Source organism: Oncorhynchus kisutch, linkage group LG17, assembly GCF_002021735.2.
Source record: "Oncorhynchus kisutch isolate 150728-3 linkage group LG17, Okis_V2, whole genome shotgun sequence".
Taxonomy (NCBI): Eukaryota; Metazoa; Chordata; class Actinopteri; order Salmoniformes; family Salmonidae; genus Oncorhynchus; species Oncorhynchus kisutch.
This window is the reverse complement of record NC_034190.2, coordinates 34,698,950-34,769,396: the sequence shown is the minus strand read 5'-3', so window position 1 is coordinate 34,769,396 and position 70,447 is coordinate 34,698,950. Positions and strand designations below refer to the sequence as shown.

The 70,447-nt window shown below is 43.1% G+C and overlaps 2 protein-coding genes and 1 pseudogene across 3 annotated transcripts; all 3 read left to right on the top strand.

Moving 5' to 3' along the window:
- The first annotated feature begins 16,254 nt into the window (after window positions 1-16,254).
- On the top strand, window positions 16,255-37,748 carry LOC109908656 (inhibitor of growth protein 4-like; annotated as a pseudogene).
- A 5,069-nt stretch (window positions 37,749-42,817) lies between these two features.
- LOC109907557 (glyceraldehyde-3-phosphate dehydrogenase) lies at window positions 42,818-49,396 on the top strand. Of its 2 annotated transcripts, XM_020505593.2 has the most exons (12): window positions 42,818-43,002; window positions 43,521-43,566; window positions 45,909-46,008; window positions 46,118-46,227; window positions 46,496-46,586; window positions 46,842-46,957; window positions 47,203-47,284; window positions 47,404-47,555; window positions 47,738-47,816; window positions 47,974-48,057; window positions 48,605-48,702; window positions 49,091-49,396. In XM_020505593.2, the coding sequence occupies exons 2-12, from the start codon at window positions 43,544-43,546 to the stop codon at window positions 49,158-49,160; spliced, it is 1,005 nt and encodes a 334-aa protein (XP_020361182.1). In that variant the 5' UTR covers window positions 42,818-43,002; window positions 43,521-43,543; the 3' UTR covers window positions 49,161-49,396. The 2 variants fall into 2 exon arrangements, with proteins under 2 accessions (XP_020361182.1, XP_031649529.1); XM_031793669.1 differs by lacking the exon at window positions 43,521-43,566 and having other exon boundaries at window positions 42,873-43,002.
- An 8,312-nt stretch (window positions 49,397-57,708) lies between these two features.
- LOC109907556 (glyceraldehyde-3-phosphate dehydrogenase-like) lies at window positions 57,709-65,263 on the top strand. The gene is made up of 12 exons (XM_020505592.2): window positions 57,709-57,792; window positions 58,279-58,324; window positions 59,957-60,056; window positions 60,265-60,374; window positions 61,826-61,916; window positions 62,193-62,308; window positions 63,260-63,341; window positions 63,620-63,771; window positions 63,997-64,075; window positions 64,308-64,391; window positions 64,738-64,835; window positions 64,955-65,263. The coding sequence occupies exons 2-12, from the start codon at window positions 58,302-58,304 to the stop codon at window positions 65,022-65,024; spliced, it is 1,005 nt and encodes a 334-aa protein (XP_020361181.1). The 5' UTR covers window positions 57,709-57,792; window positions 58,279-58,301; the 3' UTR covers window positions 65,025-65,263.
- Window positions 65,264-70,447: the final 5,184 nt, after the last annotated feature.

The following is a 70,447-nucleotide window of genomic DNA, read 5'->3' as shown; positions in this document are numbered from 1 at the left end:
ACCACCCAACCTTCTTTTTTGCCTTAACTATCTGTCTCATGTAACCATACCAAACAGAACATGTTATATTAATGTGAGTGTCCCGGATTTACGTTTACTGTGTTACGTCTCGACTATGAGACCAAGCTGCCCACACACATACTGATATAAATCCCACAAAAGGCTAGGTTCAAAAGCTTACAGCAAAGACAAATAACGAACCGTCCCACACTCGCACCTACAGCTTAATCAATAGGCTCAATAGGCTCAATGGGCCTCCAGACACCCGAAGGTAAAGCATCTGATCACTGCTGCTCTCTCCCAGGGAAGAGGACTCAGAGACTCCGAGCCTGCCTCTCAAATGGCAATCCAATAGGGTGCCATTTGGGACACAGGCTGAGAGAAGTCGCTCTCAGGAACACTTTCTTAATCCTCCCACTACGCTTCCTCATTAAAAAACACATGATGTCTCTCCGATGTATTGTAAATTGGAGCTTTGTTATAAGGGCGGCTCTTCCTCGAGAGCAGAAATTAATGTGATTGGTTAAGTTTAGGCGAGTAGTGTGATTGGTTACGTTTCGGCAAGGAATTTCAATTGGTTGAGTTTAGGGTTAGTGGTGGTTTAAATGTGCGTAGGTTTGTCATGCACTGCCTTCCAGGCCTGTCTGAGGTCCAAAACAAACTTCATTCATCTGTCATTGGTAGATGGTGGTAGCCGAATTAGGATTGTTCCATTTCCCTCAATGACCATGTGTTCACGTTTTCAGAATAATTTATATTATTCTTATTTCTCTCACACAGTAACGTTCTTCCCAGACCTGAGTTCAAATACTATTTGAAATCTCAGAATAAATGTTGCTTACCCTTGTTTCACCATCTGGTTGTTCGAGCTGCCCTGATACATCATCAAAAATAAATACCTTTTCCCCACATAGCATCCCCTCATCGGAACCCATGCATGAACCCATGCATGATCGCTCGAAGCAGACCTCACTACAAGACTGACTGCTATGGCTAAAAATAGCCATTCGCAGCACAACTGCCACACACACTGCAATAGCCGTAGTGACACTTCAGGTGCCGTGTTGAATACAGGTCCCCAGCGAACCATGCACATCTAGAACGGATGCGGTGGCCTTGCCACTGTAGACAACCCACTAATCCAGACAGAGAGGCCACCAACTGTACCGGTTTGTTGCCCTTGGCGACGATCGATTCTTTAGGTAGAATAGGAGCAACTCAGCTGGGTTTTAATTTACTCACCGGCTTATTGGCTCGGCATGTGCCGTCACTCACGGCGACTGAGGTGGACGACTGTGGTTTCATTAGGACACATAAACTGACTCAACCCCTTTGGTTAAGCGTATTGGGTTAGCTGTCTCTCATGGTGATGTCGGTATTTTGCTACCCTAAGATGGTTTCTCCCCTTTGCAACATTTTGAAACCAGTGAGCAACGCACACTGCCACTTTAGTCATGCCTACTGTGACTTTGTTGTCTGACTGTATACTAACTCCACTACAAGCATCCACCTTATCATCAGCACTAGGATTATTTATAAGACATTATAACATATATTTATAATTTGTAGAATAATTTCATTTATATGTATTTAAGATGTCGTATTGTCTTGCTTGCTGATTCTAAATAGGAAATTGTCAATTGTATCCCTTCGCCGCTATTGATACTAAATAATGCTCCCAATTGAAAAATAAAAACCACTCTCTCTCTCCCCAACAAGGAAGAAGTAAAATATTGTTTCTGTATAACATGTAAAACTGCAACAATGTCCCTATAAATGCATACGTTGGTATATATTTGAACTTTTGGGCTAAGGTCATGTTATTTTGGTGGGAAATACATTACTATAGTAATAGGCATTCGAGTCCCCTGAGGGTAGCTCTTCACCCTGGTCAGTTAAGGGATTGTCATGTTCAGCACCCAAAGCAAGGCTGAGGAGAGAGACAGAGGAACACAAACATGGTACAGACGTTCCTCTCTCAGACGGTTCTGAGGTCTGCAGCTCTGATTATTTGTGCTGGGACTGATAAGCAGTTAGGTGTGCTGCAGTGCGTCCTGCCCTTTATCTATTTGAGAGGGCAGGTGGGGCAGGTGGGCATCATAACATTGGCGGATCATTTAAGGACGCGGCGCATTCATCATCTCAGAGTGTATGTTATGTAACTGTTTTTGAAGGGCACTGCTTAGAAATGCCTGAAATGGCTAACTACTGCTTTCTTACTTTATCATAATCCCCAAAAAACATCCATTGAAAGGATGTGAAGACGTGTTGTATTGCTAATGTTTTCAGCCTTGCGAATGAGAGCCAATCTGGATCATTTTAGTTCCTTTGCTAGTACTGATTTTTTTATTATTGACATTTATCACCACTTGCAGATGGATAACCTTTGTATGAATAAGCTGTGTTTCAAAGGCTGGACTACAGCCATTCCAGAAAAGTTGGGTATTGCCACATAACCCAGCTGTGTTCTTCTCATAATTATTGTGCCAAGTTTTGGTGCAGGGTTTCTTGACACAAGAAAAAGACAGCTGAAACAAACACAAACCTTTTTTAGTTCTACTTACAATTCATCAATTCATGTCAAATCGGAGGGCATGCTGTCCGGTCCTCTGGCAGTCTCTATGGGGGTGCCACAGGGTTCAATTCTCGGGCCGACTCTTTTCTCTGTATATATCAATGATGTTGCTCTTGCTGCGGGCGATTCCCTGATCCACCTCTACGCAGACAACACCATTCTGTATACTTCCAGCCCGTCCTTGGACACTGTGCTATCTAACCTCCAAACGAGCTTCAATGCCATACAACACTCCTTCCGTGGCCTCCAACTGCTCTTAACCGCTAGTAAAACCAAATGCATGCTTTTCAACCGTTCGCTGCCTGCACCCGCACGCCCGACTAGCATCACCACCCTGGATGGTTCCGACCTAGAATATGTGGACATCTATAAGTACCTAGGTGTCTGGCTAGACTCTCCTTCCAGACTCATATCAAACATCTCCAATCTAAAATCAAATCTAGAGTCGGCTTTCTATTCCGCAACAAAGCCTCCTTCGCTCACGGCGCCAAACTTACCCTAGTAAAACTGACTATCCTACCGATCCTCGACTTCGGCGATGTCATCTACAAAATAGCTTCCAACACTCTACTCAGCAAACTGGATGCAGTTTATCACAGTGCCATCCGTTTTGTTACTAAAGCACCTTATACCACCCACCACTGCGACCTGTATGCTCTAGTCGGCTGGCCCTCGCTACATATTCGTCGCCAGACCCACTGGCTCCAGGTCATCTACAAGTCCATGCTAGGTAAAGCTCCACCTTATCTCAGTTCACTGGTCACGATGGCAACACCCACCCGTAGCACGCGCTCCAGCAAGTGTATCTCACTGATCATCCCTAAAGCCAACACCTCATTTGGCCGCCTTTCGTTCCAGTTCTCTGCTGCCTGTGACTGGAAAGAATTGCAAACATCGCTGAAGTTGGAGACTTTTATCTCCCTCACCAACTTCAAACGTCTGCTATCTGAGCAGCTAACCGATCGCTGCAGCTGTACATAGTCTATCGGTAAATAGCCCACCCAATTTTACCTACCTCTTCCCCATACTGTTTATATTTATTTACTTTTCTGCTCTTTTGCACACCAATATCTCTACCTGTACATGACCATCTGATCATTTATCACTCCAGTGTTAATCTGCAAAATTGCAATCATTCGCCTACCTCCTCATGCCTTTTGCACACAATATATATAGACTTTTTTTTCTTCTTTTTTTCTACTGTGTTATTGACTTGTTAATTGTTTACTCCATGTGTAACTCTGTGTTGTTGTCTGTTCACACTGCTATGCTTTATCTTGGCCAGGTCGCAGTTGCAAATGAGACCTTGTTCTCAACTAGCCTACCTGGTTAAATAAAGGTGAAATAAATCAAAATAAATCTTCAAGGATTTTCAACTCGACATTATTTTCAATAAAAACATGTTTCTTTATTATTGAAAACCAGGTTTCCTCTACAGGATGGAAGTCTCAGGACAGCCAGGAACAGTCACTCCATCTCGAAAGACAGTAGGACTCAGCGTTAGCCCAGACCACTGGTGAAGCAACATACTTACCAGCCCAAGTCATACCAGCCCATGAGGCACGAATTTTGGAATAGCTCTTCCTCCTGGTCTGGTACAGTAGCACCCGAAGCAAGTCTGAGGAGAGAGACGACACAGAGGAACACTAACATGGTGCAGAGTGTTGGGCGGGTAGGTGTGTGCGCTGCAGTGAGTTCCGTCCTTTTATATTTTTTTAAAGAGGGCAGGTGGGGCTGGTGGGCATCATATCATTGGCGGATCATTTAAGGACGTGGCACATTTCCTATCTCGTATGTGAACGCAGTGGGGGGGGGGCTCTGCCAAGGGCCTTCAAATCACTAAGTCCGTCCCTGAGTGAATGTTGTATAAATGTACTATTCAACTCAGCCTTCACTGAAGCTGTTAAAGGATTGACAGCAACTTGAAGCTATGGGCTCAAATGACAACAAAACATAAACAACGGCGTCAAATCATAGTATTTTGGGTTACGATGGGATAAGACAGTTGTTCTTACTACGTTCATGAGGCATTTATAAGTTATATTCTTCAAGAATCAGTATACAGTATACACTACACTACATTACCAAAAGTATGTGGACATCTGCTAGTCAAACGTCTCACTCCAAAATCATGGGCATTAATATGGAGTTGGTCCCCCTTTGCTTCTGTTTCCACTAGATGTTGGAACATTGCTGTGAGGACTTGCTTCCATTCAGCCACAAGAGCATTAGTAAGGTCAGGCATGGATGTTGGGTGATTAGGCCTGGCTCGCAGTTGATGTTCCAATTCATCCAGTTGATGTTCCAATTCCTCCCAAAGGTGTCCGATGGGGTTGAGGTCAGGGTTCTGTGCAGGCCAGTCAAGTTCTTCCACACCAATCTCGACAAATCATTTTCTGTATAGACCTCGCTTTGTGCACAGGGGCAATGCCATGCTGAAAAGGGTCTTCCCCAAAATCACATCAAACACTTATCATCAAAACAGTATGTGCTTTTTGAAACTCATCTTGTTGTGATTGATCAATTTGAAGAAAGAAGTTCGACAACAGGTTGAAACTGAATGGAAAACATGGTCGTTGTGGATGTTGTTTCAATGCCTAACACGACCAAATGGACAGCGCTTTCTAAAGTGACGATTCATTCAAAACCCCCATATGCATATTAGAGCTGATGCATAAGCATAGGCCAAGATATGAAGGAGCCCAAGGCCGATTTTTCTTCTTTAAAAAAATAAAAATAATGATTGTGGCTTTATACAATACATAGCCTACATATTACACCTGGCAGAAAAACATTAAAACATATTGATTTAAGATATCTTTGGTACATAATTGGTCTAGCCTAAATTATACAAATTCAGATTTAGCCTACAATTATAGTACATTTGTTTTTGAATAGCCTATTAACAGGGGTTTTTCCCGCCCCATAATTGAGACTGACACATTACTTTAAACTACAGAATATCTGTCTCACCACGGTGTATCCATCTCCTCCCCTCTATTCCCTTTTCCAGCGCGCAGAGTGGCTGTTAACAGTTTAATGAAATATGTTTCGTTTTAAAAACATATTACTATCCATGTTCAAGAACAGATTTCACTTGGTTTCCCAAATTAAGCACTGGGTACTGTAGCTGCAGGAACAGGGTTGGAGAGCCAATTGGCATACAGAATTAGAGCGGAATATAATCTGTGGCGCAGCGAAATTACCGGAGTAGCCTACCCAATATGATTGAAAAACGTACAGGCGTCAAAGTGGCCTCCATTCGCTATTGTCTTGCCCCTGTTCTTGCCCATTTGATAATGGGCCATTCTAAATCGAAACTCATTTTCCATAGTAATCCATTCTAATTATATTGAGAATGGGTGGGTGGGTGAAAATATGATAATTGATGAGAGAACAACGTGTGCAGCCTCAGGCAAGGAACGGATCGGCAGCTTTTTTGGGGGGGGCTGCGATTTTTTCAGATCATCAATAGCCCATAGTAGCATCATGCAGCCCTTATATATTTTGATTTCTAACGCATTCTATGCGTTGTATCATTCACTAAAGTTGCCAAAAATCGCTAAATCTAGTGTACAGGACCCGTTCCAAATGATCAATTTTACACTGAACATAGCCACCTTCATATGCGTGCACTCGCGTTCGGGAATGGGTAAAATGTCCATTCTATTTTTTTCAGCCAAGGTCAATTATATTATTCTTACTATAAAATCATATAATATAAAATAGTGGCACGGAATTTATAAGCATATCTTGTCTGTTAAATTAACAAGCCTACAGTGTATTGCATGGCTCATAGCTGTAATGAATACCCCGGGAGAAAAAGGTATAGATTCATGCGCAGAGCGCTGCAGATGCTTATTAAGCCTTCGTTGAAGGCAGGGGTTGTGGTCACAGGCAGGCAACAGTCAAACCACAGGTGGGCCGTCAAACAATACCTCCCAACCATACAAACAGAAAGAACTGAACTAAATAGGGAGCTGATGAGACCAGGTGAGAAACAAACACAGGTGAAATCAATGAACAAAAATTAAAGACAGGGCTACGTTCCAGAACACAAAGAAAAAGAACACAAGGTTGACTAAGAAAAGAAAAGCAGAACCTTACAATAAGCAGATAACATACAGTAGGCCAATTTATATTCTGTTATTCTGAAATCAATTTTCTTAATATCGTAATGTTTCTTTAGATCTGCCTAAAATAAATCATTCATTTATTGTGATGGTGTATATTCAATTGATTTTAAATGTAGATGATCCAAAGCATCGGAGGCTTGATTGTGTGGAGCCTGGATATGCTAAAAGTGGTTATGTTAATTAACGGTCAATTACCGTGAGACAATAATGGGCTGACAAAATTTCATGACCGCCACAGCCCTACCCAGACCATTATTCCTCCTCCACCAAACTTTACAGTTGGCACTAAGCATTCGGACAGGTAGCTTTCTCCTGCCATTCGTCAAACCCAGATTTGTCTATATGGTGAAGCATGATTCATCACCCCAGAGAACGTGTTTCCACTGCTCCAGAGTCCAATGGCAGTGAGCTTTACACCACTCCAGCAGATGCTTGGCAATGGTGATCTTAAACTTGTGTGTGGCTGCTCGTCCATGGAAACCCATTCCATGAAGTTCCCGACAAACAGTTCTTGTGCTGAGGTTGCTTCCAGAGGCAGTTTGGAACTTGGTAGTGAGTGTTGCAAACGGGGACAGACGATTTTTAACCGCTACAGGCTTCAGCACTTGGTGGGCCCTTTCTGTGAGCTTGTGTGGCCTACCACTTAGTGGCAGAGCCGTTGTTGCTCCCAGACATTTCCACTTCACAATAACAGCTCTTACAGTTGCGGGGGCAGCTCTAGCAGGGCAGAAATTTGACAAACTGACTTGTTGGAAAAGTAGAATCCTGTCACAGTGTCACGTTGAAAGTCACTGAGCTCTTCAGTAAGGTCATTCTACTGCAAATGTTTGTCTATAGAGATTGCATGGCTGTGTGCTCGATTCTATACACCTGTCAGCAATGGGTGTGGCTGAAATTGCTGAAACCACTCATTTGAAGTGTATCATTAATTGAAATGATGATTGAACAGCAGTAAATATAGCAGATTGTAGCATACTATTTACAGTCTGCTTGTGTCAAGAAGCCCTGTGCCAAAACTTGTCACACAAATTATGGGAAGAACACAGCTGCAGTGATGATATGACCACAGGGTTAGATAGAGCAGCCAAACCTCCCCAAAAAATCAACATCAAAAAGATGTATGTGGCAATAACACAATTATTACGTTTTCATAGTACTAATGTGCCCCTGGAGCAAAATAGGCTAAAGTGTCAACCGATTTTTCACCTTGTCAGCTCAGGTATTCAAACCAGTGACTTTTTGGTTGCTGGCCCAATGCTCTAACCGCTAGGCTACCTGCCGCCACCCTTGTCTGGCTGTATTGCTGCCTTTACAGTATAGCTTTTTTAATCATTTCTGGAGCGAATATACAGATTCAATCCATATAGTTTCATCCATGAATTTCAGGGTGCTTACATTTCTCCAGCCCTATTCCTTAGTTTAGCAAATCAAGTGTCAGGGGGTGCAGTTTGCTGACACACAAATTCAGGTTTGTGGCTTTAGCATCGGTTGTGTTTTTCTTCATGACAAAATAGCAGCATATTTTGAAACCAGCTTCTGAGAGAGGACGTGAGACAAAGAGCTAATCTAGTTTAACCTGCTTGACACAAGAGGCACAACTGATGAGGCACATGAGTGACAGTGGGCGCCCAGAGAGAGAAAAAGAGGGAGAGTGCCTGCATGTTTGTTCTCTATAATTCAGAGCCTTTCACACTCGTCTGCAAGTCATGTCTGGGTTCCTCACTCCTCCACCTGTCAGTTTGTCAACCCCTCTTCATGTTTGCGTTTGTCTCTCTTTGTGGTGTGTCTCTGGTGGGTCGAGTGCTTTTTGCCCCGATAGGTTGATCATTCCTTGCATCTCACCTGTGCTGCTACTCACTCAGTCCTTGTCATTTCAGTGCTCAAGCTAGAAACCGATTCTGATTCCAGATCAGTGGTAGGGGAAACTACTTCTATTTCGTCAGGTTCTTTACTGACAGTGAATTGTGATGGTGATAGAATACATTACACTGCCACCTATTGATGACATGCGCTCAGATGATCGCTTTGTAATTTTGAAGTGGCACAAATAATATATCAATGAATATTGAATGAATGAATTAATGAATGGTGTCTTGTCTGCATCCTCTGGCCAAATTATTCCAATCACCCCATCTGGTTGCCTGCCAGCTGCTGAATACATGAGCCTAATGCATATTTCATCTTGTTTGTAACATAGCCTACAGAAAAAGGCCCACATAATTATCATTTCAAAAAAAGTTGAAATAAACTAAATGTAATAGAAAATATTTATTATGTATTAAATGTCTGAAAAACTTATTTTGGTTGCGCAAAAAGAAAAAGGATGTCCCATACTGGATGACCCCCCCGGACATCATTTCCTGTCTGATCACTGGACTATGGTAGTGTAGCGTATGGATCAGCAGCTCAGACATCTTTTAGAAAGGCTAGATGTAATCCAGGCACAAGCCATAAGAATGTGTTGTGGAGTAATCAGGACCACCCCGGTGGCAGCACTGCAGGTAGAGTTGGGGAAAATGCTGGTAAAGATGAGAAAACAACCGACAATGACATAATTGGGTAAATCTTCAAAGACGTAAGATTACACTCTTACAAAATTGCACTCCTAGAATGCTGGGAGCATGAACGAAGTCTGAATACAAGTTTTGGGTGGATAGGTAATGGCATGGCGAGAGATGGGACTGTTTGGGAAGGAGTTCTTCGTGCTATCCCACCTTGGTGGCTCCCTCAGCCAATGATAGACCTAGGGTTGCTTGAGAGGGTAAGAGCTGGTGAGAAAGGAGTATCTCCAGTAAATATTGTAAGTGAAAATTGAGGAACACAGTACTACGTATTTTAAAATACACTGCTCAAAAAATAAAGGGAACACTAAAATAACCCATCCTAGATCTGAATGAATGAAATATTCTTATTAAATACTTTTTTCTTAACATAGTTGAATGTGCTGACAACAAAATCACACAAAAATTATCAATGGAAATCAAATTTATCAACCCATGGAGGTCTGGATTTGGAGTCACACTCAAAATTAAAGTGGAAAACCACACTACAGGCTGATCCAACTTTGATGTAATGTCCTTAAAACAAGTCAAAATGAGGCTCAGTAGTGTGTGTGGCCTCCACGTGCCTTTATGACCTCCCTACAACACCTGGGCATGCTCCTGATGAGGTGGCGGATGGTCTCCTGAGGGATCTCCTCCCAGACCTGGACTAAAGCATCCGCCAACTCCTGGACAGTCTGAGGTGCAACGTGGCGTTGGTGGATGGAGTGAGACATGATATCCCAGATGTGCTCAATTGGATTCAGGTCTGGGGAACGGGCGGGCCAGTCCATAGCATCAATGTCTTCCTCTTGCAGGAACTGCTGACACACTCCAGCCACATGAGGTCTAGCATTGTCTTGCATTAGGAGGAACCCAGGGTCAACCGCACCAGCATATGGTCTCACAAGGGGTCTGAGGATCTCATCTCGGTACCTAATGGCAGTCAGGCTACCTCTGGCTAGCACATGGAGGGCTGTGCGGCCCCCCCAAAAATGCCACCCCACACACCATGACTGACCCACCGCCAAACCGGTCATGCTGGAGGATGTTGCAGGCAGCAGAACGTTCTCCACGGCGTCTCCAGACTCTGTCCCGTCTGTCACATGTGCTCAGTGTGAACCTGCTTTCATCTGTGAAGAGCACAGGGCGCCAGTGGCGAATTTGCCAATCTTGGTGTTCTCTGGCAAATGTCAAACGTCCTGCACGGTGTTGGGCTGTAAGCACAACCCCCATCTGTGGACGTCGGGACCTCATACCTCATACCTCATACCTCATACCTCATATAAGCTCCAGTGCCTGCAATAGGCTGAGCGAGTTTAAACCACGCCCAGTCTCTACTCTGACAGGCCGGCTCGGAAGCCGGAACTACTACTGTCATCAGGGTATATTATAATATCTTTGTCAGGAACAAGTCAGTTCTCTGTTTTTGCCCTGCGAGGTGGGACAGAGAGCCCGTATATACGAAAATTGCATTTACCACTTATTGCTTAGCTAATAAAAAATACATAGTATACAATCGGTGACTCATTGTCATATTTATCCTGATACCAGTTTCGAATTGATGCAATTCTAACAATTGGTGACCCCGAACGTGATCTGGTGAAGGATTTCGCTGGGCATTGGTGTGCCAGCCGATTGGCCAGTACTGTCGTCGGACGGTGTGTCTCACAAATCCTGACCGGTCAACTAAAAAAAGGTAAGCAGACACCTGTTGTGAAAAAAGTTCTGCACATTGGCTTTATCCAAATTTAGTTTTGTGAGACACCTGTTTGATGTAAGTTACCAAATTATGTGAATACTATAATTGACAAAAATAATTGAATATGACATATATGCTGTGGTAAATGCAATTTTGAACTGATCGATCGCTCTTATGGTATAACAACGAATGTAATGTACTAAATGGGTCGGTTGGTGTAACGCGTACCCAGTTGTTTGAATGACGGTGAATCGGATTGGTTAAAGGAATTCACTAGTGTGTGTGTGAGCAGGATCGCAATGTAACAATGAATGCTGTGTACTGGTGTGCATGAGGAAATTGTTCTAGTATAAATGGATATTTACCCTGGGTAAATTTTGAGTGTAACACTGGGATATTAGTGGGCGCGCTGTATCAGAGTGAATGATCTATGGATAGAATTTGCAGGCCAACAAATTAAAAAGACCTGTGTTACATTGGATGGTTGCTGAAGCATTTGTAGTACATTAGATATTTCAGTTGTAGCTGGTATCAAGTTTGAATGAAAGGTTTATAGATCCTTATAAGGGTTATAGTACCTGGTTATATTGCATAAGAGTAAGGGAGGATAAATAACTGCGCATTTTTATTATTTAAATTGAGTGATTGGAACTGACGTATGTTTGTAAGGTTTGAGTGATTCAACCGTGTATGTTTGCAGGTTTGAGTGAATCAACCGACCTTCATCGACCTTGCCAAGGCTTTCGACTCTGTCAATCACCATATTCTTATCGGCAGACTCAGTAGCCTCGGTTTTTCTGATGACTGCCTTGCCTGGTTCACCAACTACTTTGCAGACAGAGTTCAGTGTGTCAAATCGGAGGGCATGCTGTCCGGTCCTCTGGCAGTCTCTATGGGGGAGCCACAGGGTTCAATTCTCGGGCCGACTCTTTTCTCTGTATATATCAATGATGTTGCTCTTGCTGCGGGCGATTCCCTGATCCACCTCTACGCAGACGACACCATTCTGTGTACTTCCGGCCCATCCTTGGACACTGTGCTATCTAACCTCCAAACGAGCTTCAATGCCATACAACACTCCTTCCGTGGCCTCCAACTGCTCTTAAACGCTAGTAAAACCAAATGCATGCTTTTCAACCGTTCGCTGCCTGCACCCGCACGCCCGACTAGCATCACCACCCTGGATGGTTCCGACCTAGAATATGTGGACATCTATAAGTACCTAGGTGTCTGGCTAGACTGCAAACTCTCCTTCCAGACTCATATCAAACATCTCCAATCTAAAATCAAATCTAGAGTCGGCTTTCTATTCCGCAACAAAGCCTCCTTCACTCACGCCGCCAAACTTACCCTAGTAAAACTGACTATCCTACCGATCCTCGACTTCGGCGATGTCATCTACAAAATAGCTTCCAATACTCTACTCAGCAAACTGGATGCAGTTTATCACAGTGCTATCCGTTTTGTTACTAAAGCACCTTATACCACCCACCACTGCGACCTGTATGCTCTAGTCGGCTGGCCCTCGCTACATATTCGTCGCCAGACCCACTGGCTCCAGGTCATCCAAGTCCATGCTAGGTAAAGCTCCGCCTTATCTCAGTTCACTGGTCACGATGGCAACACCCACCCGTAGCACGCGCTCCAGCAAGTGTATCTCACTGATCATCCCTAAAGCCAACACCTCATTTGGCCGCCTTTTGTTCCAGTTCTCTGCTGCCTGTGACTGGAACGAATTGCAAAAATCGCTGAAGTTGGAGACTTTTATCTCCCTCACCAACTTCAAACGTCTGCTATCTGAGCAGCTAACCGATCGCTGCAGCTGTACATAGTCTATCTGTAAATAGCCCACCCAATTTGACCTACCCCTTCCCCATACTGTTTATATTTATTTACTTTTCTGCTCTTTTGCACACCAGTATCTCTTCCTGTACATGACCATCTGATCATTTATCACTCCAGTGTTAATCTGCAAAATTGTAATTATTCGCCTACCTCCTCATGCCTTTTGCACACAATGTATTATTCTACTGTGTTATTGACTTGTTAATTGTTTACTCCATGTGTAACTGTGTTGTTGTCTGTTCACACTGCTTGCTTTATCTTGGCCAGGTCGCAGTTGCAAATGAGAACTTGTTCTCAACTAGCCTACCTGGTTAAATAAAGGTGAAATATATATATATATATTTTAAAACGTGTATGTTTGCAGGTTTGAGTGATTCGAACTGACGTATGTTTGCAGGTTTGAGAGAGTTGAACCGTATGATTGTGGTACGTTAGGTATTAAGTCGATGTACTAGGTTATGTTTTGAAACGGTAAAGGAGAAGTGCACAGTGTTTACTAGACAGTGGCTAGAGTGGGACACATTCTAAGGCAGCACACAATTGAACCTGATCATTTATATTGTGTTCAAATTAAAACAAGTAATTGAAATACATTAGACAATGGCTAATCAGGAGGCAGAGAAGGTGTTGAAAACATTGAAATCAGCATTAGAGACCAATGGAGGAAAAGATTGGAGAAAGAAAGGAGAAAAATTATACAGACGATGGATAGAAGAGGGCAGTATTGCCTGGTAGAATGCTGGAAGCGCTGAAGTGTAAAACATACTAAACCTGTTCCGAGTGGAAACAGGGAGTAGAGCCGAGTAAGGGTAAAATCAAGGAAGACATGGAGAAGGCTAAATTGAAGGAACGCATAGGACTGGCTATGCTGGAAAAACTCAAGAAAATGTGCACGGATGAAAACCCACCAAAACCACAGGGAGGTAGACTATACCCGGAAGTCCCAAAAGCGCCACCACCCTATGATAGTCCACGAATAATGGCACCTGTACTGGATCTCTCAGCCACAGTAAACTACCACAAAATACCAGATGATGGCAGCAGTGGACAAGAATGGTGCCTGGCATCAGAGGGAAGAAAACAAGAAATACAGGCTCTGGTGGAAGCTGCCAGAGAGCTCAGCAGAGGAGTGGCTGAACTAAGTAAAGTACAGATGGAAGGAGGAAATATGAGCATAGACAGCAGGAGTGAAAGTGGATCCTCTGATAATGGAATCAGATGGACTGAGACAAGCCTGACAAATACCCAAGAGGAAGAAGAGAGTATGGAATGAACTCCAAGACAAACTCAGAAAGGAGGAGGGAGCAGTGAAAATACTGGAACGGACCCTGAAAGACATGGAACGGATCGAAATAAGGCGTAAGGAACAGACTAAGCTGAATCAATGCACACCGACATCAGGGCCAGGTGTACATTTCATCAGGCTGGGTACGCACAGCCAAGGAACAGAGGAATATGAAGATGGTGAAGACACACCCCGGGTTGGGCCCCCACAGTGTGAGCTTGACCAAAGATTCATCTGTGGCGTATTTGAGGGGGGCCTATGGGATCAACAGTCCGCTCCCGCACACCACACCAGGAGTAAGACCAAACAGGGTGGTGCTAACATGATGCCACTAATACAACTACCTGGTGGACAAACAGTATACAAACCTTGGGCTCACAGGGACTTGCAGACTCTAGTAGAAGCCCTGCCGCTACCAGAAGAGTCTGGATGTAGGTGGGTGAAGGCCTTTGAGAGCCTGACTGCAGCGGATGAACTGACAGTAGGAGACATGGTGGCTGTCATGAATAGATGCATGGGGGACCAGGAATGTCGTGAACTCATGAATGATGCAGGGATGAGAGCGATGTTTGCCATAAAGACTCCATTTGATCAATACCGCAATGGGATGTGGACTGCCATCAGGAGGAAATACCCCACTCAACCCAGGCCTCAGTTGATGAAATCATTGACCCTAGAAGAGGATGAAACTGTGCCGGTTTATATGAAAAAAGCCAGGATCCTGTGGAGACAGGCCTGGAATGCTGAGCCAGATAAGAATGAGATGAAACATCTATTTCTGGAACAGTGCATGAAAGGGCTGCCGCACCAGGTGCGCACAGAGTGTGAAAAAGTGGTGGGGATCACTGTGAAGAATGTGATGGAATTCACTGAGATTGCTCAACACCATGTGGAGAGATGGAGAGAAGGAAAAAGGAAGGAAGAGGATGAAATAAAGCAACTACAGAAGAAAGTCTTGAAGAAGCAACTGGCAGAGGATAAGCCAGCAAAACAGATGCCTCTAAACCAGCACTCCTCAATCTGCACCACAACCTTCTGGAGCCAACACCAGTGACACTGTTACTGCTGTGGTGCATACTATGGCGGGATTGATGACACCCCAAAGGAAGGCGTATGGGGGGCAACCACCTTCTACAGGATGGCCAAGCTACAATCAAGATCCAGACAGAGGGGCTAACCTCACCTGTTATAGATGTGGAGACTATGGTCACTGGGCATGGAGTTGTGGGGAGTCATCAGGAGTAATCCGGAGAAGAGTTAGGGGACCTTTTGGACCCCAAAGGGGGAGAGGCCAATGGGGGACACGCAGGAACTCAGAGAGCTGGCAGGGTCAGAGAGGGGGTTCACAAGGTCAACAATACCAACAACCACAATGGATTGCAGGTTGAGTTTATTTGGAGAAGGATTGAATGAGTTACATGAAACATCGAGTAAATTTTAAACGAATGATTGGAGGGAGTACATTTCCATTTTCCCAGAGACATGATATCTTAAAGGGGTACACTCACATATGAAATATTAGAGTCATAATTAAATAGGTGAAATATTTTGATAGAGGAATGTTGTTTAATATAGTAAGAAACACTTCTTTGAAGGGGTGGTATGACTTATGACCTCCATTGTAACTTTCCTTTGTGGTCTGATCAGCCTCATTGGAAAGCCATTTGGATGGAGAATCTAAGGTCATTTGTAATACTGATATTAAGCTAATTTAATACAAAAAGGCAGTGAAATTTACATTATAGTGTCATTATATTTTCTCTGATGAATGTGGTGTGAAAATGAGCAAGGATAAGTTTTAATTATGGGAGACTCATGTTAAGTATTTGGGACATATTTTGAGCCAAAAGGGCAGGGAAGAAATTTTGATATTTGTGTTTGGTTTTAACACCTGTGTATAGGAGGTGCCAGTGTACCTGTGTAATGGGGGAGGGTGTCCGTATGGGGATTACATGATAACCAATTTGGGACAGTTCTGGGATTGGAAAAGAGGGTATCCTTATAGCATAGGGGATCCCACAAAGGTGGATAGGTTTTCCATGATATGGGGCAAACCTGGGAGCACTGTTGAACTCTGTAAAGGTGATGAAATCCTACTAACCATTAAGTCCATTAAGCTTTCTGATGCAGGAACCTATACCCTCGGTCTGGAAAGAAATGGGGCAGACACGATGGGTGTGTTCTCCTTAAAGGTGCTGCCGAGGCCACCGCGGTCCCAGACGAACCAGAGCCAGACCCAGACACACTCCTCCACCACTCCAGGCTCGACCCTGCCTCCACCAACCAAAATACCAAACCCTATCCAGGTAATTAATGTTAAGGATATCACAAATAGCGACCAATTGGGTACTGAAATTGGATATGACGGTAGGGAAAATATGTGGTTGGCATACATACGATATACTGCCAAGACATTACAAAGGAAGGATGGAGGCGTAATACTGGAAAGTTTTTACCATGTTAAACCCAACTCCACCCTTTGTAAGACTCTGTCTCTAGTGTTCCCGGAAGTCCCTCCTCAAAAGGCTCCATGGGGTGTACGGAGGTAACTCCAGTTGCATCACGGGTACAGGTAGGGGTTATGACTATGGGCGGTTGCCTGCAGCAGATTAAAGTAGTAACATAACCTTTAATGCCACCTGGCCAGTGAAACGCTTGAATCAAACTAAGGGTGTTGCTGATGTATGGTGGATGTGTGGCCCAAACAGGCATTTAACACCTGTCCTTAGTAATAACTGCCAGTCTGATAATACCACTAACCATTATTGAAGTTACAGCTAATCAGCTCCTGGGATCTACTAGAAAAGCACCTAATGATGTTCACCCGTACTACAGATATAAGCGTGATGCACCTTGGTCTGAGGTAACAGATAATATACATTTCAACCTACTAGGTGTGCCAGTTGGTGTTCCTTAGGAATTCTAGGCCCTAAACAGGAATGATGGTTTATGGCATCTACTACCAATTCTTGGCCCTGCTATTGTGGATGCCAAACAGACCTCATGGATAAATGATATATACTATAATCAACAACGTTTTGTTAACTATACCCGCTCTGCCCTTACTGGTATGGCTGAGCAATTGGAGGCTACTACCAGGACCGCCAGGCAGAATAGATTGGCTATAGATCGGATCCTGGCCAGTCAGGGAGGGGTTTGCAAAATGTTTGATGAACAATGTTGTACATTTATACCTAATAATACCAGTCCTGGTGGGAGTATATCAAAAGCATTGGTTGGGTTGGACGAGCTTTCGGCAGAAATGAAGGGCGTGGCTGGGGTGGAGGAGTCTGGCTGGATGTCTTGGATGGGGGTGTGGCTGGGTGAGTATGCATCACTGGTGGTTACTGGATTTCTGACCCTAATTCTTGTATTTTTGTTATTGATGTGTTGTGCTGCTTGCATCATACCGTGTTTTGAGAAGTCTGTTACAGATGTGGTGAAGGCTTCAGGTATGATGCCTTTGCTTGATGCTCCAGTTGGAGATGCTGATACTGAATCAAGCTTTCAGAGGATGGGGCTGACTGAGGATGACCCCTGGTTTGCTGGGTGAGGTTGTGGAATGATAACTTCTTAAATACATAACGTGTACGATATAACTTGTCCTCTCTTATGTGAAGGTTCAGAGTCCCTGGGTGGCAAGGAGCCCACCTGGTACAGGATAGGAATAGCTGAGAGGACCAGATGGTTTATAATAATGCTTTGCTCTGCTTTACTCTGTTTTCCATGACCGAAGTTATCCTATATCTTACATGTCAATAAACAATAAAGTTTTATCCTGTTTTTGATAAGGGACAACCTTGTGGGTGTCAAAAGGGGGAGACAAAAGCATATATAATTTGTTGATTTTTGTTTCTATTTTTCTTTATTGATTTTCTGTTTTTCTGTAAAAAAAAAAAATATATATGTTTTATTATTTTCATGAAATGCTATTAACATATTACTATGTTGGGACCGCTGGAATAAAGGATAATGAGTGACACCCTTGTGGGAGTCAAAAGGGGGAATCAAAAACTCCAGTTTATATATATGTTAATCAACAAAGGGACGTGCATCACTTCATATATTCACAAAATAAAGGTTTAAAGTTCCTGGGTTCATCAGCAACCTAGTATATCGGATGGTGTGGTTACACCCCTTGGGGGTGTAAAAAGGGGGATTATGAGGTTTCTGTGTTATGCACTATAGCCCGTTACCATATATGTGATTGAATATTATCTGCTGTTGGCTTGTGTGGATGTATGTATGTGTTATGCAACATAGCTGACTTGAAACATTGTTAAAAATTTCAAGGCCATGGGCCTTTCTCATGATGGAAAAATACAGAAGACAGGAACTGTTCAATGAGTTGGGAGGGGGGCACATTCAGAGCGGGGTGTTGCGAGAACAAGCGGTCTTTTGTTAGATAACAGGAGCCAGGTGCGAGATAACGGTATCGAGCATGAGTGCATGGATGTTCTTCACAGGAACAGTTACATCTATCAACAGAAGTGGCAAGAGGCGCTGCCTGAGCGCCTGCAATAGGCTGAGCAAGTTTAAACCACACCTAGTCTCTACCCTGCCACCTCGAAGAGGGGGAATTGTATGTTAGGAAAAGTTAAATCAATCAGAGTGACCAGGAGTGGGCTTGTCATGATTGATTGTGTGGAACAGAGGAAGAGGGCAGTGGGCGTCACAAGTATTGAGCCACTCAAAGTATCGTCATTTGAACTCCAGAGTAGGGCACCTGTTAAGGGAGTCATCTCTGGGTGTCGATGGAAGTTATGGAGGAAAACCTTGCGAGGAGAATCCCAGGTGTGGTTAGTATGTCGGTTGTATAGTTTAATGGCAAGCACCTCCCTACGCATGTAAAGCCAGTGGTGTAAAGTACTTAAGTAAAAGTACTTTAAAGTACTACTTAAGTCGTTTTTTGGGGTATCTGTACTATACTATACTATTTAAACTTGTGACTTTTAGTTTTACTCCACTACATTACTGGTGAAAATAATGTACTTTTAACTCACATTCATTTTCCCTGACACACGAAAGCACTCGTTACATTTCAAAGCTCAGGCAGAACAACAATATGGTGCAATTCACGCACCTACAGTATCACTAGAACGCATTGTCATCCCTACTGCCTTTGATCTGGCAGACTTTCACTTTGACTTGAGTCATTTTCTATTAAGATATATTTTCTTTTACTCAAGTATGGCAATTCACTACTTTTCCACCAATGTGTAAAGCTGGGGTATACTAGGTGCGCAGTAAGAGGTTTTGTCCCCAAAACCTCTACAGTGTAAAATAAATAAGGATTTGGACATGTTTCAAGTGTGTGCAAACAGGTGGAGTATACAGAAGATCGGAGTGAAGAGCGGCCGTGTTGGGGAAACAAGAGAAGTAAAGCCGTGGTGGAAAATGAAAAACCACTAGACTCGTTTTTAATCCAAATGAGGGGTTTTTGGATCAATGCTACATGGGAAATCTGTTGTACGTCTCGAGGAAAATGTGGAATGTGTTGGAGGAAAGTGTAGAGTCGGTGAGAGTCACAAGACGTTTTTGTTGTTAGATTTGTTGTGTGTCTGCTGAGCAGAAGAAGCGTGTTTTAATACTCAAAAAAAGATATGTAGTGGAGTGTATGGAGTGGAATGTTTCCTGTATGGATTTTCATAGCCGGGCTCCTATCAAGGGGGTTTATTCTGGTCTGGTGCAAGAAATAAAGGCAAAGGTTCTGAAGACATCGATGGAGTGGTTGGTGCACGTTGACTCACCTGTGTCTGGTGGATGGAGAAAATAGATTCAATTCATCTATGCTACTGTTCTTTGAATGAAGATACTGTTGTGTAAATTCTTACACAGGGACACTCGAAGTCAATCTTAAATGAATCATTCATCATTATAAGAATGCTGGAGAAGTTCCAACCAACTTAATGCACCATAGTTACACATGTCAATCAGGAGCTCTGCTGGGGCAGTCCCAGTAGTTGTCTTATGTACGGCTATACACAGACAAGTTATGTTTGCATGATTTAGCATAATTAATTCATCATTACCATTTTGCTTCATTCAAGTGACAGACCAATACTGTTTCCTAACATGTGACAGACCAATACCTCACGAGGCTTCTTCTCTCTAAGCTGAGACCTTGAAACTGAGATATCCCTTTCTCTAAACAAGGTTCTGGGCGTACTGCCAAATTGCAGTTACGGATAGTGAATATTCGTTCAGTCAGTCACTTGCATGAGCACAAAAAATGGTTATTACAAAATAACATGAATAGAACACAGAAATTAGTTATTAGAAAAGCACAAACAATGACCATTTCCAGCACATTCCCTCCTCTTATCACATTCTTTTTATTTTTTACTTATTTAACTAAGCAGTTAAGAACAAATTCTTATTTTCAATTATGGTAATTAGGAACAGTGGGTTAACAGCCTTGTTCAGGGGAAGAACGACAGATTTGTACCTTGTCAACTCGGGGGTTTGAACTTGCAACCTTCCAGTTACTAGTCCAATGCTCTAACCACTAGGCTACCCTGCCGCTGCCAAATAACTTGTGATAATCATCAAAACATTTTAACGTAAGCATTTCAACTGTATATTTTATATCAAAATAAATGATTAAAATAAATCATAATAAAGGTTATACTTCTATTAACTGGAGTAAAATCAATACATAAAACCAGACACTTCATAATTTCAAGCCCTTCATTCTGGGTTATCATCAGCAGTGGCAATGCATTTGGTGAGATCAGTCATATTAGAAGAGCGATCTGGGAAAAAAGTACAACATTCATTGCCAATGATTGCACAAGTGCCCCCTTGACCTGCCAAATGATGCCAAATGTCAAGAATCTCTCTGTTTTGCAGAGCCAATATATGCTATTATTTTAGCATTGCCAATTTCTCCATGTCTCTCGAGGTTCTCTATGTCTTTTCCGAATTTGGTCCAGGGCACATGCATATTGACTTTCACATGAAAGAGAAAGAACACATGTTATAACAGTTTTACACCAACCCCGATCAGAGTGATATTGGGGCAAGGCTAGCCCAAGGTACAATCTAGTGGCTCTCCTCACAATTTAGGGGCATAGCTCTGTCTTTAGAAGCCTTGCCTTTCCAAATCATAGCTTTAACTATTGCCTACTATAGCAAATCATAGCTTTAACTACTGTCGCCTTTCCAAATCATAATTATAATTTATGATAAATTATCCAACCCAAATTTAGAATGACAGTCCTTGGGGCTTCACGCCGGTTCTATCACTTTAATTTAAGGCCCTCAACTTAACACACACCGATACTGGCAGAATGCACATTTACATTGACATACAGTATATTCATCTTATATTTATAGTTACCTATTCTCATCACATATTATCACATTGATATCTCAGTACCTTCTTAATCAAAATTACTATAAGTTTTGCAGTGTGCAGACCTCCACAATCAACCTGATACCGCAAATGAACCATTTTGGATAAACCTAAATCAATTACAGGCACGGTTGACCACCCCACTCCCTCCTGGCACTCATCCCTCTGGCGTTTCTTCATGTTCTTCTTCAGCTGGTGTTTCAGTTCGCTCTCCCAATGGCACATGTTCAGAGTGGACGGCCCTTGATAATGTCTCTCACCTGAGAGACGTTCTTTACAGTCCATTATGTCTTTGTCCATTATGTCTTTGCCCATTTTCCCACCAGTAAACCAGCAGCATGAGAGAAGTTTGGACGGGATCTCTCTCCATGCTTACCCCATTGGACTCATGTCTCACTCCTAATAGCTTCGACGAGATGCTGTGTACAGGTTGCTGGCTCAGACTCAGGTCTCACGGTAGAACTGGTAAAGGACCATACTGAACGCCGTTGTCACCATTACTTCAGCCGGTTAGAGGGGGTGTTAAGGGTCACACTGTTCTTGGTCAAATTATCCCTTCCACGCATCTAATTATCCCTTCCATGCATCACACCCTGATCTGTCTAACCTGTCTGTGTGCTTGTCTCCACACCCCTCCAGATGTTGCCCATCTTCCTCATTGTCCCCAGTGTATTTAGACCTGTGTTCTCTGTTTGTCAGTTAGTTTTGTTTTGTCAAGCCTACCAGCAGTTTTTCCAGTGCTCCTGTCTGTCTCTAGTTCCTGTTTTATAGCTTTCCCAGTTTTTACCATTGTGCCTACCCTGACCCTGAGCCTGCCTGTCATTCTGTACCTTGTCACACCACCCTGGATTACTGACCTCTGCCTGCCCTGACCCTAAGCCTGCCTGAAGTTATGTACCTTTTGAACTCTGCTCGGGACTTACTGACCTCTGCCTGCCTTAACCTGTCGTTTGCCTGCCCCCTCTGTTTTTGTAATAAACTGTCTGCATCTACGTCTACTCCTGAGCCTTGACATCCACACCATCTGTGGTCACCTTCGCCATCACCGAGAGAGAGAGAGAGAGAGAGAGAGAGAGAGAGAGAGAGAGAGAGAGCGAGAGAGAGAGAGACAGAGAGAGAGAGAGAGAGAGAGAGAGAGAGAGAGAGAGAGAGAGGACAGGCCAGAACAACAGTTTAGTTTAGGGCTCATTCAGGGAATCCAGAAAAACGTTTTACTGTATGACACATTTTTACTGCTACCTTATTCTTAAAACTTCTTAGGGATTGCAGTTCCGCTAGCGGGACAACTTCCGGTGAAACTGGAGGGCGCGAAATCCAAATAAATAATCATGAAAATTATGGAATTTAAACATTTATGTACATATAAGTGTCTCATATCGGCTGAAAGCTTAAATTCTTGTTAATCTAACTACACTGTACGATTTACAGTAGCTATTACAGCGAAAACATGCCATGAGATTGTTTGAGGATGGCAACCCCCATCAAATATTTTTAGACCGGCACCAGCACATACATTCACAAATAACGATTAAATATTCACTTACTTTTTGAAAATCTTCCTCTGATTTGTCATCCAAAGGGTCCCAGCTATAACTTGTAGTGTCGTTTTGTTAGATAAAATCCGCATTTATATCCCAAAAAAGTCTGTTTAGTTGGCACCATCTATTTGAGAAATCCACTCGTTCAGCTAGCAGGGAAAGGAATCAAGTCAAAATACATTTCTATCTACTCCTCAGATACCATACAATGTAATCAAACTATAATATTTATTACGGAAAGAAGTATTATCAATAGGAAACCAATTTTAGCAGGTGAGTAATGTATTCATGCACGCACAAACACAAATTTCCAAGACTGTGTCCGTCTGCTAAAGCTGATATTTCTTATTAGTTTTTGAAGTTACAATCCTGAAACCTTGAACATAGACTGCTGACACCCTGTGGAAGTCATAGGAATTGCATCCAGGGAGCTTATTTTCAATATGACCTTTCTCTTGCCTTTCTAAGAGGATGGTCTCTCTCAAGAAAACATTTTTGGTTGGTTTTTCTTTGGATTGTCTCTGACCATATCTATTGTGTTATATTCTCCTACATTATTTTAACATTTCTACGAACCTCAAAGAGTTTTCTTTCTAATGGTACCAATTATATGCATTTCCTGGCTTCAGGGCCTGAGCTACGGGCAGTTTACTTTGGGCAAGTCATTCAGACAGGAAGTGGAGGGAAAAAAGGGCCTAGCCCTAATTAATACACATTTCTAAAACAAATGTCAAAGAGAATAACAACACACAGTTGAAACAATTTTTTCCCCCAAATGTAATTACAGTATACTCCCCTATCATCTTGGCGATCTCACTGCAGAGTTACAGGTCAGGGAGTCAGAGGGATAATCCTTAGGGAAGAAATCCTGACCATCCAGCAGACCCAATCAGGTGAGATTTGTTATTGAAGCAAGACAAAAACAAAGACAAGAAAACAACAACAACAGCAATGCACATATATCACTCGAGGTGAGGAAAACTTAAATCGATTTGGAGTAACTGTCAACCATTACCAGTATATATTTCTTATTTTTTAGGCAGGCATGTGAACAAACTCAATTTGCTTATTTACCAAAGGGCCAGGGCCCAGGGGACTGGTAATTCCCCCTTTGGACACATAACTCACATCGTAATGGTAAAATAGACTATAGATAGGTGTCCCTCATTCAGGGGCAGTGCTCTCTCTCTGCCCCTTTCCTGGTCTGAATCACACATGGGGCTATTGATAAATTATAAACTTATTCTAATTATTAGTGTTTACATAGCCCATTTAAATCAAGCCCAATGTCTCCAGTCTTTCTATTGAGGGTGATCAGGCCTCACCAGGAAGTCAGAACAGAGATCCGAGGTCAGTGTTGGGGAATAATCAGAATTAGTTGGCAACATAGGTAAAATGTTTAATATTCATCATATGTTTATAAGTTACTTCTCATCAGAATGTTTATACTGTGGCCGGGGTTGCAGTTATCTGTTCTATGTCAAGACTAAGTTACTTGGGCCGGAGAGAGGGGAGAGGTCAAGCGTGTATCTCTTGGCTCCACAATATCTGTGATCCAGTCAATGTGTCTCTGTGATCTTGTCAAGTTAGGATGGATTTGATATATGCCTGTTGATATGGAGGATTTGTTTAGGTTCTGAGTTTGAGAAAATAACATAGTTTAGGAGACAAAGCTGAACGATAAATTATGCCGATGCTGTCTGGCTATGTGTGTCTTTGCTATAAAGGATCTCAGTTGCAATGTGTAAGGGACTCTCAGAGAATTCATTTATAGACACTGAATTGATCTGAGAGTCACAGGGTTGTGATGGAGCTCATATAATTAAAGATGGACTTTGTGATAACTAACTCTGACTTGTGTGTGGTTTGCTCTCATGATTTGGTAAATACAGGAAATTTCCACGACATCACTCAGCCCTGTTAAGTGAGTGTTTGTTTTCCTCTACCTCAGACATTATTTAAAGATATTTTACATGCGTGCAACGAAAACCCTGATGATAGAAACTTCAGAAAATGTCATTTGTGTACCCTTTAAGTTGCATCCTTTCTAACCCGTGAAAACCCCACTAAAACCAAATAGAAAGACCCCACACCATAAATCAGTATTAACACCATTAACAAATATTCATAATAGGTGGGTTGAGCGTGGGTACTGGTGTGTGTGGTAAAACGTAGGGTAAAAACAAACAAAATGGCCTTACTTAATTTGGGAGCTCCCTTAACAGCTGGATCCGGGTACTTTTAACTGCTCTCCCAAGGCACTTGCTTTTCAAAGGGAGATACAGAATCATTGATAAACATGAAAAAAAACTGGTAGCGGACATTCCATCAGTCTATACAGAATTATACTTCAGACACATCAGATGACACAGTGTCTCGTCAAGCTGAATAGGCACCTTCCAAGGTAAACAATCCCCCAGAGCCCCTCTCTTGTAATCATTGTCATTTTGACCTGTTGCATCGACATACTGTACACCTCTCCCTGGGATATAAACTTAGTCAAAATATAGAACCTGTTGTTTTACAAATCTGCTAGGACCATCAAAAAGTTATTGCTGGCTTATCAGCTCAATATTCGGCACAATTTTTAAACATTTTGATCTACTTCAGTTCTGGACACAGTTCTACGTAATGGAAACATATTTTTTAGATGACATTAACGTCTTACTTACTGCTACCCAAACTGCAGAATTTAGAAATAAATTGTCAAAAACGTTTCTTATTAAATTGTTCATACCTCTGTCCCAAATTTCCCCACTGTCTCTCTTACAGCCTGTTTGAGTTCAATGTGTACTGGTGGCTATCTATTGTTCCACAGGAAGTTTATCTCTAAACCAACACACCAGATGGCTTAAACACGAGATCTGTGGACCAGGCCTTGAAGAGTGAGCAGCCTCTAATTTAAAAACTTCTTAGAGCTGAGATCCCGCTAACGGGATCGATATGACAACAGCCAGTGAAAGTGCAGGGCGCCAAATTCAAAACAACAGAAATCTCATAATAAAAATTCCTCAGACATACAAGTATTTCACACCATTTTAAAGATACACTTCTTGTTAATCCCACCACAGTGTCCGATTTCAAATAGGCTTTACTGCGAAAGCACCACAAACAATTATGTTAGGTCAGAGCCAAGAAAATTCATATTTATATAAAAAAATTCTCAGTATACATTGGCGCGTTATATTCAGTAGTTCCAAAAACATCTGATGATTTTGCAGAGAGCCACATAAAGTTACAGAAATACTCATTATAAATGTTGATGAAAATACAAGTGTTATACATGGAACTTTAGATGCACTTCTCCTTAATGCTACCGCTGTGTCAGATTTCAAAAAAGCTTTACGGAAAAAGCCAACCATGCAATAATCTGAGTACGGCGCTCAGAGACCAAACAAGCCAAAAAGATATCCGCCATATTGTGCAGTCAACAGAAGTCAGAAATAACATTATAAATATTCACTTACCTTTGATGATCTTTATCAGAATGCACTCCCATGAATCCAAGTTCAACAATAAATGTTTGTTTTGTTCGATAATGTCCATAATTTATGTCCAAATTCCTCCTTGTTGTTAGCGCATTCAGCCCAGTAATCCATCTTCATGACGCACGAGCAGATGAAAAGTCCAAAAGTTCCATTACAGTCTGTAGTAACATGTCAAACGATGTATAGAATCAATCTTTAGGATGTTTTTAACATAAATCTTCAATAATGTTCCAACCGGAGAATTCCTTTGTCTGTAGAATTACGATGGAACAGAGCTCGCTCTCACGTGAACGAGCATCACAAGCTCAAGGCATTCTGGCAGAGCCCTGACTCATTCCCCTCTCATTCGGCCCCACTTCACAGTAGAAGCATCAAACAAGGTTCTAAAGACTGTTGATATATAGTGGAAGCCTTAGGAAGTGCAATATGACCAATATCCCACAGTATCTTCAATAGGGAATGAGTTTAAAAACGACCAACCTCAGATTTCCCACATCCTGGTTGGATTTTTCTCAGGTTTTTGCCTGCCATATGAGTTCTGTTATACACACAGACCTCATTCAAACTGTTTTAGAAACTTCAGAGTGTTTTCTATCCAAATATTCTAATACTATGCATATATTAGCAACTGGGACTGAGTAACAGGCAGTTTACTCTGGGCACCTCTGGGCACCTTATTCATCCAAGCTACTCAATACTGCCCCCAGTCATAAGAAGTTGTTTAGTAGCAATGCTCAATCCCTCTGTCTACTTCGTCAAATTACTAAGATATTGCATTATTGGATTGCAACTTGGACTCCCTTCCCAATAGGAATACCTCAATCACTACTGCTTAAACACACGGATCACTCTCAAACAACATTCTGCTTTTCCCCCTATTGCAAGGCTTAAAACAAAACAAAACAAACGTAATAACTTTCTCCATATTGGAAAGCATTATTTTAATCTTAGTATAACTTCAAAAGTTACTATATATTTATTTCAATTTTCTGTTGGATATTCACTTTCTGCTTCAATAGTGATTAAGTTTATTACTTTAAGATTCCTATGTAATGCTTTGGAGAGATCCATACGTGTTAACTGAGATGCACTGTCTATCAGTCCCCTGTAGATGGGATGCTCTGTCCATAAGAAGTCTCTACCTAGCACTTTAAACAGGTGAGTAGGTGAATACAGAAAATCATTGGTTCTGGGTAACAGAGTATGGGCTTATTTCAAAATGTATTACCGGGGTGGAGGAAATCTCATAAACGTGTATAGTTTTATTGGTTAGGGGTAAATTAAGTCCCATACAATGCTTTAACCTCATATTCATCAAGTTATCCATAAAGGGAGCACTCTGAACAGAATACTTTTTACACCACTTTTGTATGTCTACGTATGGGTGTGCAAGTTGTGTATTATTATTAGTTCTATTGTTACTTCATCAGATTCGGAAATAGTACTTTCTCCTTTCGTATCTCCATACAGAATCCCTTTATAACGTTATAAATCTTTAGGTTTTCACCTCCACACCGCAGCAACAATCACAATGCAAGCATCCCGAGAGGTACACATATCTTTCAATGGCTTCTGCTGTCAGTGCTCACTACCTGAAGATCGATGGGCGGTGGTGGACAGAACCCCTAGATAACGTTATAGATCTAAAAACTCGGCTCACACAGAACTGGTTGGGGTATCCATTCTTTCACGCACTCTGTAATCCTCTTTCACACTGGAGCTAGTCCCTTGACAGCTCTCATTCAATCTGTACAGTCAGTTTAATATCCACATTTCAATCATCTTATTATCCAAATTCCAAACAGCTTAACACACAAATTTCTATCAATCAGTTTATTATTCAGGAGCCGGACCTTTTTTTTCAGTTTTCGCCTAAAATGAATCCAGGCTATACATACTCTTGATACCATTTGAAAGGAAACACTTTGAAGTTTGTGGAAATTAGAAATGAATGTTGAAGAATGTAACACATTAGATCTGGTAAAAGATAATACTGTAACGGCTGTCTTGGGAAGAAGGTGAGGACCAAAGTGCAGGGTGGTAAGTGTTCATCTTTTTTAATGTAAACTGAACACTGAATAGCAAAACAACAAAGAAAACAACCGAAACAGTTCTGTCTGGTGCAGACACACAAAGACAGAAAACAACCACCCACAAAACACAATAGAAACCAGGCTCCCTAAATATGGTTCTCAATCAGGGACAATGATTGACAGCTTCCTCTGATTGAGAACCATACCAGGCCAAACACAGATATAGCAAATCATAGAAAACGAACATAAACAACCCACCCAACTTACGCCCTGACCATACTAAAACAAAAGACAAAACAAAGGAACTAAGGTCAGAACGTGACAAATACAAAGGAAAAATCATGCATTTTGGGGTATTTTCTTTGTACCATCATCTTTGAAATGCAAGAGTAAGGCCATAATATATTATTCCAGCCCCAGCGCAATTTAGATTCTGGCCACTAGATGGCAGCAGTGTATGTGCAACGTTTTAGACTGATCCAATGAACCATTGCATTTATGTTCAAAATGTTGTATCAAGACTGCCCAAATGTACCTAATTGAATTATTAATACAATTTCAAATTCTGTGCACTCTCCTCAAACAATGGCATGGTATTCTTTCACTGTAATAGCTACTGTAAATTGGACAGTGCATTTAAAAATGTAAGCTTTCTGCCAATTTCAGATATGTCTATGTCCTGGGAAATGTTCTTGCTACTTACAACCTCATGCTAATTGCATTAGCCTATGTTAGCTCGACCCACCGATCCTGTAGAGGTTAACACGTCCTTTCCACACTCACACAACCATACACAACTTTCACATCCACATTCACTTAGTACTATTCCCAAACACACTCAGTAGTCTCCCATTTATCCCATGTGCAGCTTCAAAGATTCTCTGTAATTACCTCCTATGCATCATTTGTATCTTCACTATACATATAAAATAGCACAGAATGCACCTTATGCTATTCTCTACCAGTGGCTGCAGACCATGTAGACATTTCTCTTATAAATGCCTATAGACAGCTGTCAGCGGGGCATGGTACCGTTACTTGCCCTCGCTCTAGTCTTCTCTCTAAGACTAGCTCTAGCCTTCTTCCACGTTATATGTATCTTCAACGGTTCCTGTATGGTCTCTACAGTCTCCATAGTCTCTACAGTATCTCTACTCTCTATAGTATCTATAGTCTCACATATCTCAGGCTCCCGAGTGGCGCAGCGGTCTAATGCACTGCATCTCAGTGCAAGAGGTGTCCCTACAGTCCCTGGTTTGAATCCAGGCTGTATCACATCCGGCCGTGATTGGCACAGCGTCGTCCGGGTTTGGCCGGGGGAGGCCGTCATTGTAAATAAGAGTTTGTTCTTAACTGACTTGCCTAGCTAAATAAAGGTAAAAATAGATATATGTATAGTCTACATTATCTATAGTCTCGTGTGTCTATAGTCTCAGTAGTTTACATAATCATAAACACTTTGGTCTTTATAGGCTCTACAGTCTTGCTGATTCCCATACATGTACATAACACCTCGTATTCAAAAACACCTTGTGTTATTGTGTAGGCTAGTGGTACCCTCCTTCTACATCTTTATGTTTAGTTTAATCTGTTTTATAATGTATTTTTTTACAATTTCATTTAAATTGACTTACTGAAATCAGTTGCCATCCCTCAATTGTTTGCAGATGATGTGTCTTCTGCTTGGCAACTCACAGTAAGGGTCTGGTCTGGGGTGGGTTCTCTTTTGGTAAGATGAGATTTTCCCTCACACTTCATAAAATGCGCCACTGGTTTTCCTCGCAGACCCTAACTGGAAAGCTCTGCAGGCAGAATTAATCATCCAATTCGTGACGCCAAATTGTTGTGGAAATTCTTACACAGGGACACTCGAAGTCAATCTTAAATGAATCATTCTTTATTATCAGCGCACTGGAGAGGTTCCAACCAACTCAATGCACCATAGTACACATGTCAATCAGGAGCTCTGCTGGGGCAGTCCCAGTAGTTGTCTTACGTACGGCTATACACAGACAAGTTATGTTTGCATGATTTAGCATAATTAATTCGTCATTATCGTTTTGTTTTGTTTCATTCATGTGACCGACTAATACTTGTTCATAATATGTGACAGACCAATGCCTCACGAGGCTTCTTCTTTCTAAGCTGAGACCTTGAAACTGAGTTATCCCTTTCTCTAAACAAGGTTCTGGCGATACTGAATACAACACAGATATTAGTTATTAGTTTCCAGCACAAGTCTCTCCCTTCTCATATAAATGAGATACACTGTAAGAGCTTTTGTACACAAGCCCCTTCAGTGTTATAAATGTAAAAGATTTGGTCATGTGTGTGCAGAAGGGAAGAGTATCGTATGCCAGATGAAGTGAAATGCTGCAACTGTGGAGATGAACATGCGCCTAAATTCCTGGAGTGCCCTGTTAAAGTGAAGAATGAGGTGGCGAGGGTAAGGAGCGTCCAGCGTGTCTCTTATCTGGAGGCAGTGAGAAGATTGGAAGGAACGAGTGTCGGGGAAGAAGCAATGGTAGTAGAGCCACCACGACCAGTGACGGTTTCTTATCAACCGAGGGATAGTGAAATGCTACATGTTGAAAAGGTGGACTTTGTACTATTTATTGCAATGGTCTTAAACTGCGGAGAAAAAGTCTTAAGAAAATTGGAATCATTGTGAATGCCGCTGAACGTTTTTGGGGTCTTCATGATGTCAAAGCCGAGGCTGTGCAAGAAATCCTGTCGGTGAATGTACCGCCATCACAGGCCCCTGGGCATGTGTAGGGAACTATTTTGGAGTGGACTGTGATTGAAGAAGTGGGATGGGTTTTCTTAGTTAACTTAGTTAACTTCCCACAGTTTTTTTTTTTTGTTCTTATTCAATACCCCGTCCAGCTGGTGGCGGTAATGCACAATTAACATTGAATGCCAACCGCCGTTAAACCCCATCAAACAATATTTCCTGTCTGACCGGAAAAACCTTTGTTTATTATCTTCAAGATGGCGGCGGGAATGTATTTGGAACACTACCTTGACAGTAAGATAGTTTTCCTATATTCACGAAGTCGTTTATCATCCTACTAAATGTCGTGTAAGGTGTGTATTTGTTTTACACTGCACACAGAGCTACTCCCAGAACCAGTACCTGAGTTTGAGGAGATGAGAAGCCCAGTTAACGTTACTGTTTCAGCTAACGTTGTCACGTTCTGACCTTTATTTCCTTTGTTTTGTCATTATTTAGTATGGTCAGGGCGTGAGTTGGGTGGGCAGTCTATGTTTGTTTTTCTATGTTTTGGGGTATTTCTATGTTTCGGCCTAGTATGGTTCTCAATCAGAGGCAGGTGTCATTAGTTGTCTCTGATTGAGAATCATACTTAGGTAGCCTGGGTTTCACTGTGTGTTTGTGGGTGATTGTTCCTGTCTCTGTGTTTTGCAGGAGATAGGGCTGTTTTGGGTTTCTTGTTTTTGTTAGTTTGTTCATGTGAAGTGATTTATTAAAACATGAATCAAAATAACCACGCTGCGCTTTGGTCCGCCTCTCCGTCAATGGAAGAAATCCGTTACAGAATCACCCACCACAACAGGACCAAGCGGCGTGGTGACGGGCAACAGAGGCAGCAGGAGCAGCAGCAGTGGGAGAGGCTGCACTACTTGGAGAAATGGACTTGGGAGGAGATTCTAGATGGGAAAGGACCCTGGGCAGAGCCAGGGTCCTGTCCAGCGCTGCCGGAGCCTTCCTCCTCTCCAGCGCAGCCGGAGTCTCCCGCCAGTTCGGCGCTGCCAGAGCTCCCGCCCCTCAGTCCAGAGGTGCAAGAGCCCCTCATTCCAGAGGCGCCAGAGCTCCTTAGTCCAGCGCTGCCAAAGCCTTCCTCTCCAGCATTGCCGGAGCTTCCAGTCTGCCCAGCGCCGCCAGTCTTCCCAGCGCCGCCAGTGCCGCCAGTCTGCCCAGCGCCGCCAGTGCCGCCAGTCTGCCTAGCGCCGCCAGCGCCGCCAGTCTGCCCAGCGCCGCCAGTCTGCCCAGCGCCGCCAGTCTGCCCAGTGCCGCCAGTCTGCCCAGCGCCGCCAGTGCCGCCAGTCTGCCCACCGCCGCCAGTCTGCCCAGTGCCGCCAGGTTTCCTAGGCCAAGGTTAGCGGCGAGGGTCGCCACTCAAGGGACGCTAAGGAGGTGGACTAAGACAAATATGGAGTGGGGTCCACGTCCAGCGCCAGAGCCGCCACCGCGGACAGATGCCCACCCAGGCTCTCCCCTATAGGTTTAGGTTGTGCGTTCGGAGTCCGCACCTTGGGGGGGGGGGGGGTGTACTGTCACGTTCTGACCATCGTTCCTATGTGTTTTCCTTGTTTTAGTGTTGGTCAGGACGTGAGCTGGGTGGGCATTCTATGTTGTGTGTCTGGTTTGTCTATTTCTGTTTGGCCTGATGTGGTTCTCAATCAGAGGCAGGTGTTAGTCATTGTCTCTGATTGGGAACCATATTTAGGTAGCCTGTTTTGTGTTGGGTTTTGTGGGTGATTGTTCCTGTCTCTGTTTGCACCAGATAGGGCTGTTTAGGTTTTCGCACGTTTATTGTTTTTGTTAGTTTATTCATGTATAGTGTCGTTATAAATTAAACATGAATAACCACCACGCTGCATTTTGGTCCGCCTCTTTCACCAGAAGAAAGCCGTTACAAACGTTACTCCCATAAAGTCCAGAGCGAGCGACAAAGAGCACGCGAGGAAGTTAGCTCGCTTGCTAACCGAGCTAGTAAAACAGTGCATACTTGTACCGTTCTTAATAGAGTCTAAATTACTTTGTTGTGTCGTGGGGTTCTATTCAGTGGTTCCTCTACGTTTACGTACTATACATAGTTATTGGCCAGCATTGACAGTTTTAGTAACGTTACTTAAAACACGCTCGCTATGTTGCAGCCCACTGACGATACTGCTGTGTCTGAATTGGAACCGATATATGACTTAGTATACTGTACAACTTGTTTTTCTAGGTATAGAAAACCTGCCATTTGAGCTACAGAGGAATTTCACTCTGAGAGACCTGGACACACGGACCGAGGGTGAGACTCTCACACAGATCTGATATTATCCTCGTTGTTATCATAACATGTAAGTAGAGAACACTTATCCAGAGTCTCTAAGCTCCAGTCAAAAGTCAGTGTGCATGTAGCCCCATATGATGGTTGTAACCACAAGTTACTATAAATAATTTCATCTGTTTCCCTCAGGTCTGAAAGGGCAGAGACTCTTTGGCTCGTGAGTACACGTCAAATGCACACACCCTCTCCCCGGAGCAGAAGCTCTCCCTGCTCCGCCAGATCCAGCAGTCATATGGCAAGTGTAAAGAGTTTGGAGATGACAACATCCAGCTGGCCATGCAGACCTATGAGATGGTGAGTAAAACCTTTGGATGGTTACAATGGATCGAAAATAGGAGTGCTGCTTGGGGTCCATACTAGTAGTGAGGAAAATGAAGGTTCTCTTTGGAGAGGGTTACCCTTGCCTGTCTGTCAACACGCACTCTAGTATAATTGGTTGTCTGTACCTCAGGTTGCAGGTAAACCTTACATTGTGAAAGATATGTTATATTCTCAATTAGCATGTTTGATGCAGCTGGAAATGTTGAATAGTACATATTTTGATGTTGAGCCGCAGTGGACACTTTTTGCTTCCACTGTGATTAGTTAGCCTAGACGTGCTGTGATTTGTCAAGTAATTTGTACATGTGATGTCTGTCAGTGTTCTGTTACAAACACATCCGCAGGCTGGACAGACTTGGCCCGCTTCGAGGCAGACCTAAAGGAGAAAAAGATTGAGAGCACCGACTATGACTCGACCTCCAGCAAGGGAAACAAGAGTAAAGTTCTGTTCTGACACTGTTCTGTGCTCGATTTTCATTCAGTTCTGTCCCTTGAACACGTAACTTTTTAGTGTTGTCTCATTGCTGTCCACACATAAACACACAGACAATGTTTAAGCCAATAGATAGCTGGGAACTGGGCCGTGTTTATAATTGCATGCAATGGAAAACGTTTTACAAAACTCCCTATATCAGTCTATTTTCTTCTGTTTAGTGCTTAATGAACACGACCCAGGCAAGCTCCATATGTGTCCATAGCCTGAAGAGTTTTGTGTTTTTCGTAAGGTGAGCTCAGGGGGCCAAAAGAGAAGGTGGCTCGCACGAGGTTAAAGGTGAAGTCAGACGACGACTGCAGCCCCAAGAGCGGACGGAAGAAAGTCAAACGTATGTACAATTTAAAACATACGTTTCATAAGCTGATGCTTTGTACCAGATATAAGCTAGACAAATTCTCATCGCCACTCCAATAACCCCCTGAACCTAACCAAAATGTTCTGGTCTTCTCTCACTCTGTACCTTACAACAGTCTCTGATACAGTACATCTCTTCCTCTCAGTATTAATTCCCATTGTCCTCACCTTGTTGTGTCCTTAGGCCTGAGTTCACAGCCCCTATGGTGAATTTTGAGAGCGTCCACCCCTCGGACGTGCTGGACATGCCCGTGGACCCCAACGAGCCCACCTATTGCCTGTGTCACCAAGTGTCTTATGGAGAGATCGGCTGTGACAACACAGACGTGAGTCCACAGCTTTCTGCCATTGGTTATCTAGCGGTACATGAGCACTAGGTCCAGAGTTGGGGTCATTTCCCTTTCAATTCAGGAAGGAAACTGAAATTCCAATTCCCTTTTTTTCTCGTAGAGAGAAGCAATGACATCACTTCCTGAGATGGTGGAATTGAAATGAAACCCAACCCTGATTGGGTCAACTACCCACTATGAGCCCAATCCTAACCTGATATCTGGGCACTAGAATGTTTCTACAGAAAATACCACTCTGACATGAATGTGTGATTTTACCAAAAAGTCTCGAGTTATAAATTAGTGTAGTGTCAAGAAATGAGAGATGGGGTTGGAATGTTTGGCACTTAAATCACAGATTAATTCAGTAAAACCTAGATAAAGGCATGTTCCTTTTGGTACATTTTGACCAAGAGTAACCCACTAGTGTACAGCACAGAAATATAAAAGTTGCTCCCTATACTAATGGAATAATACTAATCAGAATGTACTGTGTGTGTGTCTCATTGCAGTGCTCCATTGAGTGGTTCCACTTTGCCTGCGTGGGGCTGACGACAAAACCCAGAGGAAAATGGTAAGTGAAGGAAGAGATTGGAAATCTGGAATTTAGGTCGGAAAATAAGGATGTTTCTCCTGTAACATGGAAGAGATCAGCTCACTGAACGTACATTTCTCTCTGTCTCTCTCACCCTCTTTTCTCCTGTTCTATCATTTCTTTCGCCCAGGTACTGTCCAAGGTGTACTCAGGAGAGGAAGAAAAAATGAACCCATAGACGATCATAACCGACAATCATAACGCTAGAGGGATGTAGAGTTGACAAAGGAGGGTTCAGTGTTTGTATTGAAACATGGCAAGCCCTCCATAAACATTCATAAACACTAACATAGACTCTGCGGGGTCATATTTAATAGGTCACACCATCACAAGTTGATGGAAAACGCAAAACCAAAATGAGCATTTCCTATTGGACCAAGTCCGAGTAGCCCCTCCCCTATTTCAATGTGTGTTCTTCCGTTCAGTGTCTATTGGTACTTCTGGTCTGCTATCCTGTATACCTCTCTTTGTCAAATGTCCATCTTCTTTCTGTTTGACAGAGGTGTAGCCACAGCTGTTAGCCTAATTTATGTTCCCTAATCATGACTATATATTTATTTTATTTTTTTAACTTTTTGATGGTTGCTTATTTATGCAGAGTACTACAGGGACGTATACCCTTCCTTTTTACAGCCAGTGGCTCTATATGGTTCTCAGCCACTCAATTGCTTCATGACAGACTGTAACAGCGGCTCGTACTGGATGCTTTTACACTGAACACTACTCAGCCCTGATGCACACCGATCACATGTATCAACTCTTTTCTTCTCAAACTATTCTCTATATTCTCACTAGTTATTTCCATATCAGACTTTTGGGGGACAGAAAAGAAAGTGGATTGATTAAGCGGAGTCGTTATGTAGCTAGATTGTCGATTTGACTGGAAAGGAGAATGTACAGATCTAGATGTGGTAGTTCAGAATGCTGTCAGAAGCAAACTGCACAGAATTTCTCTCTCACATTCATTTAAACAGCAATCACCTAAATTGCTGGTTGTTGCCCAAAAGAGCTGGAATTAGTGAACTGGAAAATGAATTGATAACCGAATCTAGATGGTAAAGCTTTAAAAAATATGTATTTTCTGATATATAGACATTTTGATAGGCCCCATCTCAAATAATTCAACGTCCTGTATTTTTCTATTAGGAAGAGGCCTTTCTTTGACCGACTGTGCTTTACGAAGAGCCTTATTGATCAGTCCTGTAAGAAGAACCATTTAAATGTGCTTAAAAGTACCAAGTATCCAGAATGACTGGCTACGTTGCTCAGTATGGTTTGACGGATGCCTCGAATACTTTTTCATTTAGGTAAAACGTTAAACTAATGGAAAGGTATTTTGATGCTATGGCCTTTTGTATTCTGGCTAATTGAATACTGTACTTCAAAACCTTGGGTGTTTTTTTTGGGGGAGTTATCTATTCTTAAGGATTAAAGCACAAAAAAATACAAATGCTGTTTCTTATTTCTAGAAGTTCTACTATCATGAGCTTTGTAGGTGTATTCCTGTTTTATTTACTACTTGTAATCATTTTCAGTCCAATAGATGTCTATTGAGAAAGAGAAAGGCGTCTTTGTTTGCATGGATAGTATTGACAGAGTGCATCACTCTGAGGTGTTATTTTCTTCTACATCAAATAACTTCATAAATCCAACATTGTACTCTGCTGGCCCATTCCCTAAGTGTTAAATCTCCAGTGCAGTGTTCAATCTGGCCACAAGGTGTCTAGCTGCTCTCATCACTGCTTTGTTATAGACCATAGGATATCCTGTGCTTTCCAAAATACCAGATGGTGTCTAAAATCTCCAATTTGATATGGATGGATTATATAACAAATGTACACGACCGTTCAAAGGTTTGGGGTCACATAGAAATGTCCTTGTTTTTGAAAGAAAAGCACATGTTTTGTCCATTAAAATAACATCAAATTGATCAGAAATACCGTGTAGACATTGTTAATGTTGTAAATTACTATTGTAGCTGGAAACGGCAGATTTTCTTAATGTAATATCTCCATAGGTGTTCAGAGGCCCATTATCAGCAACCATCACTCCAGTGTTCCAATGGCACGTTGTGTTAGATAATCCAAGTTTATCATTTTAAAATGCTAATTGATCATTAAACCCTTTTGCAAGTATGTTAGCACAGCTGAAAACTGTTGTGCAGATTGAAGCAATAAAACTGGCCTTTAGACTTGAGTATTTGCAGCATCAGCATTTGTGGGTTCAATTACAGGCTCAAAATGGCCAGAAACCAAGGACTTTCTTCTGAAACTCGTCAGTCTATTCTGGTTCTGAGAAGTTAAGGCTATTCCATGTGAGAAATTGCCAAGAAACTGAAGATCTCATACAACGCTGTGTACTACTCCCTTCACAGAAGAGCGCAAACTGGCCCTAACCAGAATAGAAAGAGGAGTGGGAGGACCGGGTGGACAACTGAGCAAGAGGACAAGTACATTAGTGTCTAGTTTGAGAAACAGACGCCTCACAAGTACTCAACTGGCAGCTTCTTCAAATAGTACCCACAAAACACCAGTTTCAACGTCTTTAGTGAAGAGGCGACTCCAGGATGCTGGCCTTCTAGGCAGAGTTCCTCTGTCCAGTGCCTGTGTTCTTTTGCCCATCTTAATCTTTAAATTTGTATTGGCCAGTCTGAGAAATGGCTTTTTCTTTGCAACTCTGCCTAGAATGCCAGCATCCCAAAGTCGCCTCTTCTTGTGGAAGGCTACCCAAAATGTTTGACCCAAGTTAAACAATTTAAAGGCAATGCTACCAAATACTGATTGAGTGTATGTAAACTTCTGACCCACTGGGAATGTGTTGAAAGAAATAAAAGCTGAAATAAATCATTCTCTCTGCTATTATTCTGACATGTCACATTCTTTAAAAAAAAGTGGTGATCCTAACTGTCCTAACACAGGGAATTTTTACTAGGATTAAATGTTAGGAATTGTGAAAAACTGAGTTTAAATGTATTTGGCTAAGGTGTATGTACTCTGACTTCAACTGTACATATTCCATTACAAATCAGCCGTTTTCCAGCTACAATAGTCATTAACAATGTCTACACTGTATTTCTGATCAATTTGATGTTATTTTTAATGTACAAAAAATTACCTTTTCTTTCAAAAACAAGGACATTTCTATGTGACCACAGACTTTTGAACGGTAGTGTATATATACAGGTAACTGCCAAAACAAAGGAAACACTTGAATAATGAGGGATACAAAGTACAGTATATTGAAAGCGGGTACTTCCGCACATGGTGGTCCTGAGCAATTCCTAAGCAGTTAACATCCCATCATGCTTAGGGTCATGTCTAAAAATGTTGGGCAGGCCCACTTGCCAATTAATTTGCCTGCAATGTTTATGCCACATAGGATAACAATGCCCCCATCCACAGGGCACGAGTGGCCACTGAATAGTTTGATGAGCATGAAAATGTGTAAACCATATGCCATCGCTGTCTCAGACCAGATCTCAACCCAATTGAATACTTATAGGACATTCTGGAACAGAGCCTGAGGCAACATTTTCCACCAACATCAACAAAACATCAAATTATTTAATTTCTTGTGGAAGAATGGTGTCGCATCCCTACAATAGTTCCAGATACTTGTAGAGTCTATGCCAAGGTGCATTGAAGCTGTTTTGGCTCGTGGGGGGGGGGGGGGGGGCATAATGATTCCTGAAATGTTAGAAAGATAAGCCTAACGATAGACCATTTGCAGATACTCTGTGCAATGTGCACAACAGCTCTTTCAACTCCGGTGGGTTGCTCAAGTATGTACACCATGGGCCCGTCATGGTTAATGCCAAGTCGTGGCCAGTATCAAGTGAAGGCAAAGGCAAATGTTTAGATAGTGGTTTTGATACAAGCTATTTTGCTGAATTCCCTAGGTTAGGGGTGGTCAAACTCATTCCATGGAGGCCAACGTGTCTGCAGGTTTCTGGATTTTTTTCCCTTACAATTAAGACCCAGGCAACCAGGTGAGGGGAGTTCCTTACCAATTTGGTCACCTTATTTCATCAATCAAGTACAAGGGAGGAGGGAAAACCTGCAGACGCTCGGCCTTCCGTGGAATGAGTTTGACGCATGTGCCTTAGGGTATCCATTGCACCAAAGCCTTCCAACGCCATTCCTTCAGGGTCAAACGCTGGTCTTTGCTCCAGAACCACTCTATCATGGTCACATACATTCGATAAAACCCACATGGAAAATGAAATTGGCACAGTCCTTTCTGGCTCTTGATGTGTTCCATTTTTAGGATGTTATTTGAGCTTCCAACATCAACATGTCTTGACTAGACTGAACTTGGGAGAATGTGAGTGTTGGGAGAGTGTTGTAATTGACAAATTGATGAGTATCAATATGAAATTTGGCTGCAGGCACAATGAACATCAATGTCTCTGCAAATATGGTCACTCACTGAATGGAGATGAGTTGAAATGACAAGCAATAGGCCTGTGGTAGCTCTCCAGCACCCCACATTTGAACCCTTGCAGTAGTTCAATCACATAGGCAAAGTAAAGGTCAACCTAAAAATATGGCAGATGACCTTCTCATAATCTGCCAAGCTACTGAATACATATACACTGCACCCTGGGATGGCCTATATCTCTCTATTTATATAGATTTATCATGTCAAAGAGGGTGACATTTTGGTAAGGCGACACCAAAAGGCAGGCACAACTTTACCATGGATATTTTCTGTGATATGGAAATATAAATGTTTTATGAAATCTTATCAATGTCTTAATAGGCTATGTTAAGGTTGGGCAGAAGCTGCCCTGGACTGGCAGCAGCAATCACTTTAATTGTTTATGGGGTTGTCATAGTCATCGGAAAGGGGGAGGTGTAACAGTGTAGCTTCCGTCCCTCTCCTCGCCTTGAACCAGGGACCCTCTGCACACATCAATAACAGCCACCATCGAAGCACCGTTACCCATCGCTCCACAAAAGCCACAGCCCTTGCAAAGCAAGGTCTCAGAGCGAGTGACGTCCCCGATTGAAACACTATTAGCGCGCACCACCGCTAACTAGCTAGCCATTTCACATTGGTTACAGAGGCGTAGGTTCTGTAGGGATATATGCCATACTCAGAACAACTGGGAACTTGAATAAATACGAGGTCAAATCATGACATCAGTGATCTTCAGGTTGGAAAGTCGAGTTGGATGACCGTTCAAGTCGATTCTTCTCTGTCGGAGCTAGTTTTTTCCAGTTCCCAGTTGTTTAGAACGCACTGAAGTCAGAAGTCAGAGATTTTCGAGTTCCCAGTTGTTTTGAACGCACTGAAGTCAGAAGTCAGAGATTTTCAAGTTCCCAGTTGTTTTGAACGCGGCAATAGCTAGGGGAAGAGCCCCATTTTGTTCTCTCATTATTATCTCTCTGAGGGAATACCTCCCGCTGGACTGTGAGTTATGGCTAGGTTTGTTGTTTTATGCAGCTTCCGTTACCCCGCTGTGTAACATTAAAACGCCTGTTGGCATTAACTGTAATTCCTTCTCTGCCCTTTTGTTATTTAAGCTAGTAGGGCTATCCCACTTCTGACCAGTGTAGCGAACAGCGGGGAAGGGAAGTGAACCTGGGTCGCTGGTGTGAAACCCTACACATTGCACGAATACAGTTAACCCACTTGGTGGGAATTGTGACGTAGCTCAAATAGCGAGAATCGCCACACTACCCTCAAAATTTGCTGTGTTGGTGTCAGAAGTGGGATGGAGCCCGTGAGGCCTCCGGAGAGACGTGTACATGTGAGGGATCTGGCATAGAGAAGCGTGGGGACACAGGGTAATGTAGTGACCTTAAATGGATACTTCGGGATTTAGTCCATGATGCCCTTTATGTACTTCCCCAGCGTCAGATGAACTTGTGGGTACCATTTTTATGTCTCAGTGTCCAGTATGATGGAAGTTAGAGGTAGTTTTGTGAGCCAATGCTAGCACAATGACTGGAAGTCTATGGGTATCTGCTAGCATGCTGCTCAGTACAGTTGAAACCTGGATTCATCTGTGAAGAGCATGCTTCTTCAGCGTGCCAGTGGCCATCGAAGGTGAGCATTTGCCCACTGAAGTCAGTTACGACACCGAACTGCAGTCAGGTCAAGATCCTGGTGAGGACAATGAACATGCAGATGAGCTTCCCTGAGAAGTTTCTGACAGTTTGTGCATCAAGTCTTCAGTTGTGCAAACCCAGTTTCATCAGCTGTCTGGGTGGCTGGTCTCTGACGATCCCACAGGTGAAGAAGCCTGATGAGGAGGTCCTGGGCTGTGAGGCCCAGTTGGACGTACAGCCAAATTCTCTAAAACTATGTTGGAGGTGGCTTATGGTAGAGAAATTAACATTCTCTGCCAACAGCTTTGGTGGACATTCCTGCAGTCAGCATGCCAATTGCACACTCCCTCACAACATGAGACGTCTGTGGCGTTGTGTTGTATGACAAAACTGCCTTTTATTGTCCCCAGCACAAGGTGCACCTGTGTAATGGTCATGCCGTTTTAATCAGCTTCTTGTTATGCCACACCTGTCAAGTGGATACTGTGTGTAACTGTGTGAGAGCGAAGTCTTGCATTTCGCTCATCTCAATGGCTGCTTTCCCCTGCTCAGACATTGCATGCATCAACCAATGGTTGCTTGTCACGTCATCGACTGTGTCAGACTGACAGATTGCTATAACATATGATGTGGTTAGCTGATACATAAAATACCTGTCCAGGCCACAGGAGGCAGCAGAGGGATGGACGGGTCATAATAATGTCTGGAACGGGGGTAATGGAATGGCATCAAACAAATGAAAACCATGTGTTTCATGTATTTGATACCATTCCACCAATTCCGATCCAGTCATTACCACGAGCCTGTAATGAAACAGGCAGGGAGCAGGTCTCGAACTCTCGACCTTGTAGCCCAAAGTCCAGCGCGCTATCGACTGTGCCGCAAAAAGCATGCTCGAACTGCAGAGTCGATATCCGCGCTTATAAACCCAGGGTCGTTACAATATTAATGCAATATCAAATTAGGCTGCTAATGAGAACATATATGTTTTGCCAAGATGCGCCCAGTTGCAATGCTGCCAATCTAACCAAAAACAATCATAATGGAGGGTACAAGGCACGACTGTCCACACCGTCCAAATGAACGCTGCAGGTTGTTTGTTCCGTATTTACTGCAGATTGACAAACCACTACGACCTTGACATTCTGACCGGGCGTGCGCACGCGGAGGCGTGTCCACGGACTCAATGGGAAGATAAAATGCGAGCGCACCTTTACTCGTCCCCGCTTCCCCTTTCGAACAAGTGGACAGACAGAGGCTATACAAGAACGGTACTTTAAAAACTTTATTTGCTCTTTTATGCTTTCCAAAACCAACTTTAATTGACAGTTTCAAGTATGCCTTTAATTGTATGTAATTTACGCACTGTGCAGTGTAGTCCTAGGCGTACATGGTGTTTTGAATAGCTGTCTTTTGACTTTGGGCTAACCTATGTGTTTTCTGTGCATGCAGACTTAGTACATTTTCTCAACGTTTTGCATGATTTATGTCAACTGTGTACATTAACAAAACACTGCTGATAGATGACACAGATTTTATGGCCATTTAATTTTTTATATATATTTATTATGTCAGTGTTTCCCAAACTCAGTCCTGGGGACCCAAAGTAGTGCACGTTTTGTTTTTTCCGTAACACTACACAGCTGATTTCAAATGGCTTAATCAAAGCATGTTGAGTTGATCATTTGAATTGTCTGTCTACTACTAGAACAAAAACCAAGTTTGTGAAATGCTGACATCAATGTGCATTCTACTCCTACTTGTTGGTTTTAATTTGTTTTACTTTCAGAGGACTATACCATATCAGGCAAAATGGTGAAGATTGGGATCAATGGGTAACCTGCTTTTTGTCAATACCTTTTAAAGAAATGACTGGTTTTCAATCAGAACTAGAGGAGAGTTCAAAATGTCACAGAAGTGACCCAGGCATGTGTTGCACAAATCCCTTGACAGTTTGTGTACTTTGGAACCAAGTTGGAGGAAAGCTCATGCTATACTGTAACTACTAGTTCACAAGCCTGGTCTGGACACTTATCATGTCCATTCTCTACTTATTTATAGTTTGGGTGTCACAGCGCCTCTACAGTGCTCTCTCTCTCTCTCATATCTTCTCAGCTGTCACATTCCTTTATTCTATCTATTAATATCCTGCTAACCTTGTCAGCTAAAGTACCCTTTTTTTGTTCTTTGACCAATCTTATCCTTTGAGCCTTTATTTGACCAATAGACTGCCGGAAGATACGATTGCTATAAGCCCTTTCCCATAATCAATCTGTAATGATGCCCATTTCTAATCTGGGACACTAATGTGCTGATTGACCTATATACAGTAAAGAAACTAAACTCTTAACAGTGAGCGCCATCGATCCTCGTGACTGTTCAGTTCCCTTAAAGCCTATGTCATAAGACCCATAAAATTGTTTTAAGTCATACAAAACTTCATTGACTAGAACAAATTGCTTGTTAATGGTAAAGGATAGCAAGGAATTTGCTCCACAATGCCAATTTGACTGGCTCATTGACCTCTTCATTGACCTGTTGCCAAATAGGCTACTTGTTTTTCACCTTGTTTTTAGTCCTGATGCACTTTGACCCCTTTGGTGGTCAATACATTGACCCCTTTGGTGGTCAATACATTGACCCCTGTGAACAGAACACCCTTTCAGCTGGGGGTGTCTGTCACTGTGCAAAGTCCAAATGCGTTAAATATTGTGGTGATCCTTATGAGTTACACTGAATCCTCAGTCACAGGGATTTATCATCCCCTCTGAACTTGATTGGTCTGTATATATCACAAGACAAATCTGTGAAGTAATTGGCTGCTAATGTTATGTAAATAGAAGTTATTTCAGCTGCCCAGGAATGGACTTTTCTGTTTTTAAATTGGTATTTAAAACAATTCTAGACTGTAATCCAGTTTACCTTGTATTTCAGTGGTGTCTAGGCTTTTCTCAGCCACTGACTGCAACTCAAGTCTCCAACATTCACAGTATTTGACCAATGTGACCCTATCAGTAATCAGCCAGAGTTAAAACTGTAACCATCAGACTTCGTTAATTTCACGTAAGGGAGCAGTCCCATGTGGATTGCTCTTAACTATTCACCCAATTTATGCTGAAACCATCTACACAACTGATGGCAAGATGTACATTAAGCTATACTGAACAAAAATATGAACCCAACTATTTCAAAATTTTTGCTGAGTTATAGGTCATAAGGAAATTAGTTAACTGAAATCAATAAATTGGGCACCGGTCTATGGATTTCACATGACTGGTCAGCGGCGCAGCCATGGGTTTTCCTGGGAGGGCATAAACCCACCCACTTGGAAGCCAAGCCCACCCATTGGGGAGCTAGGCCTAGCCAATCAGTTATCCCCCACAAAAAGGCTTTAAGACCGACTCCTCAGCACCCCACCCTCCCCTCAGACTATCCCACAGGTGAAGAAACCGGATTTAGAGGTCCTGTGTTGACGTGGTTAAGGCTGATTGGACGTACTGCCAAATTCTTGAAAATTACGTTGGCGGTGGCTTATGGTAGAAATTCTCTGCCAACAGCTCTGGTGGGCATTCCTGCAGTTATAACAATTGCATGCTCCCTCGGCTTGTGACATCTGTGGCACATTTTAGAGTTGCCTTTTAGTGTCCCCAGCACAAGGTGCCCCTGTGTAATGATCATGCTGTTTAATCATCTGCTTATTATGCCACACCTGTCAGGTGGATGGATTATCTTGACAAAGGCTAAAATGCTCAGAGTGATGTAAACAAATTTGTGCACCGTTTTACAAAAGCTTTTTGTGTCTATGGAGCATTACTGCTGTCATATTTCAGCACATGAAACATGGGACCAACACTTTACATGTTGCATTTTGTTCAGTGTATTAAAAAAAGCTATGATTTGAGGGTAATGTCCCTTTAACTGCACAGGCCAACCAAGCTTAAACAGATGAGTCTTTAACCTGCTTTTCCAATTTGTCCTCAACCCCGCACTTCTCATTTCTGGTCACGCTGCACCAACCCAACCATATTGGGCATAAACAAAGGCTCTGGGCTCCAAATGTCAAGGTTGGCAGGTGTTGTAGAGCTGTCATCAGACATGTCAGTTTAGGGCTCCTGCCGCATGCCGGTGTGGTAATATGATACATGAGGATTAACTGTAAGACTCTTTCTCCTCTCAGATTTGGGCGTATTGGGCGTCTGGTGACCCGTGCCGCTGCCAAGGGCGGCAAGGTTGAGGTCGTCGCCATCAATGACCCCTTCATTGACCTGGACTACATGGTGAACGTCATACTGCGTTAAGAAATGCAGTACACATAAACCAGTTTTAGCTGCTCGTGTTTACTGTACCATCACTTACTGGCTTTAAAGTCCTGCCCCTGTTCCATAGGTCTACATGTTCAAGTATGACTCCACCCACGGTGTTTGGAAGGACAGCGAAGTGAAGCAGGAAGGTGGAAAGTTGATCATTGGCAATCTGCACATCACAGTTTTCCATGAGTGAGTGGGTTTCCCTTGACTTATTCTTTAGGTACATTGGTTCAAATGACACATTTGGATGCTTTTGTGCACCCATATTAAGCTTAGTGGTGGACTACAAGAGATTCCTCTCTGGTTCTGGGAAACTGCCCAATTGACCGAGTGCTCTAGTAGGATAGAACAGGTATATTATGCCTATGGGTTTCACACGCATTGAAACCTTCTACTTCTGTAATTGGAACGCTAGCTTTGTAGTTTAACCCCAACTTCATCTCGTTGCGTTCTTCAGGAGGGACCCCACCGCCATCAAGTGGGGCGAGGCTGGCGCGGACTACGTCGTCGAGTCGACTGGTGTGTTCACCACCATCGAGAAGGCCTCTGTAAGTACCTCCGTTCACTAGCAAGTAGGAAGGCCATGGTCACATGTTTAGGTCGTTAGTGATTTGGTGTGCGTTCATTATTCTGGTAGGCATGTTATGCAGTGTGACCCCACTTTCAATTACGACCCCTTTTTTTTTTTAGCATTTCATATGTCTTTTTCTGCTATGTGCTAAAGGTTGGCTGGCTTAGTTCATTCAGTAGCTTTGCATTTCCACAAACTTGACCTTTGCCCTCATCCCAACCACCCACCACAGGCTCATCTGCAGGGAGGTGCCAAGAGGGTCATCATCTCCGCCCCCAGCGCCGACGCACCCATGTTCGTGATGGGCGTCAACCACGAGAAGTACGACAACTCCCTGAAGGTTGTCAGGTGAGCCTCCTGTTGCGTTACCTTTTTAAGGAGCGTTGGTCATTCCCTGTGGCCAAATTATGACTTGTACAAAGAATGGCTGAAACAAACACGTATGCAGTGTGCTGTATTCTCACTCCGTCAGTCCTGAGTAATACACTTTCAATTCAAAGTAATGTCAGCGGATTATTTTATGAGTTGGTGGCACAATGTTTAATCATTAAATATTTGTTAGTGTCATGTTAACACTTTCTATGTCCTCACAGCAACGCCTCCTGCACAACTAACTGCCTGGCTCCCATCGCCAAGGTTATCAACGACAACTTTGGCATCGTTGAGGGTCTCATGGTAAGAATGGATCTTCATTCAGTGTTGACTTTATTTAATGTGTCCTTTAATCTTAGTGGTGCTCCTTGAACCATGCATGGACTACTGTCGTTGACGTCGCCCCCCCCCCCCCCCCACAGAGCACAGTTCACGCCGTCACAGCCACACAGAAGACCGTTGACGGGCCCTCCGGTAAGCTGTGGAGAGATGGACGTGGTGCCAGCCAGAACATTATCCCCGCATCCACCGGCGCCGCCAAGGCCGTGAGCAAGGTTATCCCCGAGCTGAATGGGTATGAACCAATCCGGGACAATCGTTTTTTTAATGGAGGTTTGATATCATAGTCAACTACTGAGATTTATATAGCCTTAGTGCTTTTTACTAGGGTTTTGTTTTTTGAATAAATCATTTTAGGCCCACTTTGTGCTCGTAATGGTGTGGATCCTGAACCTTTTGTGTCTTTCTGACCCACAGCAAGCTAACTGGCATGGCCTTCCGTGTCCCCACTCCCAATGTGTCCGTGGTTGACCTGACTGTCCGTCTTGAGAAGGCCGTAAGTCTCCCAACAAAAGTATAAAAACGTTGCTAATGTCTCGTAGAGGTTCAACTGGGATCTTGGTGCAAGTTACCAGCATTACAGCAACTGGCACCTCATACATTTTTATCTTTTATTTTTTTATTTTTTTTACATGTTCGCTCTTCTGCTTTAGGCGCCTTATGACGAGATCAAGAAGGTCATCAAGGCTGCTGCTGAAGGACCCATGAAGGGAATTCTGGGATACACAGAAGACCAGGTAAATATTTCCCTATTACAACCTTGTGTCCCAATCTGTCCTTTTCTTGAAGTGTGCACTTGTACACTACTTCCCATGAATTTAAAGTCATCAGATGAATCTAGATCAGGGTTTCCTGATCTGTCCTGAGCCCCCCCCCCCCACCCTGTGTACACCTTGTTTTTTGCCCTAGCACTACACAGCTGACTCTCATAACCAATTCATCACACTTTATTTGAATCTGCTGTGTTAGGTTGACAAACAAAACGTTTGGGGAACCTTGGCCTAGAGCACCCCAGCCAGGCCACATTTGGTGTATTCCACAGCTGATTTAAAGAGGCACTTGATTAGGTGACAATTTGAACAAGTTGTGCTAGTTCTGGAACACATCAAATGCATGGACGTAGAGTACACTTCAGGGGAAAGGAGTGATTGGGACACAAGGCAGCCTCTCTCTACTCCTATGACATGGGCCTCGAGGTCATAGGCTGAAATGTCTTAAGTGGCAAGTCTAGCGAGCGCTAGTGATGGTTAATCGTTTCCACTAAAACTTGTTGCGCCCCCTCAGGTGGTGTCCACAGACTTCAACGGCGACTGCCGCTCCTCAATCTTTGACGCCGGCGCAGGCATTGCCCTCAACGACCACTTTGTCAAGCTGGTCTCATGGTATGTACGCAGGAACCTACACATTGGGCTCACACCAGGTGTCCACCGACTCCAGCGTTTTATCGACATGTAAAGCTGTGCATCATTTGCAATTGCAGTGAATGTTGCAACTGTTAAAAATATTACAAGGGGCAGTATATGTGCTTTGAGGAACACTGAAACTTGCCTTTGATTTGTTAGTTTCCATCAACAAATTGATACCTTGCCAGGATCTAAACCAGGAAACAAACATTCAATTAACAAAAGGGCTTATTAAATAAACTTAACACATTTTGGAGAAGAAAAACAATGTTTGAACTTGATCGCCACATTAATTAACATTTAGTATGGCCTTAGCTTTCCTGTGATTGTAGGTTTTTGTGAATTTTGAAACTTCTGTCTTCTATAGGTACGACAATGAGTTTGGCTACAGCAACCGTGTTGTTGACCTGTGTCTGCACATGGCCTCCAAGGAGTAAAGTTTCCACACCACACTTCCAACCAATCACGACCTCTTCCTTCTCCTGAACGGACACCCCACCAGTCCGCTGCCAGAGAGCCTGTAGTGAACTCAACTCAATGGGAACATTTTTATAAGTCACACCTCTGTTCTGTTCAGTGAGGATTGAGTATTTTTGCATGCAGAATATTTCTGTTTACTACACTGGCTTAATTTGCACTCCTTCACAATAAAAGTCCTGTTATTGAACAATCATCTCATTCTTCCAGAGCACATGTTCATTACGGCACGCAACTGTTCTGAAACATTTTTGCAATGGAACAGTGTTTAACAAATGTCTCTACCCCACACTTCATCCTGTCACAGAACACAAACGTTCCCTCCGATAAGCTGGAGAGATGTGCCAGCCAGAACAGGCTGTGGTACGAACCATTCAATGAGAAATTATTCTTTAATGGGTTTTTATCACCAGTGATGGATAAGATTTGTATACTGCTTTTCACTAGTGGAATCAATTCTTAAGCCGTCGTATGGAGCTGGTCTAACGTCGACACACCCAATTTGCTATGAGTTAAAATAAATAAGTTAAGATGAACCACAGTATTGGACAGGTTCTTTTAATGTTTACATTTAAGCCCCATTTTGCTTGAAATAGTGTGGATCTAAAGGGAACTAGGACCTGCGGCAAGCTGACTGGTATGGCTTCCGTGTGCCCCTTGTTTGGTTGACCTGACAATCAGTCTTGTGAAGACGGAAGCTCTGTTTGCGACATTGGTTAGACTGACATTGTTTGTGGTGAGGAGTACGAGGGGTGTTGTACAAAAGTAATCAGCGACGGGATCATCTCTAACAGAGTATCAAAGCCAATGGCACGTTTTTTTTAAACTGCTGCTTTACCCATTCTGGACCAATTTGACGTGTCGGGAGGTGCTCGGATCCAAATGTTTTGCTGGTCGCGCAAATCAGTTTAGGTAGCCAGGCAAGTAAGTCTCCCAATCAATATCCTATGTTAGTGGCAACTAGGGTTGGTGTCAATTTACTAAATCAACTGAAAGTCCAGTGTTCTCCAATGCTTCTCTATAGCGGTTTCCATCAAAAAAAAAATCCTGCAAATATTCAAATCTGCATAAAGAGACCTTTTCCACCAGTTGTGGTTCCACCAAATGGACTTGAGGATAAAAGTCAGTGTGACGTAATGCACAAAGTTCAAAACCTGGTTATTTTGGGAAATTTACCGCTCATTAGTTTCTTGAAATCACTATGACAACTGGATTGGTGTGTGTGCAAGCTTTCCTCTGCATTGCTTTCACATGTCAGATCAGAGAATTCTTCAAGAAGGGGGAGGAAGTAAGGATAAGTTCTGTAAGCGCATCGGAAAGGGCCCAAGTTTTTCCTACTCATGTCCTGGGCCTCAAATACACACTGCCATGTCTAAGCTCCGACACAAGGGAGGAGTAAAGATATATTTTTCACAACTCCCTCATCCTTCAGGTGGTGTCTGCAGACTTCCTCAGTGTCTGCTGCTCAATCCACGTTCCCTAACATGGCAGCCTTCTCTCCTCCAAAAGCGGAAATACACCACCGCCAACCTAAGCTGTGCCACTGGAGCCTTCGGAGGAAAAGAGTCTCCGAGGATCACTACATTCCAAGCCAGAACCAGAATCCTGGTCTACAAACCACTAGTGCTCCCTACCCTACTGTACGGACCACATACAGCAGGGATCTTAAAGCCCTGGAGTCTCAGCACCAAAGATGGCCTCCGCAACATGAGGATCAGCTGGGAAGACCGGCACACCAGTGTCCTTGAGGAAAACATCCGCAGCGTCACCACCACCCCCGTTCAACACAAGCTCTGGTGGACTGGCCATGTTGTCAGGATGCCTGACTCTCGCCTCCTGAAACAGTTCCTGTAATCACAACTAAACGCAGGACAGCTGGCTCCCGGAGGACAAAAGAAGTGACACAAGGGCAAACCTGAAGGCATAAACAAGTGTTTTAGCCTCAAACATGTTAAGTGATAAAACTTTTCAACAACTTACCTGAATGTTAACCTTAGTATCATGTGTCGTCTATTTAGCATAAAACTGGTTTGTATCAACCAAGTTATTCTGGAAATATAACATTAGCAAAATAAACTTTGGGGAAATACTGGGTTGTAGGTCTTGTGGTTAAAGAAGCTGACACAATGTGCCATATGTATTTGACTGCACATTTTAATGGTAAGACTGCATAACTCACCACCAGGTATCAAATCAATTATAAGGGGAGGGGGAATGGTGACACCTCCACACATTACATCATGGCAGTCTTCTACCCAGAAGCCCTCGCTCTAATACAGGAGCCAATTAGATGCTGTTCACAAAGTCTAATTCATATCACATCCCCTTCCAGTCTCACGCTTCCATCCCAGTCTTTGGCCCCCCCTATCCTCGATCCCACAGCCTGCCTCTCAGGGTCGCCTTGCCTAATGTCTTACCCTTTTAAACTGTACAAAGAGAGATGTATAGGCCATCCCGGATCGGTTGCAGTGCAGTAGCGTAGCAGACCATTGAGAAGGTTGTCTTCCGTATTTTATTTAAGGCTGAGCGTTCCTTCGCCTGTGTGTTACGCAACTAACTAGACAGCCTATCTAAGCATTATGTCTACATATATGGCACGTGTATGTCTACTCTTGCTATGTCTAAAGGTTCAAGACGTGTCTAGCTCGTCCATAACCTGTCGGAATGTTTTCATTTCATCTGAAAGTAAGAGAACGCGAACAGGGTGTTGGATGCATGTGCCGAAGAGGACAGTAAAACTTACCAGGGCGAGCTCTGTCCTGACTCCAATAGTCAGTCAGCCTAAGCTGTTTGCAATGTCGTTCAGTATGGTGGCAATCATATCTATTGTACAAAAACACATCCCCTGCAGTCACCACCATGACAAATACTTAAAGACAAGCGAGCATCACACATTTTCTTCGGGAAATGTGTTTTTTTCTAGTAATCATTTGCTTTCTTCCACCACCTGTAGCAGTATAACCGTGGAAAGCCACAAACACCAAAACAACTTTAAAACGTCAAGACTGGCACTGGTCAAGTAACTTAAAAAAATAAAATAAACGTATTGATACTGTTTATTTGTTTCACACTACAACCATACTTGTGTAAATTCCAATGCATTTCAATGGCCATAGGTTACATGGTCAAAACATTTGATTGGGGAAAGGGGATACCTAGTCAGTTGTATAACAGAATGCGTTCAACTGAAACGTGGCTTCCGCATTTAACCCAACCACTCTGAATCAGAGAGCTGCAGGGAGCTGCCTTAACATCCACGTCACCCGGGGAGCCGTTGTTGTTGGGGTTGAACTGCCTTGTTCAGGGGCAGAAGGACCGTTTTTACCTTGTCGACTCGGGGATTCGATCCACCTTTTGGTTACTAGCCCAATGCTCCTAACTGCCAGGATACCTGCCGCCCAGAACTAGTCTTCAAGCGTTTAAGCCACAAAAGACCAAACCATCTTTAAAGCATATTTATATATTTTTTTACCTAGAACTATTTCACATTTGCATGAAGCTCCATAGGCTATAGTACTTTTTGGATTCACCACTACTCTTGAACCGTTTACTCTAACAAACACCAAACCTACGTTGAAATGTAGAGTCACATCTTAAATTGATCGTAAAAGCTTTTTGATACCATTTACTGTAACCGTTTTAAATGAGCATAAAAGCTCCATGCTACAATGACACTGTAACATCTTCTCGAGACAGAACGGAATTGCAGAGAGGTACGTTTCAACCATGTATTCCCTGAACTCAAAGCTACCCCGGGGTTGGTTACACTGAAAGTACATGAAAAACTCCTCAACTCTGAACTGAGCATCCTTTTCCCTCGCAAGCAATCGCCTCCAGGTCAATGAACTCTCTCTTCCCACGTTCACCACCCTGCCTTTACTATATGTGACACCCCCCCCCCCCCAAAACAACCCAATAAACCCCCTTCCTATTGGCTATAACTTGTAGCCGATACTCACTATGGATGAGCAAGCGCACACATTATCATCAGGAAATGTCCTTTTCTATTTTTGGAGTATATAACTGATTGACATCAAACAGAGTTACTCTGGAATTAGGAAAGCAAACTTAGCAGAACAGACCATGGGAAAATACACTGTCACCTCGTCTATCCTCGGTCCCACAGCCGGCATCTCGGTACCTCCTTGCCAAAATGTCACACATATTTACACTATAAGAAGAGAAAGATATAGGCCTTCCCCGGGCCGGGTGCACTGTATACTGTACAGTAGCATGGCAGACCATGGAGAAGGTTACCTGCCGTATGGTTGACCTTTAGGCTGACCTTTCCTTCGCCTGGGCCCTATGTGTCTGTGCTCTGAAAGAAGATGGCTCAATTTAGAGGAGAAGCCTAATTTCATGTCAACTCACTTTTCTTGCATACTCAGACATCTGTAGCATATAGACCAAGACGATCTACACAGAGACAGATCACCTCTACTCGTCTTAAGGGTTTGAAACGTAGGGTGAAAGATGAACAAGCTACTTTGTGTCCAGTCATTTCAATTAATCTCCATTCAGTGACAATATCTGCAGGGACTCTGATTATGCAGCCAATTTCATATTGTCACTCATCAATTTATCAAATGTCACACCCCAAACTCTCCCAAGTTCAGTCTAGTCAAGACACACTGATCTTAAATATCATCCTAAAGATGGCATGTATCGTAAAACGGAAAAGTGGGTTTTATCGAAGAAGGGTCTACTTGCAATGATTAAGATATGTGGTTGTTTTCCCTTGAAAAGTGGAATGCGGGGACTGTAAGCCGCTCTGCATAAGAGCATCTGCTAAATAACTCAGTTGTAAATGTATATTGAACGGACGTGTCATGAGTTACGGTATGAAGAGTGGTGCTGGAGCGAGAGCCAACATCTGACCCTACGGGAATAGAGTTGGAAGGCGTTGCTGTACATGTCAGAAGGACTTCAGCCAAATTGCTCCTATCCAAATCACTATGTAAACATTTGCCTCGGGCTTTAATTGAGACATGTTACGACTTGGACCGAAACCATGGCAGGCCCATGGTGGCCACCGCTGCGGCCAGGCAGATTCCTACTGTGGCGTCTTTCCCTGCATCAGCAGTGGTGCCAAAGCCCTCAGGGAGAGGAGCACAGCCGGCCCTGGCCCCAGGATCTTTACCTGGCCCTGGGCCAACCTCCAGCAGCAACTCTGGATCCACCGTAGATTCCTCTGCAGGATGACAAGACTGTAATAAAAAAAACATCCTCCTGACTCAGAAGTAGGAATACATGCATGAATGTAACGAATACAACATAAATAATGAGTATAAAACGGAAGTACAGCTGGAATGGAATGATAAAAAACACTAACAATCGCCCAGCAGAACAACGACCGCTTTAAGATAACAACGAACTGTATACAGGCGGCAGTGCAAACACAACCCAATGCCAAGGATCGGAACAACAATGCCAAACATACATTTGAATGCGCACTCAACTTTATGAGAGCAGCTCAGGGGATAGTATGCCAGGAGACTCTGATCTGCTGCTGGGAAACCGTGGCTAGTGGGAGAGGTGAGCGGATTTTCTGGGCAGGCTGTAAAGGGATTGACCAATGGGAGGCCTGGTCACTCAGGTCACTCAAAGTTACAGACAGTCACAGGGGGCTGAGATGCTCCCTCCCTCTGCTCATCGGACTTAAGATGCTCCCAAAGACAAACTGCCTCAACTCCCTTCCTGATCTCTTATATCTGTTTTTGTATGCTACAGTACATTTGCATTTCCTTTTTGTGTCGATTTTTAAGCGGGTTTTAGATACTTTATGTGATAAAAATCACTGTATCAGTTAGATGTATTAGTAATATTATTGTTCTATCTAGGAGCCTTGCAGCCTGGGCACAGTAAGTAGCTCACCCTGCCCCATTTTATGGCTCTGCTATCTTCCGCAGCAAGGTTAAAGTTTGGGGGAGCATGAGAAAGAGATGAAGAGAGTGTCAGAGATCACCAGCAGGGGAATTCTAAACAGGTATTCCTAACGGGCAGTAGAACAGGAGGAAGCGTGGGAGAAACAAGGGAACGAGGCACAGTCTCAAGAGACTCACCATTCAAGTGACGCCTGCTATCCTCGATCCCACAGCCTGCCTCTCGCTTTCACCACCTTAAAAAAAAAATACAAAAAATATTGGTCACGTACACATGATTAGCAGATGTTATTGCGAGTGTAGCAAAATGCTTGTGCTTCTAGTTCTGACAGTGCAGCAATATCTAACATGTAATCTAACAATTCCACAACAACTACCTAATACACACAAATCTAAGTAAAGGAATGAAATAAGAATACATACATATAAATATATGGATGAGCAATGACAGAGCAGCATAGGCAGGATGCAGTATACAGTATATACATATGAGATGAGTAATGCAATATATGTAAACATTGAAGTGGCATTATTAAAGTGGCCAATGATATCAAGTCTGTATGTAGGCAGCAACCTCTCTGTGTTAGGGATGGCTGTTTAACAGCCTGATGGCCTTGAGATAGAAGCTGTTTTTCAGTCTCTCGGTCCCAGCTTTGATGCACCTGTACTGACCCTCGCCTTCTGGATGGTAAAGGAGTGAACAGGCAGTGGCTCGGGTGGTTGTTGTCCTTGATGATCTTTTTGGCCTTCCTGTGACATCGGGTGCTGTAGGTGTCCTGGAGGGCAGGTAGTTTGCCCTGGTGATGCGTTGTACAGATTGCACCACCCTCTGGAGAGCCTTGCGGTTGTGGGCGGTGTAGTTTCCATACCAGGCGGTGATACAGCCCGACAGGATGCTCTCAATTGTGCATCTGTAAATGTTTGTGAGGGATTTAGGTGACAAGGCAAATTTCGTCAGCCTCCTGAGGTTGTAGAGGCATTGTTGCGCCTTCTTCACCACACTGTCTGTGTGGGTGGTCCATTTCAGTTTGTCTGTGATGTGTACGCTGAGGAAATTAAAACTTAATCAAGCCTACTACTGTTGTGTCGTCTGCAAACTTGATGATTGAGTTGGAGGCGTGCATGGCCACACAGTCATGGGTGAACAAGGAGTACATGAGGGGGCTGAGCACGCACCCTTGTGGGACCCCAGTGTTGAGGATCAGCGAAGTGGAGATGTTGTTTCCTATCTTCACCACCAGGGGGCGGCCCGTTAGGAAGTCCAGGACCCAATTGCACAAGGTGGGGTTGAGACCCAGGGCCTCAAGCTTAATGATGAGCTTGGAGGGTACTATGGTGTTGAATGTTGAAAAACATTCTTATATAGGTATTCCTCTGGTCCAGATGGGACGGTGCAGTGTGCGGTGTGATGGCAATTGCGTAGATCATTTTTGTTTGTGCGTAGGAAATCAATTAGACTCAAATTCTGCATGCATAGTAGCCTACTGTAATGGTAGTAGTAGCCTCTACTAGTTTTGCACTAACAGATCCTCTCACTATCCACACCTGTCTTGGGGGCGAGGAAGGGGGTTATAGAGGATCTTGTAAATGTCAACCTCCAGTGACTTTTGTTTTTTTCTTCTTACATGGACTCACACACCCTGTCCTCTCTCTTTCTCTCTCTCTCACTCTCTCACTCTCTCTCTCACTCTCTCTCCGGGTTTATTTTGGTCCAGAGAACATTGATGCTTCGGTTCATGATAAGTAATAAAGAACCTATAACATTCAGTATCTACACTTTAGTTGCCTTTACATCCAAATTCTCGGAATATAGCATAACGTTTAAATGTATCTTGTGGAATCAGGCATCCTACAACACATGCAGGATATCACATAGCCATGGGTACCAGAACATCACATGCCACATCATGTCTCAAAGTCAGTGTTGACTTGGACTGAAATATGTTCCTGGTACTCATTTTGGGTTCTGGTACTGTTTACATTAGGTGCAGGAGCTCCACAATACTTTTGAGATCATATTCTATAGGAGGAACAGGAGCTCAAGCAGGAGAACATTTGAGGTGCCGGTACTCAGCTACGGTGAGCTCCTGTCCAAGTCAAGCACTGCTCAAAGTGTCATACTCTGAATATGAGCCCGCTTGACTTTAGACAAGTCCAAGGGCAGCTGTGGTCTTACCTTGGGAAAAGGCCAATTGATGGACCCACTGTTATCACTCGAAGAAGCATTGGGTTTCATCCCGTGTTCTTTCGACTGTTTTTCAATTGCAACATACTGTCTTGCAGCCAAGCACACCCAATGCCCTGGAAAAAAATAATATTCAAATGTTTTCCCAAAGATTATAGCCTTTAAATTAAGATCATGTTAAACAGCTGGTTAATACAATTATTATCGAATGATCAAATCAATCCAAATACAAATCTTCCTTCTTTTTTTTTTGCCAAGATGCATCCAGTTCATTCCACACGCAATGTAGCCAAGATGATCACATCAATAGTGATGGGTGTCATTCAAATGAATTTCCTGTTCTGTAATTTATGTTCGTGTCGATTGCGACAACGACCTTGGCTCCCCATCCATCTGTGGCTTGACATTCTGAAGGGGCGTGTGCACATGACTTTGTGTTCACGTGTGGGCGTGTCCATGGACCCTATAGGAACATAAATTGCGAGCGCACCTTGCCGACATTGTGGACAGAGCAACTCACAAACGGTACTTTTCAAAGATATTAACCTCTTTATGGCTTCATAGCCAACTTGATATTTAATAGTAGAATTATGCGTTGTTTTTTTGTGGCAATTTACACTTCGGCAGGTTGAGTCCTACCTGGCGTTTTGAATAGATGTCTTGTATGACAAAAATTTGTATAGATGCAGGCTACAATGTGTGTAGATGAGAGAGAATAAATTAGCCTACGTGGCATGAATAGTTGAGTATTTTAGGTGAACAACTATTTTGGGCTCTTCTATTCTAATGTCAGGTATGCATTGTGCAATTCTTGGGATTCTATTGATGCCACAAAATAGATTTGTATCTAACACTGCTAGATTCTTTCTATAGTGACGGTTAATCAGTGATGCTTAATGTGTTGTTGTACATAGATGATTTTAGTTGCTTATTCAAATTTTGCCTCATGTTCATACTGTGCTGGGCTTTGTAACACAAGTTAATGACCTATTATTTTTGTTTTACCTTCAGCGAACTAGACCAGATCAGGCAGAATGGTGAAGATTGGAATCAATGGGTAAGTTGCATATTTTATCTTTTAAATGATATATTTTAACTTAACAGGCTGCTGACAGGATCAAGTGACAAGTTAATACCCTGGGCGGCATTGCACTTCTCTACTGTACATTCCATAGGTGCTTGCTCTCAAGTTCATAAGCCTGACCAAACTGCTGGACCCTGCATTATGACTTTAAAAAAAAAATGTTTAATTACATTTTAGTTGGGGGTGTGTCTGCTTCTGTCACTGGGCAAATTTAGAGTATTTGAAATTGTATTGTCTTAAAGAGAACATAAGAACTCTCTGTTGACAGGATCGGGTCACAGGATAGACCCTGGACTGCATTGTACTTCTGTACTGTACATGCCATAGTCCAGGGTTCCCCAACTGGCGGCCGGCCTGCGGGTGACTTTTTCTTTTTGGGTGTCGCTCCAAGTTTTCAAAAAAATATATGTATGTATGAATGTTTGTTGTTGGACATAAAAAGACTGTAAAAACACCAGAAAATCAGCTCCAAGTGATTTTACTTTAGGAAATCTGTTCCAAAGTATTCCCACGCGTAATAGAGAGATATACACAGTATGTGATCGTATACAAATGTAAGCAAGTTTTACTTCAATATTATATCCGTTTGGGCTTCTTGCAGTTATTTTTAATTATGTTCCGGGCCCCTGAACACCCGCTCAAGAAAACAAAGCCTGCGGCTGAGTCTAGTTGATGGTCCCTGCCATAGGCGCTTGCTCTCAAATTCACAAGCCTGGGTTGTACAGCTTTCACTAGAAACGAAACAGAAGCATACAGGCCGAAATGAGAAGGGACTACCTGAACTTGTCCAATGAATGCTTATTTTCATTTTTCGTTGCACTTTTTTATTGTTGTTGCTATGGTGTGTTTCAACACCTCCCTGGTCTGGCCACTTACCATCCTCTTCTTATTTATGGTTTGGTTGTCACAACGCCTCTTTGCAGCACTCTTGTATCTTTCCTCTCCTCAGCTGTCACATTCCTTTATTCTACCCATCTAATAATATCCTGCTAACCTTTTCAGCTGAAGTTCAGAGGTCACAGCGAGACAGTTTGGAGGAACTCTTACACCGATCCTATTCCTCTAACCTTTTATTTGACCAATAGTCAGCTGTCACTAAACTGCAGGAAGATTAAAGTTTGTTATGATAGACCCTTTCCCAAAATCAACCTAACAGTTTTACTGTGCCCACTTGAAAGACGAAACGCTGCGACCTGGAGATTGATATTTCACTCCTAAGTATGGAAACTAAATTATGTCTAATGACTGACTAAAAGATCATGCTGACTGTTCGCAGTTCCAAAACGGTTTGAAGTATAGTATGATGTAACTTTGTTGATCAGAATTAAATGACTTGTTAAAGGAAATTGATAACAAGGTATTTTTTTGCCAGAACACCTCACCAAAACCTTAATTTTTTTGCCTTGTGTTCTTTCTGATGTTTTTTAACTCCTTTCTGATGAACTTTGACTCCTTTGCTAAGCCATATGTTGACCCTTGTGTGCAGGACTCATTTTTGGTGTTGGTGTGTCTACCTGCGTCACATGGCTGCTGCCACCTGCTGGTATAGTGTGTGTGATATGGATTTGCTTATATATGAATTAAGACTGATTTTTCTCTTCTCAGATTTGGGCGTATCGGGCGCCTGGTGACCCGTGCCGCTGCCAAGAGCGGTGAAGTCAATGTCGTCGCAATCAACGACCCCTTCATTGACCTGGACTACATGGTGAACATTATATAGCCTATTGCTTAATATACCAAAATATAGGTTACTGAAATTGAGGGAGAGATGTAAACATATTTTTACCAAAGTCAGACCTTGAGTGGGTCAGTTTTTTTTCTTCCTTATTTTGGGTTAAACTCTAGAAAAATCTCAGGTGCACAGGTTTGCTGTTCTCATATTCAACACTTCTCTAAAGGTTGTTGTTCCATAGGTCTACATGTTCAAGTATGACTCCACTCACGGTGTATGGAAGCACAGTGAAGTGAGACAAGAGAATGGCAAGCTGATCATTGGCAACCTGCACATCACACTTTTCCATGAGTAGGTGTTTTTCCTTTTCTTTACTAATGCTCCAGCTGCATTCATTGGCTTATTTTGTGCATGGTTTGAAATGACAATGTTTCTGAGACACTGTTTTGTGCAGAATCAAATTGATGGGTTATATACTACTTCTGGCAATATGAGTATTTGGTGTCTTAAACATTCACATTGACTCTTGGGAATGCCTTAGCAGTAGGCTAGACCATGTATACAAGGTATGTGGATACCCCTTCAAATGAGTGGATTCGGCTATTTCAGCCACGCCTGTTGCTGACAGAGGTGTTTTAAAAAAATTGAGCACACAGCCATGCAATCTCTATAGACAAACAGTGGCAGTAGAATGGCCTTACTGAAGAGCTCAGTGACTTTCGATGTGGCACTGTACTAGGACGCCACCTTTCCAACAAGTCAGTTCATAACGTTTCTGCTGTGCTAGAGCTTCCCCGGTCAACTGTAAGTGCTGTTATTGCGAAGTGGAAACGTCTAGGAGCAACAACGGCTCAGCCGCGATGTGGTAGGCCACAAGCTCACAGAACGGGACCGCCGAGTGCTGAAGCTCGTAAAAATCATCTGTCCTCGGTTGCAACACTTACTACAGAGTTCCAAACTGCCTCTGCAGGCAACATCAGCACAAGAACTGTTCGTTGGGAGCTTCATGAAATGTGTTTCCATGGCCGAGCAGCCACCCACACCTAAGATCACCATGTGCAATGCCAAGCGTCAGCCGGAGTGGTGTAAAGCTCGCCGACATTGAAATCTGGAGCAGTGGAAACGTGTTCTCTGGAGTAATGAATCACACTTCTACATCTAGCATTCCGACAGACGAATCTGGGTTTGGCTGTTGGCAGGAGAATGCTACTTGCCCAAATGCATAGTGCCAACTGTAGAGTTTGGAGGAAGAATAATGGTCTGGGGCTGTTTTTCATGGTTCGGGCTAGGCCCCTTGGTTCCAGTAAAGGGAAATCTTAACGCTACAGCATACATACGTTCTAGACAATTCTGTGCTTCCAACTTTGAGGCAACAGTTTGGGGAAGTTCCTGTTTCAGCATGACAATGCCCCCGTGCACAAAGCGAGACCCATACAGAAATGCTTGTCGAGATCGGTGTGGAAGAACTTGACTGGCCTGCACAGAGCCCTGACCTCAACCCCATCGAACACCTTTGGGATGAATTGGAATGCCAATGACGAGCCAGGCCTAATCGCACTACATCAGTGCCTGACCTCGCTAATGCTTTTGTGGCTGAATGGAAGCAAGTCCCCGCAGTAATGTTCTAACATCTAGTGGAAAGCCTTCCCAGAAGAGTGGAGGCTGTTATAGCAGTAAAGGGGGACCAACTCCTTATACAGGTGAACCCATCCCTGCATTGCTATGGGAGTATATAGGACCCCTGTAATTCTAACCCTGATTTTGTGGTATAATCCTAACTTCCATCTCTTTGCCATCTTCAGGAGGGACCCTTCCCAGATCAAGTGGGGCGACGCTGGCGCTGACTACGTTGTTGAGTCTACTGGTGTGTTCACCACCATCGACAAGGCCTCTGTAAGTACCGCTCTTCACTAGCAGCAGGAAGTAGGAACGGTCTATACTTGAATTCTGTGAGAAATTGTTTTAATACTTCATGGCTATAATATTGTGGGTGAGCAGTGAGTAAGCACAGTGCTGTATATATTTTCATGTTTTAAATTGTTTTAATCGCCTCCAGACTACCAATTTTGCATATCATCGGCTGTATGTGACTGAACCAAGCAAGGCAGCCTTGATGCTGTGTATTTGTTGTTACACAAACGTACCCTTTGCCCTCTCACCCCACCATAGGCTCACCTGCAGGGAGGTGCCAAGAGGGTCATCATCTCCGCCCCCAGCGCCGATGCCCCCATGTTCGTGATGGGAGTCAACCACCATCATTACGATAACTCCCTGAAGGTTGTCAGGTAAGCCACTCCCCTCCACCATACCAATATTTTAAAGGAGCCGTGTGACACGTACAAACAGTCCTGCCACATAGTGATATGATACTTGTACAAACAGTCCTGCCACATAGTGATATGTTACTTGTACAAACAATCACTGAAACACACACTCACTCTGTTCCTGCAGGTCATAAACCCTCCCTCTGTCTTACTGAGAATGCGAGTACGAAACGTGGCCTGAAAACATCGGGACAATATCGCTAGAGAGGGTGTTTGACAGATTTTTGGAACAGAACTGTTTTCCACCATTTTGTCAAATTGTGTGTACTCGCATTCCACGCGTTGTTTACGTCACAGGGATTTCCATAGACCTTGTATTGACATTATATGGCAGCCGCATGTCTCCTCTTGAGGTAAGAAAACAACAAATCAGACTGGATAACATGGAAAACTATTGGTTTTTATACAGGTTGCAGCTCTTTAAATTATTACTTTATGTCTGTGTGGCACAATGTTAAATTACTAAACGTTTGTGGCGCTGTCATATTATTAAGAATGGTTCTTATATGCCGCTTTTCTAAAAGGCAATGAAGGAAACGGCAAGACGAAACAAACAAGAAAATTTGAAAGAACTGAGGTGGAGTGGGAGTTATGGGAAGGTTTAGACAGGACTAGGAGGACTGGTGGCGAGAAGTTCTAGACCCTGGGTGTAGCTGTAGAAAAGACCCTGTTGCCAAAACTCTGGAGTTTGGACTGGAAGAATACACCAGCGGAAAGGGAAAGTTGTGTTGCGTCCAGGTTTGTTTCAGAGAGGCAGGATTTAATGTGGTTCAAAGGCGGGTGGAGGAGTGGCTTGAATATGCTGATCTTGTAGTCGGCGTAACAGTGGACGTTGAGGTTTAAGTGGCGTAGCGTCTTTTCCGAGTGGGCGCATGTTGATTTATTATTGATAATGATGTCATGTCCTCACAGCAACGCCTCCTGCACAACTAACTGCCTGGCTCCCATCGCCAAGGTTATCAACGACAACTTCGGCATCATTGAGGGTCTCATGGTAAGAATGGATTCAAACAGCACAATTACCACAGGGACTGGGCTGTGGCGGTAAAAAGTGAGTCAACACTGGTGGAGACGTCAATATACATGCTAATGCTTACAACATTCATGTTGCTGCTCTGCACAAGCCCTGGGTTGTGTTCCTTAGGGTACACAATGGAGAAAAAAATTTTAAATTAGGTTTTCTTATTAGTTCAGATAGTAACTTCCTGTTTGGTGCCTAATGAACAACACCTCACATAGACTAACATCTATATCACTTGTTTCTTCCCACAGAGCACAGTTCACGCCGTCACAGCCACACAGAAGACCGTTGACGGGCCCTCCGGTAAGCTGTGGAGAGATGGACGTGGTGCCAGCCAGAACATTATCCCCGCCTCCACCGGCGCCGCCAAGGCCGTGAGCAAGGTTATCCCCGAGCTGAATGGGTATGAACCAATCCGGGGCCACTGGTTTCGTAATGGAGGTTTTACGACCATGGTGATAATGGATGGGATTTGTATTGTGCTTTTCACCAAGGGTGGCATCTGAATATTGCAAAGCTTTTACATTTCCCTAGCCCCATCCCTTGGCTGTATATCAAAACCAGGGCTGTCATTATTTTTTAAATTCAATCCCAGAATGTAGATTTAACTGAACTTCATGACCCACAGCAAGCTGACCGGCATGGCCTTCCGTGTCCCCACTCCCAATGTGTCCGTGGTTGACCTGACTGTCCGTCTTGAGAAGGCTGTAAGTCTCCCATTCACCTCTCTCTGCTGATTGATGTGTTTTATTGAAATGAATGTTATACACAAGTAAAGCGACTCTGAATAGCTAATTCCTCTTGCCCATGCTTCCAACCCACCGACAAGCTACCCTTGTTTTTGCACATTTCCTTACTGTCAACATAACATGCAACAGGCATTTGTCTCCTTTTGGTTACATTGTTCTACATTTTAATGTTTTCTCCTGTCTGCCTCAGGCCCCTTATGAAGAGATCAAGAGAGTCATCAAGGAGGCCTCCAAAGGACCCATGAAGGGAATTCTGGGATACACGGAGGACCAAGTAAATATTTTCCCATTCCAAGACCCTGCTTGAATACTATAAAATGCATTCCATTCCATACTTCCATACTTTCAGAAATCTGATCTAGCATGATTTGGTAGCTGTGAGTAAGGTTCTGTGTTGCTGTCATGTCAGTGATGACCACAAAGAAGGAAATAAGGAAGGATGCAATTTAAGAGTACATCAACAGGGCCCAAGCTTTCTTTACACTCATGCACTGAGCCTCAAGGTCATATGATACAATACCTGAGTTCAAACACTAGGGAGCAGTAGAGTGATTGTTAACTGGTGGTTCAATTCAGTTTTTCACATAATGAGCCTAAAGCCTGTTGCTCTCCCCCCTCAGGTGGTGTCCACAGACTTCAACGGCGACAAACGTTCCTCAATCTTCGACGCCGGGGCAGGCATTGCACTCAACGACCACTTTGTCAAGCTGGTCTCATGGTATTTATCTATCTAGACCTACACCCCCCCCCCCCCCCAACACACACACACAATCAATATTATAATTGAGTATTTATATACATTATAAAGACTCCTTCCTCTTGCTCCCTCTCCCATAGGTACGACAATGAGTATGGCTATAGCAACCGCGTCATTGACTTGTGTCTGCACATGGCACTCAAAGAGTAATGTTTCCACAACACACCTCCACCCCCCCCCCCCCCCATGGCCTCTTCCTTCTCCTGAACGGACATCCAAACAGTCCTCCGCCAGAGAAGGAACCAGTAAAGTCTATAGCAATGTTTTATAATATGTCACACCTCTGTTCTGTTCAGAAGACTGAGTCTGATTTTTGCCTGCAGAATATTCCTGTGCCTTAGTTCACAATAAAAGTAATTTGTTTCTGAACAAAAAAAAATGTAATCGTCTCAGTCGCACATCTTGTAAATGCATGAATTGTTCACCACGCATGAATTTAGATCTGTTTACATTTTTTATTTCTGTGAATCAAACTTGTTATTCAGGGTACGTTTCATTACAGCTCAACAGAGGCTGTAAAACATTTGGACCATGAATGGCATGCTAAAATGTTCCCATTTACTCAAGTCTGAGTTTTAAAATGATGTTGACAAGAGAAGTGTAGACGGACTTATCTTGCCTATCAACACCTAGTGGAAAGTGAAAGTATACCGTTTCTGAGGAGTGATTGAGTTCTTCAGAAGTGGGTGTAACTTTTTTTAAGAACCTTTTTAACTGAAACCATTTTGGGGAATGGGGAAATCGTAAATATTACATGAATGGGTGTGTCTTCGTCTTATTGCCAAAGTTAGATTGTGCCTTTTAAATTTGAAGGCTAAATGGGTTTGACATGCCCCATCTTGCGCTCTTTCTGTGTCTCATAGAGGTGGAAGATAATGTTGGGAAAACCCTCTTCCAGCCCGACCACAGCTGCTCCTACCAATGCCACATCCACAAGTCAAAGCAAAGAAAGTCATGGCTCCTGTACCCACAGCCCTGCATGTTGAGGAGGAAGAAGCACTTTCCTCCATTCAAGGTCTTACTGCCTATGTCCACTCCCCTAACACAGGTCGGTCAAATTGACATTGTCACTGTGGAAAATGAGTGCACCCACTTAAAGGGGTAGTTTTCCAGGTTTTTACTGCAATCCTAATTGATTTTGTGTTCGAACAGGTAGACAAACATTTATCTCCCAAAAACGTGGTGATATTGTGACAATATAATTTGGATTTAAATATTTCTCAGCAATTTTGGGAAAAAAATATATAGAAGCATGGCAGGCATGCATTGCTTGCTTCACATGGCTTTCTGTAGAAAACTATCCCTTTATGTTTGTTTCTGCCCCTTCACTTGTTCAGGACAGGACCAATGTAACAAAACAACTACTGACAAGATACCAACATCCATAACTTCAAGTATGTTAAATACTGACAAGTTTACTACACCAAAGACCACCACCACCACCTTTGAGAGAACACCATTTTCCCCAATTACAAGTCAGTATACACAATTCTACCAGGACAGTGACAACCACCATTGAGAATAGTGCAACATCCTCCATTTCCAACTGTGAATATCTCTTCCTGTTACACTAGGATGCATAAGTCTGATTTTAATGCCTAGGTCGATTCCTGTGGGGGACATACTGTACACACACAGTACACGTTCAAAATGCTATTGGAAGATGATCTTAGTGAATATTTCATTCCTGTCACGCCCTGGTCTTAGTATTTTGTGTTTTCTATATTCATTTGGTCTGGCCAGGGTGTGACATGGGTTTATTTTGTGTTGTGTTTATGTATGGGGGTTTTTCGTAGGTTTTGGGATTGTGGCTTAGTGGGGTGTTCTAGCAAAGTCTATGGTTGCCTGAGGCGGTTCTCAATCAGAGGCAGGTGATTCTCGTTGTCTCTGATTGGGAACCATATTTAGGCAGCCATATTCTTTGAGTATTTCGTGGGTGATTGTTCCTGTCTTTGTGTTAGTTGTCACCAAATAGGTTTTCACGTTCCGTTTGTTGTTTTTGTATTGTCGTGTTTATTCGTCATTAAACATGTATCGTATTAACCATGCTGCATTTTGGTCCGACTCTCTTTCACCCGAAGAAAACCGTAACAGAATCACCCACCACACCAGGACCAAGCAGCGTGGTGACAGGCAGCGGCAGCAGGAGCAACCAAGGTTGGAATATATGACTTGGGAGGAAATAGACAGGTGGGCGGTCGACCCAGAGAGAGTGCCGGAGCCCGCCTGGGATTCGCTGGAGCAGTGTGAAGAGGGCTATAGGAGAATGGAGTCGAAGAGACAAGCACGGCGGCGCAGAAGGAAGCCCGAGAGTCAGCCCCAAAAATGTCTTGGGGGGGGGGGGCTCAGGGAGAGTCAGGGTTCAAACCTGAGCCAACTCCCCCTGTTTATCGTGAGGAGCAGCGATCACAGGACTTCTGGACGTGGGAGGAGATATTGGACGGAAAAGGACCCTGGACACAGCCTGGAGAATATCGCCACCCCAAAGAAGAACTGGAGGCGGCGAAAAGCGGAAAGGCGCAGGTATGAAGAGGCAGCACGGCGACGCGGATGGAAGCCCGAGAGTCAGCCCCAAAAATGTATTGGGGGGGGGCTCAGGGAGAGTGTGGCAGAGTCAGGGTTCAGACCTGAGCCAACTCCCCCTGTTTATCGTGAGGAGCCAAGGAGGAGACCAGAACCAGAGCTGGTGTTGGAGGTGAGTGAAGCAGAGACTGAAGGAGTTAATGGGGAAAGTGGAGGAGAGCGTTATGAGGGAGTTGCTAGGTTGGTGCTTTAGATACGATATTCGCCCGACGGAGCGTGTCGGGGATTTGATGGCACCTGGGTCAGCGCTCCATACTCGTCCTGAGGTGCCGTGGACAGACGCCCACCCGGACCCTCCCCTATGGGTTTAAGTGTGTGGCCGGGAGTCCGCACCTTGGGGGGGGGGGGGGTTCTGTCACGCCCTGGTCTTAGTATTTTGTGTTTTCTATATTCATTTGGTCTGGCCAGGGTGTGACATGGGTTTATTTTGTGTTGTGTTTATGTATGGGGTTTTTTCGTAGGTTTTGGGATTGTGGTTTAGTGGGGTGTTCTAGCAAAGTCTATGGTTGCCTGAGGCGGTTCTCAACCAGAGGCAGGTGATTCTCATTGTCTCTGATTGGGAACCATATTTAGGCAGCCATATTCTTTGGGTGATTGTTCCTGTCTTTGTGTTAGTTGTCACCAGATAGGTTTTCACGGTCCGTTTGTTGTTTTTGTATTGTCGTGTTTATTCGTCATTAAACATGTATCGTATTAACCACGCTGCATTGTGGTCCGACTCTCTTTCACCCGAAGAAAACCGTAACAATTCCTTCTGACATTTCAGTGGATGGCAGGCCAGAGATTGACATTAGAAAAGATGCTGGGGTGAGATCTACACAAGATGCGGCAGGAGTTCATGAACAACAGCGATCTGTCCACAATAAGAGGGCGTGGCCTGTCAGCAAGTCATGCTCTTCTCTCCATTCATCCAAGTGACCAAGTACAACATTCAACACTTAACCTTGGATATATGCACAACTTTTATGTATGTGTCAAAATGGTCAAATAAAATAAATGTTATTTTCCCATATTTCAGCCGTCCTCTACCAAACGAGAGGAAATCACGTAATGGCGCATCAGCGCTTGATGATCAGCAACAACGTCCCTGACATTGGAGGTCTTTCTACTCCAAGAACTCTTAGATTATCCCCATGGAATTCTCATTTTTCTGGGGTCTTTTGGGAATTCCCCTAACCTCAACTCTTTCCAATACCAATACATGTAATTCACTTACGTTACACTTGTTGGAGAACTGTGCATTGAAATTACAACCATTATTAGGGATAATGGCTCATCTGAAAAGTGACGTGTTGGTTATTTCCATTCCAGTTTTATTTCAGTCTAATGCTCCTTCAAGGGTTTTTCTTTATTTTTACTGTTTTATACACTAGAATAATAGTGAAGACATCAAAAACATGAAATCACACATATGGAATCATGTAGTAACACAAAAAGTGTTAAACAGATCTAAATATATTTTATATTTTAGATTCTTCAAAGTAGCCACCCTTTGCCTTGTTGACAGCTTTGCACACTTGGCATTCTCTCAACCAGCTTCATGAGGAATGCTTTTCCAACAGTCTTGAAGGAGATCCCACATATGCTGAGCACTTCTTGGCTGCTTTTCCTTCACTCTGCAGTCCAACTCATCCCAAACCATCTCAAGTGGGTTGAGGTTGGGTGATTGGCCAGGTCATCTGATGCAGCACTCCACCACTCTCCTCCTTGGTCAAATAGCCCTTCCACAGTCTGTAGGTGTGTTTTGGGATATTGTCCTGTTGAAAAACAAATTATAGTCCCACTAAGCGCAAACCAGATGGGATGGCGCATTGCTGCAGAATCCTGTGGTAGCCATGCTGGTTAAGTGGGCCTTGAATTCTAAATAAATCACTGACAGTGTCACCAATAAAGAACCCCAACACCACCACCTCCATGGTTCACAGTAGGAACCACACATGCGGGGATCATCCGTTCACCTACTCTGTGTCTCACAAAGACAAGGCTGTTGGAACCAAAAATCTCAAATTTGGAGTCAGATTTCCACTGGTGTAATGTCCATTGCTCGTGTTTCTTGGCCCAATCAAGTATTTTCTTCTTATTGGTGTCCTTTAGTAGTGGTTTCTTTGCAGGAATTCAACCATAAAGGCCTGATTCAAGCAGTCTCCTCTGAACAGTTGATGTTGAGATGTGTCTGTTACTTGAAGTCTGAAGCATTTATTTGGGCTGCAATCTAATGAATGTATCTTCTGCAGCAGTGGTAACTCTGGGTCTTCCATTCCTGTGGCGGTCCTCATGAGAGCCAGTTTCATCATAGCGCTTGATGGTTTTTGCAACTGCACTTGAAGAAACTTTCAAGGTTCTTGATTGACTGACCTACATGTCTTAAAGTAATGATGGACTGTAATTTCTCTTATTATTTGAGCTGTTTTTGCCATAATATGGACTTGGTCGTTTACCAAATCTTCTGTGTACCATCCCTACCTTGTCAAAACACAACTGATTGGCTCAAATGCATTAAGAAGGAAAGAAATTCCACAAATTAACTTTTAACAAGGCACACCTGTTCATTGAAATGCATTCCAGGTGACTACCTCATGAAGCTGGTTGAGAGAATGCCAAGAGTGCGCAAAGCTGCCATCAAGGTACAAGGTGACTACTTTGAAGAATCTCAAATATAACATATATTTTGATTTGTTTAACACTTTTTTTGTTTACTACACGATTCCATATGTGTTTTTTCATCATTTTGATGTCTTCACTATTATTCTACGATGTAAAAAATAAGGGAAACCCCTTGAATAAGTGGGTGTGTCCAAACTTTTGACAACTACTGCATATGTTCATGTTCATTATAATTCCATGTATTCTGTGTAATTTTAAAATGAAAGGGATTTGACAAAAAAAATGCATTTTGTGAATGTGTTTTTAAAGGATCAAAACTGTGAGGGATTATTTTATTTTTCAAACTAATGGTATCTGAGCATGTTTCAAGGGTATATCTAGATTTT

Bases quoted from the DNA above. Each gene is read 5' to 3' on its own strand.
- LOC109907556 (XM_020505592.2), top strand. From the start codon at position 58,302: ATGGTGAAGATTGGAATCAATGG. The intron at 61,917-62,192 runs GTAAGTACCGCT...ACCCCACCATAG, and splicing joins CCACCATCGACAAGGCCTCT to GCTCACCTGCAGGGAGGTGC. The intron at 63,772-63,996 runs GTATGAACCAAT...CATGACCCACAG, and splicing joins GTTATCCCCGAGCTGAATGG to CAAGCTGACCGGCATGGCCT.
- LOC109907557 (XM_020505593.2), top strand. From the start codon at position 43,544: ATGGTGAAGATTGGGATCAATGG. The intron at 46,009-46,117 runs GTGAACGTCATA...CCTGTTCCATAG, and splicing joins TCATTGACCTGGACTACATG to GTCTACATGTTCAAGTATGA. The intron at 47,817-47,973 runs GTAAGTCTCCCA...CTTCTGCTTTAG, and splicing joins CTGTCCGTCTTGAGAAGGCC to GCGCCTTATGACGAGATCAA.